At 42.9% G+C, this 72,089-nt stretch overlaps 2 protein-coding genes across 2 annotated transcripts; both read left to right on the top strand.

Annotated features, from left to right (window-relative positions):
- The first annotated feature begins 5,613 nt into the window (after window positions 1-5,613).
- LOC120025542 (glutamine synthetase-like) lies at window positions 5,614-25,008 on the top strand. The gene is made up of 6 exons (XM_038970104.1): window positions 5,614-5,782; window positions 22,596-22,757; window positions 22,929-23,075; window positions 24,180-24,307; window positions 24,395-24,594; window positions 24,699-25,008. Exons 1-6 carry the CDS (start codon window positions 5,614-5,616, stop codon window positions 25,006-25,008), a joined length of 1,116 nt encoding a protein of 371 aa, XP_038826032.1.
- Window positions 25,009-31,935: 6,927 nt separating this feature from the next.
- Window positions 31,936-71,827, top strand: LOC120025972 (arrestin domain-containing protein 1-like). Its single transcript, XM_038970735.1, has 8 exons — window positions 31,936-32,118; window positions 58,654-58,764; window positions 60,696-60,746; window positions 64,896-65,050; window positions 65,427-65,609; window positions 65,806-65,982; window positions 69,138-69,603; window positions 69,724-71,827. Exons 1-8 carry the CDS (start codon window positions 32,001-32,003, stop codon window positions 69,795-69,797), a joined length of 1,335 nt encoding a protein of 444 aa, XP_038826663.1. The 5' UTR covers window positions 31,936-32,000; the 3' UTR covers window positions 69,798-71,827.
- Window positions 71,828-72,089: the final 262 nt, after the last annotated feature.

Genomic DNA, 72,089 nt, shown 5'->3' with positions numbered 1-72,089 from the left:
AAGATAACATCCCTGCTCATCCCTACTACCTCTGATCTGGCGGACTCACTAAACACAAATGCTTTGTTTGTAAATGATGTCTGAGTGTTGGAGTGTGCCCCTGCCTATCCGTCAATTAAAAAACAAGAAAATTGTGCTATCTGTTTTGCTTAATATAAGACATTTGAAATGATTTATACTTTTACTTTTACTTTCGATACTTAAGTACATTTGAGCAATTCCATTTACTTTTGATACTTACGTATATTTAAAACCAAATACTTTTAGACTTTTACTCAAGTATTATTTTACTGGGTGACTTTCAATTTTACTTGAGTCATTTTCTATTAAGGTATCTTTACTCAAGTACGACAATTTAGTACTTTTTCCACCACTGATCACAAGACACTATATTTACATTACAAGGCTTACAAAATTGAATCATGGTTAAATAAACTAGTCAAAGCCTGATGTAGATTAAAGAAACCTTTTTAGAGACAAGTTTAACAACATGTCATTATTTCTAGGAAAGACACTGAGCTTCAAAGAAGGTAAACTGGTTGATTGATAGGTCAGATGTCAGTGATGAGACTACGTCACAACAAGCTCATTTACATAACCTGTGAAAAACCCTAAACCGGTTTAACTGTCTCAGTCGACTTGGATGATCTAAGGCTGAGAGGAAAAGAGAGGAAGAGAGACCAGAGCACTGCTTCAGTATAATCAACTCTCCTTACTTCACCCATAAAACAGTAAGTAAAGATGTTTCTCCATAATAACTTTGGAAGTACAGATGATGTCATAGAAAGTGAAACTCCTACGACATACTGCAGTTAGTTTCACAATGGGTAGCAAGGAATAAATTTGTCCTAAATATTTCAAAAACTAAAAGCAATTGTATTTTTGACAAATCATTCACTAAACCCAAAACCTCAACTAAATCTTGTAATAAATAATGTGGAAATTGAGCAAGTTGAGGTGACTAAACTGCTTGTGAGTAACCCTGGATTGTAAACTGTCATGGTCAAAACATGTTGATACAACAGTAGCTAAAATTGGGAGAAGGCTGTCCATAATAAAGCACTATTCTGCCTTTTTAACAACACTATCAACAAGGCAGGTCCTACAGGCTCTAGTTTAGTTTTTTACTTTCGGTTTTGTACAGCTTCAAACAGCTGAATGTACAATATTTTTGGTTATAGAAAATATATTTCACAGCGGTTAAAATGGTACAATGATTCAATACACAATGACTGCTTGTTTTGCCACATAAACTGAAATTAGGCAAACTATTAGAGTTTTAGCAACCAGGCAGAGCGATTTCTGCATAGTGCATGTTTAAGTCTAAATCATTTCAAATTCCTTATAATAAGCAAACCAGACAGCACCATTTGCTTGTTTTTCAAATTTACGCATAGCCAGGGGAACACTCCAACACTGAGACATAATTTACAAATTAAGCAATTGTGTTTAGTGAGACCGCCAGATCAGAGGCAGTAGGGATGACCAGGGATGTACTCTTGATAAGTGTGTCAATTGGACCATTTTCCTGTCCTGCTAAAGCCTTCAAAATGTAACAAGTACTTTTAGGTGTCAGAGAAAATGTATGGAGTGAAGTGTACATTATTTTCTTTAGGAATGTAGTGAAGTAAAAGTAAACAAACATTGCAAACAGCAAGATGGATGCTTATAAAAAACTTTGTCCATCTGTTTCAAACACACAATATCATCTTTAACGGGATAGTTTACTCAGAATACAAACATGATTTTCCAGCTACCTTGGCTATACTTGAAGGCAGTTTTGGGATATTTAATTTCCTTTCAACACTTAATAGCCATATTTTGTTACTGTTAGCATTCTCAGTAACACTTAACATGAAACTGTTATTGTGCCTGTGTAATAAAACTGTAACTACTTTTGGAGCAACATTGTAGTAGCGTGTTACATAATACTTTGGTAATTGTATTTTAAATACATAGGAATGAGCTGAGAGTTTAACTACTGTACACAAGAGGAATAGTGACTGTAATAACTCCATAAGAACTTGATGTTCAAGAAACAGAAACAATGATGCCTGAGCAAGGAACCAAAGGGAGTGGCACATATAGGGCAGGTAATCAAGGAGGTGATGGAGACCAGGTGAGTGTCATAATGCGCTGATGCGTGTAACGATGGTGACAAGTGTGTGCCATAACGGGCAGCTTGGTGACCTAGAGCCCGGAGAGGGAGCACACGTGACAGTACCCCCTCCCCGACGCGCGGCACCAGCCGCAGGATGCCGACCAAGATGACGATCCCGGGGATCAGGAGCGGACCGGTCACCTCTGCCAAGGCGCAGGCACCTGTCGATCCAGCTGAGGCGCGGGAGCATGGCGACCTAGAGGCCGGAGAGCATACGTGACAGTACCCCCTCCCCGGTGCGTTCGGCTCCAGCCGCAGGACGCCAACAACAGGGACGATCCCAAGGATCAGGAGCGGACCAGTCGTCTCTGCTAAGGCTCAGAAACCTGATGAACCGGCTGATGTGTGAGAGCCTGATGAGACCTCCCTGGTTGCCTCCGTCGAGGCACGGGAACCTGTTCACCCTGCTGAGGCATGGGAGCCTGTCGAGCCAGCTGAGGCATGGGAGCCAATCGATCCCGCTGAGGCAGGGGAGCCCCTCGAACCCGCCGATGCATGGGAATCCGACAAACCGGCTGAGACCTCCCAAATAGCTTCGGTTCTGACACCCGAACCCGACATCACCTCCAAAACAAAAACAAAAAAACACTCCCTGATGCTTCCCTTTGGTGAGGCATCACTCTAATGTATGCGCTGGGAGTCAGGAAGCAAGTTCAGGGAGTGAATCATTTAATAATAAATAAAAACATAATACAAAACAAGAAACGTGAACAGCGCACAGACAAGAAACAGAAACAATGACGTCTGGGGAAGGAACAAAAGGAAGTGACATAAACTCAGCAAAAAAAGAAACGTCCTCTCACTGTCAACTGCGTTTTTTTTTCTTCAGCAAACTTATCATGTGTAAATATTTGTATGAACATAACAAGATTCAACAACATACATAAACTGAACAAGTTCCACAGACATGTGACTAACAGAAATTGAATAATGTGTCCCTGAACAAGGGAGGGTCAAAATCAAAAAGTAACAATCAGTATCTGGTGTGGCCACCAGCTGCATTAAGTACTGCAGTGCATCTCCTCCTCATGGACTGCACCAGATTTTCCAGTTCTTGCTGTGAGACGTTACCCTACTCTTCCACCAAGGCATCTGCAAGTTCCCGGACATTTCTGGAGGGAATGGCCCTAGCCCTCATCCTCCGATCTGACAGGTCCCAGACGTGCTCAATGGGATTGAGATCCGGGCTCTTTGCTGGCCATGGCAGAACACTGACATACCTGACTTGCAGGAAATCACGTACAGAACGAGCAGTATGGCTGGTGGCATTGTCATGCTGAAGGGTCATGTCAGGATGAACCTGCAGGAAGGGTACCATATGAGGGAGGAGGATGTCTTCCCTGTAACGCACAGAGTTGAGATTGCCTGCAATGACAACAAGCTCAGTCCGATGATGCTGTGACACACCGCCCCAGACCATGACGGACCCTCCACCTCCAAATCGATCCCGCTCCAGAGTACAGGCCTTGGTGTAACGCTCATTCCTTCGACGATAAAGGCAAATCCGATCATCCCCCCTGGTGAGACAAACCCGCGACTCGCCAGTGAAGAGCACTTTTTGCCAGTCCTGTCTGGTCTAGCGACGGTGGGTTTGTGCCCATAGGCGACGTTGTTGCCGGTGATGTCTGTTGAGGACCTGCCTTACAACAGGCCTACAAGCCCTCAGTCCAGCCTCTCTGTCCACAATAGGCTGAGTCTAAGCACTGATGGAGGCATTGTGTGTTCCTGGTGTAACTCGGGCAGTTGTTGTTGCCATCCTGTACCTGTCCTGCAGGTGTGATGTTCAGATGTACCGATCCTGTGCAGGTGTTGTTACACATGGTCTGCCACTGCGAGGACAATCAGCTGTCCGTCCTGTCTCCCTGTAGCGCTGTCTTAGGTGTCTCACAGTACGGACATTGCAATTTATTGCCCTTGCCACATCTGCAGTCCTCATGCCTCCTTGCAGCATGCCTAAGGCACATTCATGCAGATGAGCAGGGACCCTGGGTATCTTTCTTTTTGTGTTTTTTAGAGTCAGTTAAAAGGCCTCTTTAGTGTTCTAAGTTTTCATAACTGTGACCTTAATTGCCTAATTGTAAGCTGTTAGTGTCTTAACGACCGTTCCACAGGTGCATGTTCATTAATTGTTTATGGTTCATTGAATAAGCATGGGAAACAGCGTTTAAACCCTTTACAATGAAGATCTGTGAAGTTAGTTGGATTTTTACAGATTATCTTTGAAAGACAGGGTCCTGAAAAAGGGACGTTTCTTTTTTTGCTGAGTTGATATAGGGCAGGTAATCAAGGAGGTGATGGAGTCCAGGTGAGTGTCATAAAGCGCTGATGCGCGTAACGATGGTGACAGGTGTGTGCCATAACGAGCAGCCTGCTGACCTAGAGGTCGGAGACGGAGCACACGTGACAGCTATAGGCTATATTAAGATTCATATCTAAGAGCCCTCCAAACCATGTGCCTTTGATCGTATATTTAGACTAATTCAACAAACTGTTGTCGGTTTTGGTTCTTCATCAAATAGTTGGCAGACATCAAATAAATATTTGTTTCTTTTCAAATAACTTGCATATATTCACATACCTTCAAATTTTCTTTAGTTTTCTGAGAGGCATACAAAATACTTAAAAATATTATTTGTTTTTCTGAGACCTGTATTTTAATATCAAATGAAATAGTTGCCTTTTAGTTTAAATTCTATATAAACTATATTCGACTACCTCTAGCATATAAAAAGTTGCTATTTTCAAATAAACAAAATACAACTATCTTCTGGCCAGGTCTGAATGTGTGCACATCCAGTGAAACTTACCAGGTGTCAGGTAGAGAAAATAGTTCAATGTAAGAAAAATAAAACCCACAAATACGGTTGTGTGCTCTCAAATGATTTGTTAAAGTGACTTTTGATGAAGACCCATTGACAAAACATTATTGTCCTAATAAAACATTTTCATTTTTTATGCCTTTACCTTTTGTACTGTTCTGGTATGTCTATCCATCATGGCATTCAGATTACTTCAGATTGCATTTAGGCTTTTCCTTGTTTGATTTTGCCACTGATTATCCCCCCCTTTGGCTTTAGTGGTTTGTTTGGAAATGTGACCTATAGTCTTACTGAGACTGTTGTTTAGCCACTGCTGTTTCAGACCCTGTATGGTTGAAATGTTGCTGAAAGTATCAGAAATCCATCAGGCTTTGGGTGGATCAAAGCATTTGTCAAACTAAAGGATTGGAATGAAAATACATTTTGTAAAATAGAAATGTGTTCACGAGGACAATGAATGGAATGGTACATGAACAGCAAAACAAATCATGATCTTGTTCAACACTTCCTGATGACACCAGCTGATGAAACAACCATGAGGAATTACCTGTTGAACTATGTGTCACTATACAGCATGTGTTCTCGAGTGTCTGTTTCTCTGTTTTTTGACCCCCTCAGACTCTACACTTAGCCATGGCATCTGTGTCAGTCAGCTCTCGTCTAAACAAGGCCATCCATCAGCACTACATGTCCCTTCCTCAGGGGGACCTGTGTCAGGTCACCTACATCTGGATCGATGGCTCCGGGGAGGGGCTGAGGAACAAGACTCGCACCCTGGACAGAGAGCCCCAGGGAATAGAGGGTAACACATTAAAGCAAATGTATTTGTCAAAATAATAACAAGAGCGATAAATACACAATGAGTATAGATAACTTGGCTATATAAACAGGGTACGTACCAAGTCAACGTGCAGGGGTACAAGGTAATTGAGTTAGATATTTTTATTCATTTATCCCTTATTTTACCAGGTAAGTTGACTGAGAAGACATTCTCACTTACAGCAACAACCTGGGGAATAGTGACAGGGGATGAATGAGCCAACACTGGGGATGATTAGATGAACGTGACAGTATGAAGGCCAGATTGGAAATTAGCCAGGACACCAGGTTTAACACCCCTACTCTTACAATAAGTGCCATGGGATCTTTAGTGACCACAGAGAGTCAGGACACCCGTTTAACGTCCCATCCAAAAGACAGCACCCCACACAGGACAATGTCCCCAATCACTACCCTGGGGATTTGGGATATTTTTTTAGACCAGAGGAAATGGGGCCTCCTACTGGCCCTCCAACACCACTTCCAGTAGCATCTGGTCTCCCATCCAGGGACCAACCCTGCTTAGCTTTAGAAGAAATCCAGCAGTGGGATGCAGGGTGGTATGCTGCTGGCAATGTATATATAGGTAGGGATAAAGTTAATAGGCAACAGGATAGATAATAAACAGTAGCAACACCGTACAGTATGTGACTAGTCAAAAGATTGCAAAAAGCATCAATGCAGATAGTCCGGGTAGCTATTGACCATTTTTAAGGCCTTCCTCTGACATAGCCTGGTATATACAGTACATGGCCAAAAGTAAATTGACACCTGCTCATCGCACATCTCAATCCAAAATCATTGGCAATAATATGGAGTTGGTTCCCCTTTTACTGCTATAACAGCCTCCACTCTTCTGGGAAGGTTTTCCACTATATGTTGGAACATTGCTGCAGGGACTTGCTTCCATTCAGCCATGAGAGCATTAGTTAGGTCAGGCACTGATGTTGGGCAAGTAGGCCAAGCTCACAGTCGGCATTCCAATTCATCCCAAAGGTGTTCGGGTCAAGGCTCTGTACAGGCCAGTCAAGTTCTTCCACACCAATCTCAACAAACTATTTCTGTATGGACCTCTGTGCACGGGGGCATTGTCATGCTGAAACAGGAAAGGACCTTCCCCAAACTGTTTCCACAAAGTTGGAAGCACAAAATCATCTAGAATATCATTGTATGCTGTAGCATTAAGATTTCCCTTTACTGCAACTAGCCCGAACCATGAAAAACAGCCCCAGACCATTATTCCTCCTCCACCAAACTTTACAGTTGGCAGTATGCATTCAGGCAGGTAGTGTTCTCCTGCAGCCGCCAAACCCAGATTTGTCCGTTGTCCGATTCATCACTCCAGAGAATGGGTTTCCACTGCTCCAGAGTCCAATTGCGCATGGTGATCTTAGGCTTCTGTGCGTCTGCTCGGCCATGGAAACCCATTTCATGAAGCTCCCAACGAACAGTTCTTCTGCTGACGTTGCTTCCAGAGGCAGTTTGGAACTCGGTAGTGAGTGTTGCAAACGAGGACAGGCAATTTTTACGTGTTACGTGCTTCAGCACTCAGCGGTCCCGTTCTGTGAGCTTGTGTGACCTACCACTTCACGGTTGAGCCGTTGTTGCTCCTAGACGTTTCCACTTCACAATAACAGCACTTACAGTTGACCGGGGAAGCTCTAGCAGGGCAGAAATTTGACAAACTGACTTCTTGGAAAGATGGCATCCTATAAAGGAGCACCATTGAAAGTCAATGAGCTCTTCAGTAAGGTCATTCTACTGCCAATGTTTGTCTTTGTAGATTGCATGGCTGTGTGCTCAATTGTATACACCTGTCGGCAAAGGGTGTGGCTGAAATAGCCAAATCCACTAATTTGAAGGCGTGTCCACATACTTTTGTATATATAGTATAGGTCCTGGATGGCAGGGAGCTCGGCCCCTGTGATGTATTGGGCCTTACACACTGTAGCACCTTGAGGTCAGATGCCAAGCAATTGCTATACCAAGCGGTGATGCAGCCATTCAAGATGCACTCAATGATGCAGCTTAGAACCTTTTGAGGCTCTGAGGGCCCATGCCAAATCTTTTCAGCCTCTTGAGGGGGAAGAGGCTTTGTTGTGCGTTCTTCACAACTGTGTTGGTGTGTATGGACAATCATAATTCCTTAGTGATGTGGACACCGAGGAACTTGAAGCTCACGACCCCCTCCACTACAGCCCTGTCGATGTGGATGGGGGGCATACTCGGCCCTTTGTTGCTTGTAGTCCACGATCAGTTCCTTTGTCTTCATCATGTTGAAGGAGAGGTTGTTGTCCTGGCACCACAATGCCAGTTCACTGACCTCCTCCCTATAGGCTGTCTCCTCATCGTCGGTGATTAGGCCAACCACTGTCGTGTCATCAGCAAACTTAATGATGGTGTTGCAGTCATGGGGGAACAGGGAGTACAGGAGGGGACTAAGCACGCACCCCTGAGGGGCCCCCGTGTTGAGTGTCAGCGTGGTGGCTGTGTTGTTGCCCCTCACCACTTGGGGTGGCCCATCAGGAAGTCCAAAATCCAGTTGCAGAGGGAGGTGTACAGTCCCAGGGTCCTGAGCCTAGTGATGAGCTTGGAGATCACAATGGTGTTGAACACTGAGCTATAGTCATTGAACATCATTCTCACATAGGTGTTCCTCTTGTCCAGGTGGGAGAGGGCAGTGTGGAGTGCAATAGAGATTGCTGCATTCGTGGCTCTGTTGGGATGGTATGCAAATTGGAGTGGGTCCAGGGTTTCTAGGATGATGCTGTTGATGCTGTTGATGTGAGCCATAGCCAGCCTTTCAAAGCATTTCATGGCTACAGATGTGAGTGATACAGGCAATAGTCATTTAGACAGGTTACCTTATCGTTCTTGGGCATAGGGACTATGGTGGTCTTCTTGAAACATGTAGGTATTGCAGACTGGGTCAGGGAGAGGTTGAAAATGTCAGTGAAGACACTTGCCAGCTGGTCAGCGCATGCTCTGAGTACGTGTCCTGGTAATCCGTCTGGCCCTGCGTCCTTGTGAATGTTAACCTGTTTAAAGGTCTCAAACCTCATTCACATTACAAATAAGCATGTTGCGCCAGATATCATGCATTTCAATGGGGATGACCACAATGGAGTGAAAAAGCAACTCCCCTCCTTGCGGTTGAAGGCTGCATACTTTGACATTCTTCAAACTTTGCGTCGTCTTCAGTTCAGCCAGAGTCCGTCAAAGAACAGGAAGTTACCAAACAGAAGTAGATGAAAATATTCGGTTTACAGTGATGGCTTTATGGGATAGCTAGCAACTTGTAAACAATTACCCATTCCTCCTGTCTGTTAAGCCAATTATATTATATGAATGTTGCCTACCATTTAAGTTTATTGTGATGGTAATGACATTTGTTTTTTTATGATAATTATTAGGTAGAGGTCGCTAGTTACAATGGTATCTTCAACCTAGCATAGCTTTCAGCTTTCAGCTAGCTATATACATGCTATAAAGTTAGAGAAACAATTTGAGGAAAAAGTTGCTTAACAAAACATGTTTTATTATCACCTGAGACAATATATTTATCCTGTCTTGAATGAAAAGGTCATATTTTGCAATCTCCGAAAATAAATGTGATCTCTGATGAGAGACAGGTTCTTCTCCATCTTGCAATACAAACACTACACTTGTCCATTCAGTAGTGGGACAAGACTCCGTGAAGATGGCTTATGGCGTAACAAAATATGTCACAATGTAAACTGGGGCATTACTCACATCGGTTACGGAGAGCGAGATTACACAGTCGTGCTCTCATGCATGGTTCAGAGTTGCTTGCCTCAAAGCTTCAAGATTAATGTCCAGCTCTAGCCTTTAGCTCAGTGCAGATATCGATGGCTTCTGGTTGGGATATGTACGGTGCCTTGCAAAAGTATTCATCTCCCTTGGCGTTTTTCTTATTTTGTTGCATTACAACCTGTTATTTAAATTGATTTTTATTTAGATTTCATGTAATGGACATACAGAAAATCGTCTAAATTGGTGAAGTGAAATTAATGTTTACTTTTTTCAAAAAATTACAAAAAAAAAGGAAAATGGAAAAGTGGTGCGTGCATATGTATTCACCCCCTTTGCTATGAAGCCCCTAAATAAGATCTGGTGCAACCAATTACCTTCAGAAGTCACATAATTAGTTAAATAAAGTCCACCTGTGTGCAATCTAAGTGTCACATGATCTGTCACATGATCTCAGTATGTGTATATGTGTTCTGAATGGCCCCAGAGTCTGCAGCACCACTAAGCAAGGGGCACCACCAAGCAAGCGGCACCATGAAGACCAAGGAGCTCTCCAAACAGGTCAGGGACAAAGTTGTTTAGAAGTACAGATCATGGTTGGGTTATGAAAAAATATCAGAAACTTTGAACATCCTACGGAGAACCATTAAATCCATTATTAAAAAAGGGAAAGAACATGGCACTACAACAAACCTGCCAAGAGAAGTCCGCCCACCAAAACTCATGGACCAGGCAAGGAGGGCAATAATCAGAGAGGCAACAAAGAGACCAAAGATAACCCTGAAGGAGCTGCAAAGCTCCACAGCGGAGATTGGAGTATCTGTTCATAGGACCACTTTAAGCCGTACACTCCACAGAGCTGGGCTTTCCAGAAGAGTGTCCAGAAAAAAGCCATTGCTAAAAGAAAAATATAAGCAAACACGTTTGGTGTTTGCCAAAAGGCATGTGGGAGACTCCCCAAACATATGGAAGAAGGTACTCTGGTCAGATGAGACTAAAATTGAGCTTTTCGGCCATCAAGGAAAATGCTATGTCTGGAGAAAAACCAACACCTCTCATCACCCCGAGAACACCATCCCCACAGTGAAGCATGGTGGTGGCAGCATCATGCTGTGGTGATGTTTTTCATCGGCAGGGACTGGGAAACTGGTCAGAATTGAAGGAATGATGGATGGCGCTAAATACAGGGAAATTCTTGATGGAAACCTGTTTCAATCTTACAGAGATTTGGGACTGGGATGGAGGTTCACCTTCCAGCAGGACAATTACCATACGCATACTGCTAAAGCAACACTTGAGTGGTTTAAGGAGAAACATTTAAATGTTTTGGAATGGCCTAGTCAAAACCCAGAACTCAATCCAATTGAGAATTTGTGGTATGATTTAAAGATTGCTGTACACCAGTGGAACCCATCCAACTTGAAGGAGCTGGAGCAGTTTTGGCTTGAAGAATGGGCAAAAATCCCAGTGGCTAGATGTGCAAAGCTTATAGAGACATACCCCAAGAGGCTTGCAGCTATAATTGCTGAAAAAGGTGGCTCTACAAAGTATTGACTTTGGGGGGGTGAATAGTTATGCATGCTCAAGTTCAGTTTTTTTGTCTTATTTCTTGCTTGTTTCACAATTTTAAAAAATGCATCTTCAAGGTGGTAGGCATGTTGTGTAAATCAAATGAAACAAACCCCCAAAAAATCTATTTTATTCAATTTTGTAAGGCAACAAAATAGGAAAAATGCCAAGGTGGTGAATACTTTCGCATGCCACTATGTAAAGTTCTGTGAGATGGGCCAAGTGTTTTGGGCTTCACTGTGGTCTATTCTATCAACGGGACCTGAAGAACTGTAATATCCTATGTTTCTTCGAAGTCATGGCTGACAAGAAAATGGATAATATACATCTAGCTGGTTTTTCTATGCATCGTCAAGACCGAACGGCAGCTGAGGGTAAGGTTAAAGGGGGGTTGTGTGTCTCTTTGTTAACAACAGCTAATGCGCAATCTCTAATGTGAAGGAAGTCTTGAGGTTTTGCTCGCCTGAGTTAGAATACCTCATGATAAGCTGCAGACAATACTATTTACCAAGAGTTTTCATCTATATTTTTCATAGCTGTCTATTAACCACTACAAACCAATGCTGGCACTAAGAGCGCACTCAACAAGCTGTATCGGGCCATAAGCAAACTAGAAATGCACATCCAGAGGCAGCACTGCCAGTGATTTTAATGCAGAGAAACTGACAACAAAGAACCATTACTCATTTTAAACCCAAAGGTAAATTATGTCCTATGGTTAACAACTCCTCGATTAATACCTATTGTAGGTTAGTCGAACAAGAAGCCATGTCAGTATATACGAGACAAACAAACCATATTCAGAAGATCCTCACTAGGACAGAAGAACAGGCACTCAATTAACTAATGAAAGACTCATCTTTGCTGCTGCTACTCTGTTTATCATATATGCATAGTCACTTTAACTATACATTCATGTACATACTACCTCAATTGGGCCGACCAACCAGTGCTCCCACACATTGGCTACCCGGACTATCTGCATTGTGTCCCGCAACCCGCCAACCCCTCTTTTACGCTACTGCTACTCTCTGTTCATCATATATGCATAGTCACTTTAACCATATCTACATGTACATACTACCTCAGTCAGCCTGACTAACTGGTGTCTGTATGGAGCCTCGCTACTTTTATAGCCTCGCTACTGTATATAGCCTGTCTTTTGACTGTTGTTTTATTTCTTTACTTACCTATTGTTCACCTAATACCCTTTTTGCACTATTGGTTAGAGCCTGTAAGTAAGCATTTCACTGTAAAGTCTACACCTGTTGTATTCGGGCACGTGACAAATAAACTTTGATTTGATCTTTGTTTATCAAACCTGCAGACAAGGGTGGTGCTGTGGTCGTTTTAGACTATGAAAAATACAAAGAAGCGATTCAGAGATTCAATTTAGTAATTAACGTTTCTATTAGAAAACTGATCCCACACTGGTGTTCCAAAGGGATATTAACTCAAATCTGGAGCATGCCACATTAAACAACCTTATATCACAGCCTGAATATGACTACCTTTGCTGCAAATGTGCCATTCATGCCTGTACATTTTGCCTGATTTACATAAATCACAACAAGGCAATTATCCAAGCAGCCCAGTGGTCGCAGGAATAGTGCAAACATTGCCATCATATGTGAATTACGCTATAGACTTTACAAACAAGATCTCACCAATAACGGGATTAACAGAAGACTGTATTTAGCTCACATTAGATGTCGAGTCTGTACACCAGCATTCCCCACACGAGGGAATGGCAGCCCTAGCTCACTACAGCTGCCCTGCGCGCCGGGTAGGCAAACTGTTGCCATTTCATGTGTCTGAAGGTACAAACTCTTGCTTCCCGGTGGGCCTGGAGAGGAAATCAAGTGCACTACGCCACCGCTGGCCAATCAGATTGCTCAGATGACCGAGTCTGCAGTAACGTAGCAGGCATAAAATAAATCTACGGCAAAATTGATACTGTGAGATTTCAAAACTTTTAAAACAATGACTAAAGGGAGACTGTCAACGAGTACAGCAAAGAGCTGCTGTTTTTATGCGTGGGTTCATGTTTAAGTTCTTACTCTGTCAACACTTTGTATTCAACAGTTTTATTATTCATAAAATGCGCGTTCTTTCTATTCCACTCAGCACTACAACAAGCAGTGCAGCAGTAATGAATGAGTAGGAAAGTGTATCTATAGGCGTGCGTTGTTGTTATTATTACCGGCTTGGGTCTTTTTTAATATCAAGTTATATTTAACTTTCTCTGTTCATAGGAGTAACAACATGAATTTGTGCACGAGGCAGAAATAATGCGGTGAGACTCGAGTTTCGCCATTAGCTGGAAGACGGTGTCCCTTTCTGGTCAGTGTCAGTGGAGGAAAGGGAGAGCGGAGGGATGTTGAGAGACGGACCCTCAGTCTGCTGCTATCTCCCTCCGCTGAAACTGACGATCAGATGCAGGCACCATCAGCCAAGTAAAATAAAAAGCACATTATTTAAACGTATGCTCACTCAGCTGTGCCTCACAAGTAATACAACAATGGATCTATTACCGGTGTGATCATATAGCCTACCTCAAAAAATGTCCCGAACAACAACGCATTGGCAGGTAAATTCAAGCAAAGCCAGTATGCGTGATAATGTATTGGGCCTATAGCTTACTGCACAAACATCATTGCTACAGTACTGTTTTTAATTGGTTAATGTTCCATAGGCTTACATTTTTAAAAGCATGTTAATAAAAAATCAGAGCGGTAGATCTCGGCATACATTTTGACTCAGAAAGTGATCTTGACTCAGAAAAGGTTGGTGACCACTGCTCCAGAGCTAAAGAACACTCAGTAATGTTCACCACCACATATACGTTGAGCTCCCGCAAAGTGGGCGATGCTGTCAAGAAACACTGGCATGTTTAATCCTCGGAACCAGTTTTGTCTGCTGAATTTAAGAACTCACCACTTATTGTATCTAGGAGAGGTCGAAATTTACGCGACAAGTTGGTCTATGCCAACTGCCAGCCACAAAAGAAAATGAGCCAGGCTCTTTTACGCCCTCTTCTGAATGGTAGCTATAAATGCAGAGGCAGCGCACAGTGCAACAATATGATGATGTGTGAATATTTCTGCCACCCACATGCAGGAAAACGGTTCCAAATAAATGACATTATTACGTGCTCCTCCACCCATGTTATCTACATGATTAAATGTCCATGTGGGTTGTGTTAAATAGGAACAACCTGTCGTTCTCACAGAATTAGTGAACATAAAAGTTAAATCAGGAGAAACGACAGGGATTATCCTGTTGCAGTACATTTTAATGACCAAAAACATGACATTTCTACATTTAGATTTTGTGGCATAGAGAAAGTCAAGTTATCAGACAGAGGAGGGGATATAAATAATACTCTGAGCAATACACCCTCCAGACATTATTCCCAAAAGGTCTTAATGATGAAATTTCCATGAATGTTATGTCATAAATGTGAACATGAACTAATGCCTTGTAGTTAAAACCACTTCAGCCTACTCAGACGTTTTTACTTGATAGGTACTTGATAGGTCGATGGCCTCATTTTGGTTTTACAGACATGTTTAATACGTTTTATGTACATACTTTATTAGAATATTTCTGAAATGCACATTGTTATATTTGGTAACACATTCGATGCACTGAACACTCACAAAAGCTCTGACGAAGGCCTTCAGGCCTATGAGTAAAGCTTAATAAAGAACAGTGATACTAGCAAGAGCAGTGCGGGTTTCTGTTATTCAATGTGTTATGCAGGTGAATGAGGACCCAAAAGCGACGTAAAAGAAACAGAGTCTTTATTCCAGTATCAAACAAACAATGATTCTCCTGGATATATCAAAGGTAAATCCAAAACAGGAAACTGAAAACCTCTCGTCAGTAGAGAGGAACGACAGGAGACGCGACCACAGACTGCAGGTCGCTTCAGGAAGGCACAAGCCGTAGCTGACATAGACACCTGCTCACACGCAGCATCTGAAGAAGGCAAAAACACGACAGGGCGGAACAAGGACACAGGAGCAGCAAACATCAAACAAGAATCCGACAAGGACAGAAGCGGAAAACAGAGGGAGAAATAGGGACTCTAATCAGAGGGCAAAATAGGGGACAGGTGTGAAAGAGTAAATGAGGTCGTTAGGAGAATGAGAAACAGCTGGGAGCAGGAACGGAACGATAGAGAGAGAGAGCGGGAGAGGGAGAGAGGGAGGAGGAGAGAGAGAGAGAGAAAGAGGGAAAGAACCTAATAAGACCAGCAGAGGGAAGCACAGGGACAAGACATGATGAAAGACAAAACATGACAGTACCCCCCCACTCACCGAGCGCCTCCTGGCGCACTCGAGGAACCCTGGCGGCAACGAAGGAAATCATCAATCAACGAACGGTCCAGCACGTCCCGAGATGGAACCCAACTCCTCTCCTCAGGACCGTAACCCTCCCAATCCACTAAGTACTGGTGACCACGTCCCCGAGAACGCATGTCCATGATCTTCCGTACCTTGTAAATAGGAGCGCCCTCGACAAGGACGGGGGGGGGGGAGGGAAGACGAATGGGGGCGCGAAGAAAAGGCTTGACACAAGAGACATGGAAGACAGGGTGGACGCGACGAAGATGTCGCGGAAGAAGCAGTCGCACAGCGACAGGATTGACGACCTGAGAGACACGGAACGGACCAATGAACCGCGGAGTCAACTTGCGAGAAGCTGTCGTAAGGGGAAGGTTACGAGTGGAAAGCCACACTCTCTGACCGCGACAATACCTAGGACTCTTAATCCTACGTTTATTGGCGGCTCTCACAGTCTGCGCCCTGTAACGGCAAAGTGCAGACCTGACCCTCCTCCAGGTGCGCTCACAACGTTGGACAAAAGCCTGAGCGGAGGGAACGCTGGACTCGGCGAGCTGGGACGAGAACAGAGGAGGCTGGTACCCAAGACTACTCTGAAACGGAGATAGCCCGGTAGCAGACGAAGGAAGCGAGTTGTGAGCGTACTCAGCCCAGGGGAGCTGTTCTGCCCAAGACGCAGGGTTTCGAAACGAAAGGCTGCGTAATATGCGACCAATCGACTGATTGGCCCTTTCTGCTTGACCGTTAGACTGGGGATGAAACCCGGAAGAGAGACTGACGGAAGCACCAATCAAACGACAGAACTCCCTCCAAAACTGTGACGTGAATTGCGGACCTCTGTCTGAAACGGCGTCTAACGGGAGGCCATGAATTCTGAACACATTCTCAATGATGATTAGTGCCGTCTCCTTAGCGGAAGGAAGCTTAGCGAGGGGAATGAAATGTGCCGCCTTAGAGAACCTATCGATAACCGTAAGAATCACAGTCTTCCCCGCAGACGAAGGCAGACCGGTAATAAAGTCTAAGGCGATGTGAGACCATGGTCGAGAAGGAATGGGAAGCGGTCTGAGACGACCGGCAGGAGGAGAGTTACCTGACTTAGTCTGCGCGCAGTCCGAACAAGCAGCCACGAAACGGCGCGTGTCCCGCTCCTGAGTAGGCCACCAAAACCGCTGGCGAATAGAAGCAAGCGTACCCCGAACGCCGGGGTGGCCAGCTAACTTGGCAGAGTGAGCCCACTGAAGAACAGCCAGACGAGTAGAGACAGGAACGAACAGAAGGTTACTAGGACAAGCGCGCGGCGACGCAGTGTGAGTGAGTGCTTGCTTTACCTGTCTCTCAATTCCCCAGACAGTCAACCCGACAACACGCCCCTCAGGGAGAATCCCCTCGGGGTCGGTAGAAGCCACAGAAGAACTAAAGAGACGGGATAAGGCATCAGGCTTGGTGTTCTTATTTCCCGGACGATAGGAAATCACGAACTCGAAACGAGCGAAAAACAACGCCCAACGAGCTTGACGTGCATTAAGTCGTTTGGCAGAACGGATGTACTCAAGGTTCTTATGGTCAGTCCAAACGACAAAAGGGACGGTCGCCCCCTCCAACCACTGTCGCCATTCGCCTATGGCTAAGCGGATGGCGAGCAGTTCGCGGTTACCCACATCATAGTTGCGTTCCGATGGCGACAGGCGATGAGAAAAGTAAGCGCAAGGATGGACCTTATCGTCAGACTGGAAGCGCTGAGACAGAATGGCTCCCACGCCCACCTCTGAAGCGTCAACCTCGACAATGAATTGTTTAGTGACGTCAGGAGTAACAAGGATAGGGGCGGATGTAAAACGCTTCTTGAGGAGATCAAAAGCTCCCTGGGCGGAACCGGACCACTTAAAGCAAGTCTTGACAGAAGTCAGAGCTGTGAGAGGGGCAGCCACTTGACCGAAATTACGAATGAAACGCCGATAGAAATTAGCGAAACCGAGAAAGCGCTGCAACTCGACACGTGACTTAGGAACGGGCCAATCGCTGACAGCCTGGACCTTAGCGGGATCCATCTGAATGCCTTCAGCGGAAATAACAGAACCGAGAAATGTGACAGAGGAGACATGAAAGGCGCACTTCTCAGCCTTCACGTAGAGACAATTCTCTAAAAGGCGCTGGAGTACACGTCGAACGTGCTGAACATGAATCTCGAGTGACGGTGAAAAAATCAGGATATCGTCAAGGTAAACGAAAACAAAAATGTTCAGCATGTCTCTCAGTACATCATTAACTACTGCCTGAAAGACAGCTGGAGCATTAGCGAGACCGAACGGCAGAACCCGGTATTCAAAATGCCCTAACGGAGTGTTAAACGCCGTTTTCCACTCGTCCCCCTCTCTGATGCGTACGAGATGGTAAGCGTTACGAAGGTCCAACTTAGTAAAGAACCTGGCTCCCTGCAAAATCTCGAAGGCTGACGACATAAGGGGAAGCGGATAACGATTCTTAACCGTTATGTCATTCAGCCCTCGATAATCCACGCAGGGGCGCAGAGTACCGTCCTTCTTCTTAACAAAGAAAAATCCCGCTCCGGCGGGAGAGGAAGAAGGCACCACGGTACCGGCGTCGAGAGAAACAGACAGATAATCCTCGAGAGCCTTACGTTCGGGAGCCGACAGAGAGTATAGTCTACCCCGAGGGGGAGTGGTCCCCGGAAGGAGATCAATACAACAATCATACGACCGGTGAGGAGGAAGGGAGCTGGCTCTGGACCGACTGAAGACCGTGCGCAGATCATGATATTCCTCCGGCACTCCTGTCAAATCACCAGGTTCCTCCTGAGTAGAGGGGACAGAAGACACAGGAGGGATAGCAGACATTAAACACTTCACATGACAAGAAACGTTCCAGGATAGGATAGAATTACTAGACCAATTAATAGAAGGATTATGACATACTAGCCAGGGATGACCCAAAACAACAGGTGTAAAAGGTGAACGAAAAATCAAAAAGGAAATGGTCTCACTGTGGTTACCAGATACTGTGAGGGTTAAAGGTAGTGTCTCACATCTGATACTGGGGAGAAGACTACCATCTAAGGCGAACATGGGCGTGGGCTTCCCTAACTGTCTGAGAGGAATGTCATGTTTCCGAGCCCATGCTTCGTCCATAAAACAACCCTCAGCCCCAGAGTCTATCAAGGCACTGCAGGAAGCAGCCGAACCGGTCCAGCGTAGATGGACCGACAAGGTAGTACAGGATCTTGATGGAGAGACCTGAGTAGTAGCGCTCACCAGTAGCCCTCCGCTTACTGATGAGCTCTGGCTTTTACTGGACATGACATGACAAAATGTCCAGCAGAACCGCAATAGAGGCAAAGGCGGTTGGTGATTCTCCGTTCCCTCTCCTTAGTCGAGATGCGAATACCTCCCAGCTGCATGGGCTCAGTCTCTGAGCCGGTGGAAGGAGATGGTTGAGATGCGGAGAGGGGAAACACCGTTAACGCGAGCTCTCTTCCACGAGCTCGGTGACGAAGATCTACCCGTCGTTCTATGCGGATGGCGAGTGCAATCAAAGAGTCCACGCTGGAGGGAACCTCCCGGGAGAGAATCTCATCCTTAACCTCAGCGTGGAGTCCCTCCAGAAAACGAGCGAGCAACGCCGGCTCGTTCCAGTCACTGGATGCAGCAAGAGTGCGAAACTCTATAGAGTAATCCGTTATGGATCGATCACCTTGACATAGGGAAGCCAGGGCCCTGGAAGCCTCTTTCCCAAAAACTGAACGATCAAAAACCCGTATCATCTCCTCTTTAAAGTTCTGATAAACGTTAGAACACTCAGCCCTTGCCTCCCAGATAGCTGTGCCCCACTCCCGAGCCCGACCAGTAAGGAGTGATATGACGTAAGCGATCCGAGCTCTCTCTCTTGAGTATGTGTTGGGCTGGAGAGAGAACACAATATCACACTGGGTGAGAAAGGAGCGACACTCAGTGGGCTGCCCAGAGTAACATGGTGGGTTATTAACCCTAGGTTCCGGAGACTCGGAAGACCAGGAAGTAGCTGGTGGCACGAGACGAAGACTCTGAAACTGTCCTGAGAGATCGGAGACCTGAGCGGACAGGGTCTCAACGGCATGACGAGCAGCAGACAATTCCTGCTCGTGTCTGCCGAGCATTGCTCCCTGGATCTCGACGGCAGTGTTGCGAGAATCCGTAGTCGCTGGGTCCATTCTTGGTCGGATTCTTCTGTTATGCAGGTGAATGAGGACCCAAAAGCGACGTAAAAGAAACAGAGTCTTTATTCCAGTATCAAACAAACAATGATTCTCCTGGATATATCAAAGGTAAATCCAAAACAGGAAACTGAAAACCTCTCGTCAGTAGAGAGGAACGACAGGAGACGCGACCACAGACTGCAGGTCGCTTCAGGAAGGCACAAGCCGTAGCTGACATAGACACCTGCTCACACGCAGCATCTGAAGAAGGCAAAAACACGACAGGGCGGAACAAGGACACAGGAGCAGCAAACATCAAACAAGAATCCGACAAGGACAGAAGCGGAAAACAGAGGGAGAAATAGGGACTCTAATCAGAGGGCAAAATAGGGGACAGGTGTGAAAGAGTAAATGAGGTCGTTAGGAGAATGAGAAACAGCTGGGAGCAGGAACGGAACGATAGAGAGAGAGAGCGGGAGAGGGAGAGAGGGAGGAGGAGAGAGAGAGAGAGAAAGAGGGAAAGAACCTAATAAGACCAGCAGAGGGAAGCACAGGGACAAGACATGATGAAAGACAAAACATGACACAATGTTATTCAATTGTTACCATGCACCTTCAACAAAGTTAGCTCAGATGTGCAAGTGCATTTTGAATTTTGAATGCAGGGAAACTGAAATCCGTCTTACCTCATTTTTACCAGCATGTCACCTGTGCACAGAAACACATACAAGCACTCCCTTGCCCTTCATTTGGCAAATCTGACCATAACTCTATCCTCCTGATTCCTTCTTACAAGGATCGACAACGTCGTCCCCACAGTGACCATATGTACAGTGGCTTGCGAAAGTATTCACCTCCTTGGCATTTTTCCTATTTTGTTGCCTTACAACCTGGAATTAAAATAGATGTTTGGGGGGTTTGAATCATTTGATTTACACAACATGCCTACCACTTTGAAAATGCAAAATATTTTTTATTGTGAAACAAGAAATAAGACAAAAAAACAGTAAACTTGAGCGTGCATAACTATTCACCCCCCCCCAAAGTCAATACTTTGTAGAGCCACCTTTTGCAGCAATGTCACGAACTTCTATGGGAGAGAGAGAGGACCAAGGCGCAGCGTGTGAAAAATACATCTTCTCTTTTATTAGAAGAAGAACGAAACAAAACAACAAATGTGAAGCTATCAAAGACTAAGTGCAAACATGCAACATAGACATAGACAATTACCCACAAAACCCCAATGCCTATGACTGCCTTAAATATGGCTCTCAATCAGAGACAATGAACCACAGCTGCCTCTAATTGAGAACCAATCTAGGCAGCCATAGACATAACTAGACAACTAACACTAGACACTACAAAAACACATACATTCCCCATGTCACACCCTGACCTAACTAAAAAACATAAAGAAAACAAAGAATACTAAGGCCAGGGCGTGACAAGCAATTACAGTTGCAAGCCTCTTGGGGTATGTCTCTATAAGCTTGGCACATCTAGCCACTGGGACTTTTGCCCATTCTTCAAGGCAAAACTGCTCCAGCTCCTTCAAGTTGGATGGGTTCCACTGGTGTACAGCAATCGTTAAGTCATACCACAGATTCTCAATTGGATTGAGTTCTGGGCTTTGACTAGGCCATTCCAAGACATTTAAATGTTTCCCCTTAAACCACTCAAGTGTTGCTTTAGCAGAATGCTTATGGTAATTTTCCTACTGGAAGGTGAACCTCCGTCCTAGTCTCAAATCTCTGTAAGACTGAAACAGGTTTCCCTCAAGAATATCCCTGTATTTAGCCCCATCCATCATTCCTTCAATTCTGACCAGTTTCCCAGTCCTTTCCGATGAAAAACATCCCCACAGCATGATGCTGCCACCACCATGCTTCACTGTGGGGAGGGTGTTCTCGGGGTGATGAGAGGTGTTGGGTTTGTACCAGACATAGCGTTTTCCTTGATGGCCGAAAAGCTCAATGTTAGTCTCATCTGACCAGAGTACCTTCTTCCATATGTTTGGGGAGTCTCCCACATGCCTTTTGGCGAACACCAAACGTGTTTGCTTATTTATTTATTTTAGCAATGGCTTTTTTTCTGGACACTCTTCCATAAAGCCCAGCTCTGTGGAGTGTACGGCTTAAAGTGGTCCTATGGACAGATACTCCAATCTCCGCTGTGGAGCTTTGCAGCTCCTCCAGGGTTATCTTTGGTCTCTTTTTGCTAATCTGATTAATGCCCTCCTTGCCTGGTCTGTTAAGTTTTGGTGGGCGTCCCTCTCTTGGCAAGTTTGTTGTGGTGCCATGTTCTTTCCATTTTTTAATAATGGATTTAATGGTGCTCCGTGGGATGTTCAACGTTTCTGATATTTTTTTATAACCCTACCCTGATCTGTACTTCTCCACAACTTTGTCCCTGACCTGTTTGGAGAGCTTCTTGGTCTTCATGATGCCGTTTGATTGGTGGTGCCTCTTGCTTAATGGTGTTGCAGATTCTGGGGCCTTTCAGAACAGGTGTATATATACTGAGATCATGTGACAGATCATGTGACACTTAGATTGCACACAGGTGTACTTTATTTAACTAATTATGTGACTTCTGAAGGTAATTGGTTGCACCAGATCTTATTTAGGGGCTTCATAGCAAAGGGGGTGAATATATATGCACGCACCCCTTTTCCTTTTTTTCACCCCAATTTTTGGGGGAAAAAAGTTATTTTTTTCATTTCACTTCACCAATTTGGACGATTTTCTGTATGTCCATTACCTGAAATCCAAATAAAAATCAATTTAAATTACAGGTTGTAATGCAACAAAATAAGAAAAACGCCAAGGGGGATGAATACTTTTGTAAGGCACTGTATCTCTAGGACAGTGCATTATATTCCATGATGTTAATGTTGGTATTGCTATTGACAGATATTCCAGAGTGGAACTTTGATGGCTCCAGCACCTACCAGGCCGAGGGATCCAACAGTGACATGTACCTGATCCCAGTGGCAATGTTTAGGGACCCTTTCACACTGGAATCCAACAAACTGGTTTTGTGTGAGGTCCTCAAGTACAACCGCTTGCCTGCAGGTAATTGTAAGCATAGCAAGACATACCTTTCTTACTTCAGTTGACAGACACAGAGACCAACTGGTTTTGGTCTATGATCGAAGCTGCTGTCCATCTAATTGACTGCTTTGACTGTCATATTCCCATCAGTCAAACTAACCCTGCAATATACACCTTTTCCCTCCTGCACAGAGAGTAACCTGCGGTCAGGTTGTAAGAAAGTGATGGAAGAAGTAAAGCACTATATCCCCTGGTTTGGAATGGAGCAGGAGTATACTCTCCTGGGGATGGATGGTCGCCCCTATGGCTGGCCCCAAAATGGATTCCCAGGACCCCAAGGTGACTGACCCTACTATATTTTACCATGTGTCCTTTCGTAATATAAATGGTCTTAAGCACTTGGAAAAGCACTACATACAGTGGGGAGAACAAGTATTTGATACACTGCCGATTTTGCAGGTTTTCCTACTTACAAAGCATGTAGAGGTCTGTAATTTTTATCATAGGTACACTTCAACTGTGAGAGATGGAATCTAAAACAAAATTCCAGAAAATCACATTGTATGATTTTTAAGTAATTAATTTGCATTTTATTGCATGACATAAGTATTTGATCACCTACCAACCAGTAAGAATTCCGGCTCTCACAGACCTGTTAGTTTTTCTTTAAGAAGCCCTCCTGTTCTCCACTCATTACCTGTATTAACTGCACCTGTTTGAACTCGTTACCTGTATAAAAGACACCTGTCCACACACTCAATCAAACAGACTCCAACCTCTCCACAATGGCCAAGACCAGAGAGCTGTGTAAGGGCATCAGGGATAAAATTGTAGACCTGCACAAGACTGGGATGGGCTACAGGACAATAGGCAAGCAGCTTGGTGAGAAGGCAACAACTGTTGGCGCAATTATTAGAAAATGGAAGAAGTTCAAGATGACGGTCAATCACCCTCGGTCTGGGGCTCCATGCAAGATCTCACCTCGTGGGGCATCAATGATCATGAGGAAGGTGAGGGATCAGCCCAGAACTACACGGCAGGACCTGGTCAATGACCTGAAGAGAGCTGGGACCACAGTCTCAAAGAAAACCATTAGTAACACACTACGCCGTCATGGATTAAAATCCTGCAGCGCACGCAAGGTCCCCCTGCTCAAGCCAGCGCATGTCCAGGCCCGTCTGAAGTTTGCCAATGACCATCTGGATGATACAGAGGAGGAATGGGAGAAGGTCATGTGGTCTGATGAGACAAAAATAGAGCTTTTTGGTCTAAACTCCACTCGCCGTGTTTGGAGGAAGAAGAAGGATGAGTACAACCCCTATCAAATACTTGTTCTCCCCACTGTATATGAAATATATCTCTATATTTATAAAAGTCATACTATATAAGTTCTAATGTTATCAAATAGGCCTTTGATTTTGATCTCATCTAACTCTCTCTCAGGTCCATACTACTGTGGGGTTGGTGCAGACAACGCCTATGGAAGGGACATTATGGAGTGTCACTACAAGGCATGTCTCTATTCTGGGGTCAAAATCTGTGGCACCAATGCTGAGGTCATGCCATCTCAGGTAAACATTTACCTTTTGCTTCAGGAAGGTTCTACAGATTGCTATATAATATTTCCTAACTCTCCTTCTTTTATCTCCCTCTCTCAGTTTGAGTTCCAGGTGGGTCTGTGTGCGGGGATAGAGATGGGAGACCACCTGTGGATGGCACGTTTCTTGCTGCACCGTGTGTGTGAGGACTTTGGAGTTGTAGCCACTCTGGACCCCAAACCAATGAAGGGGAACTGGAACGGGGCGGGCTGCCATACCAACGTTAGCACCAAGGAGATGAGGGAAGAAGGGGGGCTGCAGTGAGTATGACTGTAATAACATTATTGCACTGTAAGTAAGGTTCTGTAAGGCTGTGTAACTACAAAATTTAGTCCAACACCTAAACTCTCCCCTCTTCTAACAGACATATTGAGCAGGCCATTGAGAAGCTGAGCAAGCGACATGCCCAGCACATATGTGTGTACGACCCTCACGGAGGCCAGGACAACATCAGACGCCTCACAGGCTTACATGAAACCTCCAGCATCCATGACTTCTGTTTTGGTGTGGCCAACCGCGGGGCCAGCATCCGGATCCCACGCCAGGTGGCCCAGGAGGGGAAGGGATACTTTGAAGACCGCCGGCCCTCCGCAAACTGTGACCCTTATGCCGTGACGGGCGCCATCGCAAGAACCTGCCTGCTCGGGATGGAGGAGGAAGAGGAGAGTACATGAGAATAGTCTGCAGTGACCAGACTCATAGACACATATAATCCTGTAGCTGGTGGTTGGTGGAAACCGTCCCTTTGATTTTCCATGATTGTGCGATAGAACTATATTGTAACCAAATAAATCTATACTTAAGACTACTGGTTGTGGGCCTCCCGAGTGGCGCAGCGGACTAAGGCTTTGCATCGCAGTGCTAGAGGCATCACTACAGATCCGGGTTCGATCCCAGGCTGTATCACAACTGGCCGTGATCAGGAGTCCCATAGGGCGGCGCACAATTGCCCCAGCGTCGTTAGGCTGGGGGGGGCTTTACTTGGCACATTGCTTTATAATGAATACTACTCGTTGGATGCTTTAAAGATTCATTACTTGAATGTATGTTGAATGTTTATGAAGGTTAATTATATTTTTCAGTCTTGGTAATTGCAGCTGGTCCAATTGGCATATTATTCAGTTTGTTTAATGTTTATTGTTTGAAGTTGAGATTGAATAAAATGATGCTGAGTTGAACACGAGGCGCATGTTCTTTAAAATCACTACTAGGTGGAATCATGATGCAAGTTTTAATTGTCACCCCTCATACTGGACATGAATGACAATAAAATGAGTATTTCGAACAAACTAACCTTTGACTGTAAATTATTTGAATATATTGACAACACATGACAACCAGTCAAATAAGACTGTAAATGCATTGAATTAAGTTAGCTAAGTCATTACCAACAATTCAGCAAGAGGAGGCCTGCTCACTGTCATCTGCCATGTCTCTCCACACTTTCCTTTTGTCCTATGTTGACACCCTGGCTCAACCTTAGCCCTACCCCTAACCTTAACCGTAGTTTCATGTTCACTCCATTGCTCAGCCTTAACCCTAACCCTAGCTTCATGTCCACACCCTGGCACAACCTAACCCTAGCTTCATGTCCACACACCCTGGCACAACCTAACCCTAGCTTCATGTCCACACACCCTGGCACAACCTAACCCTAGCTTCATGTCCACACACCCTGGCACAACCTAACCCTAGCTTCATGTCCACACACCCTGGCACAACCTAACCCTAGCTTCATGTCCACACACCCTGGCACAACCTAACCCTAGCCCCATGTCCACACCCTGTTTCAACCCTTACCAGAGACATAACCCTAACTCTAACCCTGCTGTTTATATATTAGTGTAAACACTATGTCTGTGCTGAATAACATAGCTGAATCTGGGACCAATTTAACAACCGTCATCATGCATACATCATGCAGACCATGATGTAAAAAGAAAAACTGCGTCATTATAAAACCAGGATGTATAAAGAAAAACTGCCTTATTATGAGACGATGATGTAAAAACGAAACCTGAGTTATGAGACCATGATGTAAAAACGAAACCTGAGTTATTATGAGACCATGATGTAAAAACGAAACCTGCGTTATTATGAGACCATGATGTAAAAACGAAACCTGCGTTATTATGAGACCATGATGTAAAAACGAAACCTGAGTTATTATGAGACTATGATGTAAAAACGAAACCTGAGTTATTATGAGACCATGATGTAAAAACGAAACCTGCGTTATTATGAGACCATGATGTAAAAACGAAACCTGAGTTATTATGAGACCATGATGTAAAAACGAAACCTGAGTTATTATGAGACCATGATGTAAAAACGAAACCTGAGTTATTATGAGACCATGATGTAAAAACGAAACCTGCATTATTATGAGACCTTGATGTAAAAACGAAACCTGAGTTATTATGAGACCATGATGTAAAAACGAAACCTGAGTTATTATGAGACCATGATGTAAAAACGAAACCTGAGTTATTATGAGACCATGATGTAAAAACGAAACCTGAGTTATTATGAGACCATGATGTAAAAACGAAACCTGAGTTATTATGAGACCTTGATGTAAAAACGAAACCTGAGTTATTATGAGACCATGATGTAAAAACGAAACCTGAGTTATTATGAGACCATGATGTAAAAACGAAACCTGAGTTATTATGAGACCATGATGCAAAAACGAAACCTGAGTTATTATGAGACCATGATGTAAAAACGAAACCTGCGTTATGAGACCATGATGTAAAAACGAAACCTGAGTTATTATGAGACCATGATGTAAAAACGAAACCTGCGTTATTATGAGACCATGATGTAAAAACGAAACCTGAGTTACTATGAGACCTTGATGTAAAAACGAAACCTGCGTTATTATGAGACCATGATGTAAAAACGAAACCTGCGTTATGAGACCATGATGTAAAAACGAAACCTGAGTTATTATGAGACCATGATGTAAAAACGAAACCTGAGTTATTATGAGACCATGATGTAAAAACGAAACCTGAGTTATTATGAGACCATGATGTAAAAACGAAACCTGAGTTATTATGAGACCATGATGTAAAAACGAAACCTGAGTTATTATGAGACCTTGATGTAAAAACGAAACCTGCGTTATTATGAGACCATGATGTAAAAACGAAACCTGAGTTATTATGAGACCATGATGTAAAAACGAAACCTGCGTTATTATGAGACCATGATGTAAAAACGAAACCTGCGTTATTATGAGACCTTGATGTAAAAACGAAACCTGAGTTATTATGAGACCATGATGTAAAAACGAAACCTGAGTTATTATGAGACCATGATGTAAAAACGAAACCTGAGTTATTATGAGACCATGATGTAAAAACGAAACCTAAGTTATTATGAGACCATGATGTAAAAAAGAAAACTGAACTGACTTCCATAAAACTGATATTTTATGGAAAACACTTTTACTGCAGTTTTGTTACTGCAGTAAAAAGTGCAGTTATTATATCGCTGTAGTATTGCAGTCAAACTGCAATAAACAGTTATGTCACACCCTGATCTGTTTCACCTCTTCTTGTGCTTGTCTCCACCCCCCTCCAGGTGTCGCCCACCTTCCCCATTATCCCCTGTGTATTTATACCTGTGTTTTCTGTCTGTCTGTTGCCAGTTTGTCTTGTTTGTTCAAGCTTACCAGCGGTTGTTCCTGTCTTTTCCCAGCCTCTCTTTTTCTCATCCTCCTGGTTTTTGACCCTTGCCTTGCCTGTCCTGCCCTGTACTGACCACTGCCTGTCTCTGAGCCTGCCTGCCGTCCTGTACCTTTGCTCCACCTCTGGATTACCGACCTCTGCCTGACCTGACCCTGAGTCTGCCTGCCGTCCTGTAACGTGGCCTCTGCTCTGGATTATTGACCCCTGCCTGCCTTGACCTGTCGTTTGCCTGCCCCCATGGTTACAATTAACATTGTTACTTCACACAGTCTGCATTTGTGTCTTACCTTGATTCCTGATAAGTTATGTTACTACAGTACTACTACTGTACTGCTACTGTAGTACAACTGCACATAAAATGCATATAAAATATGTCACTACTACTAATAATGCTCAGAATCAAAACGTGTAGTTTATTTTCTTAAATGCAATACACAAAATAAAAATAATCAGAAATGTGAAATTAATGAATGACTTTATTCTAAAAATCCCAAGGTCAATTGTAATGACATAAATAAATTAATAAAACGAACACTTTGCATTACCTTAAATAACTAATTAAGACTAAGCCAAGAGAAAAGCAGTGTGCGCGTGGTACAGTGGATTTCAGACAAGCGTACCACTAGCGTGGGATCTCCTCAAGGCTGTGGCTGTGCACTTTCTTGACTGTTGTACATATTGTACACTAATGACTTTAAAACCCTACCCTGGTAGACACCTGATAAAGTTTGCAGACGACACAGCACTGGTCAGTCTATTCCAAGGTAACGAGGAGGAGCACGTGCCAGTCTTGGAGGACTTTTTCATGTGGTGTGACAACTCTCACTTAGTGCTCAATACAACAAAGACCAAAAAGATGCACATCGATTTTAGGAAAAATGTAACACCTTCCCCACCGACTGTTAAGGGACAAGACAGATGTAGTAGAGCAGTATAAATACCTATGTGTTGTAATTGACCACAAGCTACAATGGGAAAAGTGTACTAAGCAGATTTGTACTTTTAAGGAAACTAAGCTATTTTAATGTTGATCATGTTCTATTGTCACTGTTTCACAAGCCATTTTTTGAAAGTATCTTAACATATTAACATAATTTGCTGGTACAGAAATACTAGTGTCTCTCAGAGAAATATGTTAGCTCTGCTAGTAAGGTGCTAGGGGTCAAGCAGACAGGTCTGGATGTCATTTATGATATAAGAGCCTTCACAAAAGTCCTCTGATGGACCCCAGAAATCTCGTTACCAGGAGTTTGAGCTACTCCCCACTGGGCGACGTTACAGGGTACCAGGGCACAAAAGAAATGGGGCCAAACGATCCTTTGTCCCAGCAGCAGTAAGGCTCCTGAACATTGTGGTTGATAGAGGCCTACAGCTAACATTGTGGTTGATAGAGGCCTACAGCTAACATTGTGGTTGATAGAGGCCTACAGCTAACATTGTGGTTGATAGAGGCCTACAGCTAACATTGTGGTTGATAGAGGCCTACAGCTAACATTGTGGTTGATAGAGGCCTACAGCTAACATTGTGGTTGATAGAGGCCTACAGCTAACATTGTGGTTGATAGAGGCCTACAGCTAACATTGTGGTTGATAGAGTGTTCTGTTGTGTATAGTGTACAGTTGAACCATTGATTGCTCATGAATTACACTTTTTCTACATGTATTTATTGTCTGTATATGTCCTTTGTCTACGGTATCTCCGATTATGTGTTATGTATGCACAGAGCCGCAACCCAAATTACCCCATGGGGATAATATAGTAATTATCTTATCTTTACACCCTGCCCTCATTATTCAGCTTCGTCCGGATCACTGTCACTTGTCCGTAGTCCACTCAACATTTCTGATTGACGTGATCTGTAGTGAAACATAACATACACGAAGAACCATATTAGTAAGCAATAAAAACACTTCTGCTTGATTTTTCTGGTCCAAACTATATAGCACAATTAAGGTCAGCATCAAGCCAAATGCGATTAATTCATTTTGTGTGAGCTACTGCTATACTTCTAAACAGGGGTCAATAATCAGATCTCAGAAATCAAACAGGTCATCAGATAGGTTGTGATGGCTGATATGCTATAGATGCTGGGATTAGGTTTAGGTATAGAGCTGAGGTTGGGTTTAAGGTTAGGGTTCTGAATAGTAGGTAAGCAATTTGTTGATCGTTAGTCGAACATTTAGGCACAATCCAAATACTGTAAAGAACCTTTTTCAGTGTTTAAGTTTTAATACGTCTACATGTAGCTAAGCCTTTGTCTGTGTACATACCGATTAATTGCTGCACTTCTCTTTTGGGTCTCCCTGACAACGTCCTGGTCGTGTTGGATGCCCTCCTCCCATTCAGCAAATGTGTTACCAACATTTGGACCAGTGGTTACATTATAAATGGGTTTACCTGATTTGGACCTAGTAGGTGTATGGATGAGGACGTTCAGTGTAATGTGATGTGGGCTACTGATTTCAAGTCCTGATAGCTGAATGCCTCTATATGCTGGTGTTAGTACATCCATCTATCTACAGTACACCTTCAGTTGCCGTATCATGTGACTATGGACTGCTCTGGCATCACGTTTACATTGATCGATTTATCCTATGTCGCTGAAAATGGCACACATTTTGTAAATTACTCATAAATTGAGTAATAGATGGGGATTGACTGTCAAAGAAGAGGATTATTTCAGCTACTTCTACAGGCGTTTGAATCAGCAACCTGGAGGATAAACAGTATACAGTACAACACACTGCTTCAAAATTGAACACTTATTCAGACAAGATCAGAGCCATTTCCATGGATACTGGTAGTAACTTGGCAACGACCGTGTCTGTCTGTTGTCATGGAAGCATATGTCTCATTACATCTGATGTACTCTGCTTTTTCTGCAAGTAATGACTGGGATACAACTCAGTCATCGTCTCTCTCGCTCTATCTCTATCGCCTCTCTCTCTTTTACACATACGCATGCACGCACAAGCAAGCTTGTGCGTGCATGCATGTGTGTGCATGTGTCATGCATGTGTGTGCATGAACGTGTGCATGCATGTGTGTGTGTGAATGCAATAAATGTATGTTTCACCAACTTGCACTTTAATATATCACCTATTCCAATACATGCACTATTAAAGTAGATGACGTAGATGACGTAGATGGGTAGATGGGTAGATGACGTACCTTAGATTAATATGGCACAACCAGCTCTTCATTTGGGAACAAAGTACCAGTCCCATTTCAGATTGGGAGCTCAATCTCTCCAGGACACTTTTATTATTTTCTCTAAGAGCTGAGAGCTATAAACATCACATTCTTCTGCTCAGAAGCATAATTGAATCTGGGCTGAGTAGGACAAATTGATGATGTCAGCAGCATGTAGCTACACTCTGGAGATGGGGATTTCCCTGCTGTGTCTCGTGTCTAGTGATGTGGGGGTGGGGATGGATGGATGAATGGATGTAGAGAGGGGTATCCCACCATCCAGTGTTTGATGTATCCTTAGGGCTTAGGCTACTACTGAGTGGATGTGGTCTGGGAGCTCAACTCAATCAATGACTGGATGTCTGAGAAAGAGTTGTAGCAATATAGAATAATGCAAAGAAGGCCAATGTTTGGTAGCTAAAACTGGCTACTACTGTAGATACAGTGTTACCATAATATCTACACTGGGATGTGTACTGTGAACACGTCAAGATGGCCTAAACACAAAGACCTAAATAACCAAATATTTACATTATGTGGTGCGTTATGGAAGAGTACCAACCTTGAATAGATTCAATGTATCCGCATATAATTTGTAAATAATGGATCAAATATTGTCGTAATGACGTCACTGCCACTGGAAACTAGGTGTAGTGCGTGCTGCAGCTGGGACTAGAGAGCTCTGTCTGCTCAGCTTCCATTCGGCGGTAGACGGTTACCTCGCGCACCACTAAGCGCTTTTTGTTGTGAGACGTTGTGAGAGGGTTGCGGAGTCATGGGTAAGCTTAAGGAATTCGATATTACTTTCACCAACAACAAAGTGGTCTACAGCCCTGGCGAATCCATAAGTGGGTCTGTGAAAATTACAACCGGTACCTCACTGCAATATAAAGGTAAGATTACATCTTTTTTTGTATGTATCACTGGCTCAATGAAGCGCATCAGGGTTCGATTTCGGTGGACGAACTGAACGGGAGGAGAGGAACTTTTCCTCTCTTTACATGGCCTAAACAGAAGATAACGTCCTTAAAGTGTTCTATTGTTCGTTCTATTTGTATTTTGTCATTCAAAATAGGATTGAAGTAGCCTATATTTATGTTTGATACATATTGCGCATTGGTGCTGGGTTAAGTGGACATGCCTGTTCTTGACTGAGACAGCTGCTGATTTCACATGTTTACGGCAGTTTTGCTAAGAGATCAAATCAGACAGTAGGCTACATACTGTAACGTTACCGCATCCTGTTTAGTTCTAGTTTAGTATGACCTGTAGCTTAGTGTTCACAGTTTCACATCTGTTGCTAGTTATAACGGTATGCCGTGAAGCAAAACCACGATCATAGAAAGTCAACAGGTGTGGTTGTGTAGTGATTTTCTCATTTTAATCTGGTCAATTGTTACTAAAAAATACCGAATATTTTAGGACTTGCATAGATATGCTGTTTTTGATATGGTAGATTTGGACCAACAGTGGATGAACAGTTCTAGAGAAGGTAGGTTAGGCAAGGTGGAGGGCAGCTTGTAAGGTTTCCATGGCGTTACACAAAGAATCTATTGTTTATATTGTGTGTGTAGAAGTGATCTTAGACTGGATTCATGTCAGATAATAGGGGAACGCAATCAGTCTATAGCCAGAGACACCTTTCACATAAGGTCTATGTACAGTTGAAGTCGGAAGTTTACATACACTTAGGTTGGAGTCATTAAAACTCGTTTTTCAGCCGCTCCACAGATTTCTTTTTAACAAACTATAGTTTTGGAAAGTCAGTTAGGACATCTACTTTGTGCATGACACAAGTCATTTTTCCAACAATTGTTTACAGACAGATTATTTCACTTATAATTCACTGTATCACAATTCCAGTGGGTCAGAAGTTTACATACACTAAATTGACTGTGCCTTTAAACAGCTTGGAAAATTCCAGAAAATTATGTCATGGCTTTAGAAGCTTCTGATAGGCTAATTGACATAATTTGAGTCAATTGGAGGTGTACCTGTGAATGTATTTCAAGGCCTACCTTCAAACTCAGTGCCTCTTTGCTTGACATCATGGGAAAATCAAAAGAAACCAGCCAAGACCTCCAAATTGTAGACCTCCACAAGTCTGGTTCATCCTTGGGAGCAATTTCCACACGCCTGAAGGTATCATGTTCAACTGTACAAACAATAGTACGCAAGTATAAACACCATGGGACCACGCAGCCGTCATACCGCTCAGGAAGGAGACGCGTTCTGTCTCCTAGAGATGAACGTACTTTGGTGCAAAAAGTGCAAATCAATCCCAGAACAACAGCAAAGGACCTTGTGAAGATGCTGGAGGAAACAGGTACAAAAGTATCTATATCCACAGTAAAACGAGTCCTATATCGACATAACCTAAAAGGCCGCTCAGCAAGGAAGAAGCCACTGCTCCAAAACTGCCATAAAAAAAGCCATACGGTTTGCAACTGCACATGGGGACAAAGATCGTACTTTTTGGAGAAATGTCCTCTGTTCTGATGAAACAAAAATAGAACTGTTTGGCCATAATGACCATCGTTATGTTTGGAGGAAAAAGGGGAATGGCTTGCAAGCCGAAGAACACCATGGTTACTTGAAATGCAAACCCTTCCCAGAATCCCCATTAATGTAGTCTGTCTAATGCAAAGTATTCTGCAAGCATCCATCATATGACTTCCCAAGTTCTTCTTCAATCTATGTTTGCTTTCTTGGTGAGCACTTGCACATGGATCTGATCCAAATTTGAAATCACATTATTCTACATGTGTTATTCAGGTAACTTATTAGTAAGTTTGAATACGAATGTTTTCCTGTCTGAATCATGTTGTGTGACATGGTGAATTCAATCCAACATTTCTTAGTGTCCTTGACTGTTTGAGTCTGACACACCTTGACATGTCTATGTATGTATTACTGGATTAAGGACCGTCCTATGTTTGCAGACCTGTGACAGATGGTATTACAAGAGTTGTACAATATTTACTGTGATATGTTATGTGAGGTCATATTAGACCTGAGTGTGCAATTGACATCAGAGAGGCACTCACCATGCTCCGGCCCGGCGAGCAAACATCCCTATGATGACTGATGGGACTAATAAGGGCGAACTCTGAGGACACAGACACTTGGGGGGTAGTGTTAGTAGGAAGGTGTTGTCATCAGCCTAGCACCCTAACACCCTCATGTCACCCAGCGTTGTTGGCCTAATGACCTAATTTCACTTTTATTTAACCAGGTAGGAAAGTGGAGAACAAGTTCTCATTTACAACTGCGACCTGGCCAAGATAAAGCAAAGCAGTTCGACAAAAACTACAACATAGAGTTACACATAAACAAACGTACAGTCAATAACTGTCACGCCCTGACCTTAGTTATCTCTGTTTTATTAATTTATTTTGGTTAGGTCAGGGTGTGACTAGGGTGGGTATGCTGGTTTTGTATTGTCTAGGTTTTTTTTGTATGTCTAGGGGTTTTGGTAGTCTAGGTATATGTAGGTCTATGGTGGCCTGAATTGGTTCCCAATCAGAGGCAGCTGTTTATCGTTGTCTCTGATTGGGGATCATATTTAGGTTGCCATTTTCCCTTTTGGTTTTGTGGGTTCTTGTTCTATGTTTAGTTGCCTGTCTGCACTATCCATATTTGCTTCACGGTTCGTTTTGTTATTTTGTTCGTTTTGTTCAGTGTTTCGTTCTTTAATAAAGAATAATGTACGCTTACCACGCTGCGCCTTGGTCTCCTCCCTACGACGGCCGTGACAATAACACTATAGAAAAATCGATGTACAGTGTGTGCAAATGTAGAAGAGTAGGGCGGTAAGGCAATAAACAGGCCATAGAGGCAAAATAATTACAATTTAGCATTAACACTGGAGTGATAGCTGTGCAGATGATGATGTGCAAGTAGAGATACTGGGGTGCAAAAGAGCAAGAAGATAAATAACAATAAGGGGATGAGGTAGTTGGGTGTGCTATTTACAGATTAGCTGTGTACAGGTACAGTGATCGGTAAGCTGCTCTGACAGCTGATGCTTAAAGTTAGAGAGGGAGATATAAGACTGGATCCAGCTTCAGTAATTTTTGCAATTCATTCCAAGATACCTCATTGGTTCGGCAGTTTTAAGTTGATAGTCTATGAATACACACAAAGCACTCACATTAGACTTCTACTGTGAAACACGTGACCAGACCATGGTATCGCCTCAGTGTGATATATGGTACTTCCTTGCTGAATGCAGACTCTTTAGGTTAAGATATTCTGGCTCCATTTCAGGCTCTTTCTCAGCCAAGACATCATACTTTAATGTAAATGTTTAGCTATGTGATCAATGAAATCATCATTTTAAATGCAATGGCTGCCCTATTTGATTTATGGCATCATCATCCGTTAAATGCCTTGGCTCTAAATTTGATCAATGACAGACTGTTTTAAATGCCCTGTCTGTGACCTGAGAAATTGTCTTGATTTGCTTCCAGTAGTAATGCCAGTCATGTTTTTCTATACAGTGATTGGTGAAACATTGCGACCTGATGAATAGGGTCCAGGAATACTCTGTGTTCCTATCAGAGGCTGTACATTCAGAAGAGTCCTATTCCAATCCCCTCACTATCCATCTCATAACACCATAATAACCTTTTTTTTAATCCAACCAAATCCATTTAGATTAGTGAGAGAAATACATGATGTTTTTCTGTGTCCTATCCTTAACATTGAGATTCACATTAGGAATGCCAGTGTTAAAATGTATGACACATGTATCCCATCTTCTCTTGATATGGTTGCTGCTGCCCCACTCTAAAGCAATGATAATAACCCTACTGTCCATTGTGACAAATGTCAGCACTCAGTCTTATCTCTCCCTCTGAGTTTTTTTCCACTATGGATGTTGCCTATAGAAGCTCCACTCCTCAGAGCGAGAGGAGGGAAAATTGGGTGAAATTATTCTCTTTCTTCTTGCCGCACCATTGTCCGTGAGCTGCCTAGTTTCTACACAATCAGCCTAGTCTCCTCTCATTTAGTCAGTCTGCATGAAGTCTGTGAGGCCCTAGGAGACAGTCCTCAAGAGCTTTAAAAAAATTATTCTGCTGATGTGTAGCCAAGTCTATTTCGCTAGCCAGCCCTAGCAAGCCCTGAATCGTGTTGAGGAACATCAGACACTGGTTCTTGTATTTCATTATGCCATCGTCACTATAGGCAACAGGACTGCTGTGAGGATATTTTAGGAGATCGATCTGATTGAAGTCACATGGGTGCGTCTTTTCTGTGGGTAAATATGTGTATCTGTGTGTATCAGGCACTACAGTGTATGCTATATGTGTACCATTATTACATGCATTACTTCATTATATGAGCTATATGGATTTGCTCCATAGCCGCCATGTATTTACATTGTGATCTGAGTGAGGTGTATACAGTTACCCAGTATTGTACTGCAATAAATAGAATAGTAAGTTTGGTGGCGTCTGCAGCCCCCCGTGTGTCTGCTATAGTTCGTATGTAGAGCTGGACAATGGATGATGAGGGAGATTAAGTTGCCAACTGTATTATTGATGAAGAGTAGACCATTGGTCTGTATTTCCATTGATTAGCTAGCAGAGGAAGACAAACACAAATAAACACACACAAATAATGCACCTGTTATTACAATTTGTTATTATTTAGTTGTGCATTTCTAGCCATATCCCCAAAAAACATTAGGTCTGATTCTTTGCAATTAATTCAGCACAAGTACACATACAGGCTAGCACGGGTACACCAAGGCTTTACATTTTTTGGTGTATTAAACTTAGCGTTCATTCAGTGGCAGGGAAACCCGCGGAGTCAATAATAAGAGTGTGACCTTCCCTTTACAGATCTGACGTGGTGGCTGTGAGAGCCAGGGTGTCTATTCTATTAATTGTGCTGTTCTGTGTTGACTGGAACTTCCCCTGGGTGAGCAGCATAGTGGGCCCCAGTCTGAATATAGACATCTGATACAGTAAGGTAACACCACTGTATTGATACTGCTGCTTTCAACAGAAAACAGGTTATTGTCAGAATATATCATTGGCTCTTGCAGCTGATCCATCTGACAAGGCCTGATTTCTGCACTTTCAATGTGCTGTTAGTAGTGGGGCTCTAGCGAGAGTAATACTTAAAACACAGATACATAGTAAGGAAAATAATGTGTCCAAAGGTGAGGCTTGAAGGAAATGAAACCTAACATTTCAGGTAAAAACGGCTCTATCAGTCTATCTAATAACCTCTTGGAACTAGGCCTACATAGATAAACCAGAAACAAAACAGTGCAGGCCTATAGTAGTTACTAGCATCTGGAATGTTATTCTCCTGGAGTGAATAATAATGCCTGTTTGGGTTAACTGTACAAGCCTAAGCATACTGCAAACAGCAAGGTGGGGAAATCAGGCTTGGACCTATTCAGCCTGTTTGTTTGTAGCTGGCTGATAATGGATCTCGGTTGAGCTTGTGCAAACAGAAACAGACAAACATTTACAGTAACCCAACGCTCATGAACCGTACCAGAAACCACTGCCCTCACTAAAAACACTCTTTACCTTTCCATGTCATGTGGTCCCGTGTGACTCAGTTGGTAGCGCATGGTGCTTGCAATGCCAGGGTTGTGGGTTTGATTCCTAAAGGGGACCAGTATGAAAATGTATGGACTCACTACTACTAAGTCACTCTGGAAGAGAGTGTCTGCTAAGTGATTAAAATGTAATGACTGACTTGCTTGTTTCAGTTTGCCCTGTAAGACCCACAAAACACAAGGCTTTCAAACACATGTTGTTGGGATGGTGAGGTCATGTAATCAGTTTGAACTTTTATGGTTCATTCCCTGGTGAGGAGTAGTTGGCTGGGTAACCACTAACCAGCATTAACCTTGATGACTCCCGTCTCACACCCACTTCAGCAAACACTCCCTGCCCCTGCATTCCTGGCTGTAAATGGTTGTGAGTCACAAAGAAAGACTTCCCCACAGGGCCAGGGTCTCAGTTTCTCCCTGGTCTGTCTAGACTGAGGAGTTGAACTAAATCATGATATAATCATAGCTAGGTCTGGCATAATTACTGTATAATCATGTAACCAAAGATTATGGATGAAGACCATCATGAAAATACAATAACCTCCAATAACTGTAAAAAACAAAAACAGCCGGGCATTCGTGCGGTTGAGTCTTTACAACCTAATGAAACTTTGTTGCGGCTGGCTGAAACAAGCAAGGTGTTGTAGCGATGCCCCCTCCCTGCAGCAGCAGCACATTCAGGGCCTATTCCTCTGCCCAGGTGTTGCTGACGCTTGCCAAATCTTACAACACCTGGATAGGTATTTTACCTATAAGCTAACCGCATCCTATGTTATAGCAATCTGGTGTCCAACGGCACAGTCGACGATGTGGCACGCAACCATTGGTTGATGCATGCAACGTCTTTGCAGGGGATGGGCACCTATGTCAGGAGCAGAGGCGATAAGAAAATGTACGTATTTAAAAAAACAAATGCTATTCAAACTATTTTAACGGTGACCACGGTCATTTGTCAAACCAATAACCTATGATCATTCTATGATCGTTACAGCCCTAATCATAGCCCTGAAGGAGTGTGGAGGGAAGGTTGTTGATGATTAGCTAGATGTGTCAGACTTTTGAGGCAAAAGGCCCAAGCATTGCTTTGCCTCAGACGTTGATGGGATTACTTACAATGGTTAAAAAAGCTTCATACAATATTGTTTAATTGCTCAGTCCTGGCAGCATTAACAGCCACCATCCACTACCTCCCCCTTTGGCTTAGACATATGATTGGACCTTTTCTGACCTGCCTACCCCAACTCCTCATAAACCTCTACTCTATCAGAAGCCCTCGGTGGAAGCCCACCCCTTCCTCACCTACCACGCTCCTTTCTTTTCTCCTCTTCCCTTAATCTCTTCCTCTAACAGACAGCCAACAAGACTTAGTTCCCTAAAGTTATATTTGCCTGGCTAGTCTACTTGGCTGCACTGGAGACAGGGGTTTGTAGTTGATTTCCTTTCTTGACAAGTGTAAGCAATAAGCTGATGCCAATCATTTGACTGGCTTTAACTTGTTCAATTGTTACAGATCAGTGCAGACAGGTAGCTAGTCTAAAGATCAGACTCTTCCTGGGTGGGGATGGATGAGCCACCTACCACTGATGCATTGTGTAAGAGGCAGGAACATTGGTATCCTGCTTTGAGATACAGATTACATTTTTATTGTCATTATCTACCCACCAGCTAGAGTTTCCATTTAGGGTGTACTGTTATCTGTTGTGACACAATGTCACAGGCGATTGGCTGTTTTATTGTTTACTAGTACTGTATAAGCTCACGAAACTAACTGATTTCCTCTAACTGACTGGTTTCCTTTAACCACCCCCTTGTTGTGGGTGGTGTGGGGCTGGAAGCTCCTCTGGAATGTCACACATTCCACCGTACCACTCTCTACTGCTGGACACTGAGTGGAAGGTTTGATGGGTCTGAGCTGACTGACTACCCAACACACAAGTCCACTACCTGAGACAGGTCAGAAAGCCTGTGTGTGTGTGTGTGTGTGTGTGTGTGTGTGTGTGTGTGTGTGTGTGTGTGTGTGTGTGTGTGTGTGTGTGTGTGTGTGTGTGTGTGTGTGTGTGTGTGTGTGTGTGTGTGTGTGTGTGTGAATTTAATGTGTTGGTTACCATACCAGCAACTTAAGATCAGTGGCCACTGGAGAGAGGGGGTTTCTACCCTCCCTCCTCGCCTCTCCACCTGTAATAGTCTAGGTTAGTTTCCAGGTGCCCTTTCTCACTCTGCCCCTCCCCTCCCCTCTCCTCTCAAAACAAAGGCTCCTCTGGCCTCAGTAGTTTCTCCATCTCCCTCTAGGTTACGTCATCTCACACAACAGTTTATGCTACTCATATTCGGTTGTTTGGTAATGGAATCATGTTGGAAATCCATTTATCAGGTCACAGATTTCTCTATTTGACCTAGTTTGCTGTGTCAGATCAAGTGGAAAAAGGATTTAAGGATTTATCACAAAATGACCCAAACTGATTATGGTTATTTCCTATTTGGCACATGGGTAAGCAAGAGTAACAACATTCATATCCCCCGTGTTTGAACTGCTCAGGATTCTAAGAAATGCTCTGAAGTAGTTAAACAAATTACTTTAATGAGTCTTTGAAAACAGGGCTTAATATAGAAACACATTGATGTGCATAGATTTCACAGATTTCCACAAATTACAATCTAATCCTTCCACACTAATTCAGCAGATCCTCCAACTCAATAATGTGTAAAAGGACCAATGAGCACCAACATATGAAGTTCATAGGAGCATGTACAATTCGGTGTCAAATGAAAGCTAAGAGTTCATATTCTTGAGAAATTAAGGCAGATCTACATTTTCCAACCATTACATCCTAAAAATCCCAAACATTTGGAATAAGCAAAGGCTCTGATTTCTGGTCTAACAGATGGAAAAGGGAACTTAGAAAACATCTACCAGAAAAAGTCTTAAAAGGTATTAGAAATACATCAAAACATAATGTTGAAGTAAAGACCCCGGCCAACTAATATCAACACTTATATTTCGTTTTGGAGACATTTGTCTGCCTTCTGTAAGTTTAAGAAACATTGCCTTGTGCCTTCAAATTCAGTTACCAAAAACCCACGTATCTTTCAGATATTTTCACATTTCTCTCCCTGAGATAATGAATGTTCACAGAAGTAACAAGTTAAGGTAGACCTATCAATTAGTTATAGTGTTTTTACTGGTATCAATTTTGTTAATTAATTATTCATTATTAACTTCTGCAATTGAATTGGCTACAATGCGAAATCATAGTAGTCACAAACCACAGTTGGGTTCACAAGTTTGGACAGCACAGTACAGCACAGTAGAGTGCAGTAAAGAAAGGTAGAGTACACAGTAGTTCAGCAGAGTAGAGTTCAGTACAGTACAAAGTAGAGCACACTAGAGTTGAGTACACTATAATGTATTGTACTGTACTGGACTCTACTGTACTCTACTGTGCTCTGCTGTACTGTACTAAACTCGACTGTACTGTACTGAACTCTACTCTACTGTTCTGTGCTGTACTTTGATGTCTATGATTGGTTCAGATTTGGCCCGGTCTTGTTTGGGGGCAGAGCTCATTAAAATAATAGCCAGTGTGTAGAATAATACCCGAATATGCAAAGGAGACTATTACATACCTTTGTGTACATATTTAGGATACAGCATCATGAAGAGAATGACATTCATATCCATAATTATGCATTTCTGTGTAGTACAGATCAGGGACCTGTGATGAAATTCCATTAATGCAATTCTATTACTGGGTGTAAATCCATTTCACTTACTGTAGTTCAGTAAGTCAATGTGTCATTTCATAGCTGACACCCCATTCTTTCTGCAGACATCGTTGAATCTTAATTCGGAGCAGATATTTAGTAGACTTTATGGAAAATGTGGACACATAAATCTGAGGGAGATTTTACAGATATTCTGTAACCAAACTTTGCATCTGCACAGTTCTTCCAGTAAATGTGTTTTTGTAAAATGTTCAGTGTAAATTGTTAGAAGTAGTCCTTGTGCATAAAGTTGTATGGTTTATTAAACTTTGAAATTAATAGGTTTTGGTTAGCATACATTTTAAGTGAAAAATCTGAGTCTCTAACTTCATTCATACTGGACACAGGGACATAAAAATGGTGTCCACAAGTTCATCTGACTCTGGGGAAGTAAAGGGCCTCATTGCCAAAAAAGGGCCTCATTGCCAAAAACCTGATGTATCCCTTTAATATTAAAGAGATAAGCAGATAATGGGAATCAGTAACAATACAAAAAAAGTAAACTGTGCCTTTTGGTGGCTGATTTTACATTAGGAATACTGAGGAGGAAAGAGATCTCAAGGCCATCACTGGGGCATATACTCATCCTTCTGTTGGCTTATCTTTATGTACACAATCAAAGCAGATGTCCCCATATTTCAAATACATGTATATTTCTTACAAATAGCCCCCATAAGCAGCTGTGAAAGTAAGCAGGAATAGTCGGGTACGGAGTACCGGCAAAATAAATAGTGGGGGTACACCGCAAATACATGTATATTTCTTACAAATAGCCCCCATAAGCAGGTGTGAAAATAAGCAGGAATAGTCGGGTACGGAGTACCGGCAAAATAAATAGTGGGGGTACACCGTGCCGGTAAAACATGAGCCTGTAGGCTATTACACTATTTATCATTACCACATGTACTGTAAGTCGCATGACAAATATACGAATAAACTTGAAAACTTGGGGAATACACTCCAAAATGCGGTGTGGTTCAATGATAACACTGACATTTTGCCAGAGATGAGACGGAGACCCACGAGGACAGCAGTGTACACATCAATTCAATTTAAAAGACCTGTGTGGGCCTAATGAATGACAATCACCGAATGTCATTCATAACACTTTTGGGTGTTTTGTAAGTGATGTCTCTTTGCATTATTTTAGAGTGGAGTAGTCTAATAGTTGGAATAGTAACTGAAGTCTGGACACGGACTGCAGCCTGTTATAATATTAACTCCTGCAGAATTAAGTGTTAATCACAGTAAAATGACAGATCAAATGTTAATTTTGTCTTGGAAACAGGAGTGGAGAAATATGATTTATTTCTTTCAGCATTTTGAGAGAATACATATTGCGAGCTTAGGGACCTGTTGTGTTGACTAAACGTGTAATTTATTTTAGCTACATAAAAGCGGACAGTATTTCATTTTCAACTACATAAAATATGCATCCAAGACGTGCTGAAATACTATCAGAAATATGTTTGATCGTTGTCACAGCTTTCCATTTCCTTAAAACTGGTCAAACTGATGTCATTTGTGGGTCTCCCGAGTGGCACACCGGTCTAAGGCACTACATCGCAGTGCTTTAGGCGTCACTACAGACCCGTGTTTGATCCCAGGCTGTGTCACAACTGGCTGTGACCAGGAGTTCCATAGGGCAGCGCACAATTGGTCCAGCGCTGTCCGGGTTAGGGGGGGTTTGGCCGGGGGGTGGCTTTATTTGGCTCATCATGCTCTAGCGACTCTTTGTGGCAGGCCAGGCACCTGCAGGCTGACTTCAGTCATCAGTTGAACAGTGTTTCCTCTGACACATTGGTGTGGCTGGCTTCCGGGTTAAGCGGCAGGTGTTAAGCGGCACGGTTTGGCATGTCATGTTTCAGAGGACGCATGACTCGACCGTTGCCTCTCCCGGACCCGTTGGGGGAGTTGCAGCGATGAGACAAGATCGTAATGGGAAATTATGTCATTTGGAAATCCTCGCTCCGTGAGAAAAGCAGAAATGAAAGAGAAAACTTTACCGATGTAAACTAGATTGTTGATGATGCGTTGATCATTCTATAAATATATGACGTTATTCTGGTGATCAAGGCTTTATTTATACTGAACAAAAATACAAAAGCAAATTGAAACAGTTTCAAAGATTTGACTGAGTTACAGTTCATATAAGGAAATCAGTCAATTTAAATCAATTCACAAGGCACTAATCAATGGATTTCACATAACTGGCCAGGAGTGCAGCCATGGGTGGGCCTTGGAGGGCATAGGCCCACCCACTTGGGAGCCAGGCCCAGCCAATTATAATAATTTTTCCCCCACAAAAGGGCTTTATTTAACGACAGAAATAGTGCTCAGTTTCATCAGCTGTCGGGTGGCTGGTCTCAGACGATGCTGCAGGTGAAGAAGCCGGATATGGAGGTCCTTGGCAGGCATGGTTATACGTGGTCTGCGGTTGTGAGGCTAGTTGTATTGCCAAATTCACTAAAACAACATTGGAGGCAGCTTATGGTAGAGAAATTAACATTCAGTTATCTGGCAACATCTCTGGTGGACATTCCTGCAGGCAGCATGCCAATTGCAGGCTCTGTCAACTTGAGACATCTGTGGCAATGTGTTGTGTGACAAAATTTGACATTTTAAAGTGGTGTTTTATTTTCCCCAGCACAAGGTGCACCTGTGTAATGATCATGCTGTTTAATCAGCTTCTTGATATGCCACACATGTTAGGTGGATGGATTATTTTGGCAAAGGAGAAATGCTCACTAACAGGGATGTAAACAAATTTGTGCACAAAATCTTGAGAGATGTAAGCTTTTTGTGCGAATGGAAAATTTCTGGGATTTTTTATTTCAGCTCATGAAACATGGGACCAACACGTTACATGTTGCGTTTGTATTTTTGTTCAGTGTAGTATTTTAGGCGCATAGAGATCTACTTAGGCACATACATCTACTTTCACCCCTGCCCATAAGTATTTCTCCAGTGGTGTCTTTGCTAATAATCTCAGTGATCACTGTCCAATTAGAGATACCAAACAGATTAACACTGATTCTCATATAATTATGAAGAAAAATGTTCCCCCCACAAGCTTTTCTTCATGATATGTATTACTCTGACTTCTCCTCTATCAGCTGCATGCCTGACCTTGAATTAGCATCTATTTTTATCTCTCTGGCAAACACGCTCCCTTTAAGCGCCTTAGTGTATAAAATAGAACAAATCCTTGGTTCTCTATAGAACTTTCAGATGTTGTTATGATGACTAATCAGGCCTGGGCCAAGGCTAGAAAAACTGACTCTGTAGCTGATTGGCAGATTTTCCAGATATTGAGAAATAGATGCACTTCCTCAATCAAGAAAATTAATCTAGCTACTTTCTAAGTTCTTTCTCAGACTCGGCTGATGTTAAACAGTTAATGCGCTGAAGCGTGGAAATTCCTCTCCTTCTCTGGCTAAGCAAGTTGTGTCAGACTCTGGCATCATTACTGAGAAAAATGTGATAAGTGATTCTTTGTAATAAGCATTTTCTCAGCTTTTTATTTGAAAGAAATGATGGTTTAATTGACCCTGGTCAGCCAGTCGGCTGCTTGCCCCTCTCCCATTTCAACAACTTTGTACTTGTGATGTGTTAGACGCCTTGCCCAAGACTGAAAAGAAAATCCACTGATTTGCTTGATAATTTCTTGCAGCAGCTTTCTGCTCCTCTGATTGCAGAATCTTTAACAAATATTTTTTATCTTACAATTCTTTCTGGTACCATCCCCAGGGTCAGGAAAGCGGCCCATATACTCCCCCTTTACAAAGGAGGTGGCCCATGTGACCTAAATAATGATCGTCCCATTTCCAAACTCTTTTGCCTAGCAAATATTGTAGAATCCTTGGTAAATATCAAATAACATTTTATTCGTCATTTTCGGTGAAACATAAGATATTACAGTTTTTAGTGTCACATTGGTAGGATAGTCTCGAACTTAGATCATCCAGTTTATTTTCCAGTGATTGCACATTGGCCAATATAATGGATGGTAGCTCGGGTTACCCACTTGCCGACGAATTCTAACAAGGCAACCCGATCTCCACCCCCTGTATTTCCGCCTTTTCTTCACACGAATGACAGGGATTTGGGCCTGGTCTCAGAGAAGCAGTATATCCTTTGCTTCAGACTCATTAAATAAAAAAATCTTTGTCCAGTTTGAGGTGAATAATCGCTGTTCTGATATCCAGAAGCTCTTTTCGGTCATAAGAGACAGTAGCAGCAGCATTATGGACAAAATAAGTTACAAACAATACAAAAAAAACACACACAAAAGAGCACAGTTGGTTTGGTGCCCGTAAAACGGCAGCCATCCCCTCCAGCGCCATTGTCTACTAAAGTTTTGAAATGCTTTAACTTCGAAATGTATTCCTTTTAATTGACCTGTCTGAAGCCTTCGACACTGTGGATCACCCATTATTTATTCAGAGGCTTTCATCAACTGGCCTGGACCAGGCTGCGTGTAGCTGGTTTGAAAATGATTTAAAGGACAGAACACAGTATGTATTTACTGATGGTGTTAAATCAGGTTTTCTGGACATAACAAAGGGTGTCCCACAGGGATCGATTGTTGGTCCAGTTCTCTTCTGTAACGTACAGTGCATTCAGAAAGTATTCAGACGCCTGGCCATTTTCCACATTTTGTTACGTTGCAGCCTTATTCTAAAATTGATTCAATAAATATTTTTCCTCATCGATCTACACACAATACACCATAATGACAAAGTGAAAACAGTTTTTTTGAAAACAGAAATACATTATTTACATAAGTATTTAGACCCTTACTATTAAACTCGAAATTGAGCTCAGGTGCATCCTGTTTTCATTGATCATCCTTGAGATGTTTATTAAACTTTATTGGAGTCCACCTGTGGTATATTCAATTGATTGGACATGATTTGGAAAGGCACACACCTGTCTATAGAGGGTCCCACAGTTGACAGTGCATGTCAGAGCAAAAACCAAGCCATGAGGTTGAAGGAATTGTCTGTAGAGCTCTGAGACAGGATTGTGTCGAGGCACAGATCTAGGGAAGGGTACCAAAACATTTCTGCAGCGTTGAAGGTCCCCAAGAACACAGTAGCCTCCATCATTCTTAAAAGGAAGAAGTTTTGAACAACCAAGACCCTTCCTAAAGCTGGCCGCCCGGTCAAACTGAGCAATCGGGGGAGAAGGGCCTTGGTCAGGAAGGTGAACAAGAACCCAATGGTCACTCTAACAGAGCTCCAGAGTTCCTCTGTGGAGATGGGAGAACCTTCCAGAAGGACAGCCATCTCTGCAGCAATCCACCAATCAGGCCTTTATGGCGTTCACACCTCTTCTGAGCGTCGTAACCACTCGTCCACTGCAGGGGCCCGTCTGGCTCGGAGTCCATGGAGCCAGGACCGGCTGATATCCCAGGATGACCTGGAAGGTGGAGGAGTGAGTTCTGGGCATATTCGGCCCAGGGAAGGAACCTGGCCCACTCCCCCTGCCGGCCCTGGCAGTGACTCCTTAGGAACCTCCCCAGCTCCTGGTTGGTCCTCTCCACCTGTCCGTTGGAGAGGGATTGGATGGTGCGGGTGATACCTGGGTGTCCAGCGGTGAGGGATGTGTGTGCCCAGGTCAACAGCCAATCTCTCACCCCCGTGGGGACGTAGATGCGCTCTGGAGGGCAGGTAGCAGGAGCGGGTTCCCTCTCCAGAGCCTGGCGGATATCCACATCTACGTCCCAACACACAGGGCCAACAATTCGGGAGGACAGATTGATAGACTGGAGGGGACTCACAGGACCCTCCACCAACGTGGGTGCGGGAAAGCAGGTCCTCCGGGAATTCTGGTCCCCAGGCGGTAAGTTCAGGGAGGAGGCAATGGCCTGGTCGATGAAGTTCCCAGCGGAACCGGAGTCCACTAGAGCTTTAGAGATAACACTTGAGGGACAGCCAGTCAGTGAAATGGGAACCAGAAAGGGTTTGGTGGAAAACGATGATAATGGAATACTCAAGCCTACCATGGTAGATGGATGGTCATGGGGCCACCTCTCTGCTCTAGTGGAACCCGGGTTGGGACACACTGGACACCGCTGAAGCTGGTGCCCCTCCTGGCCGAAATAGGGACAGAACCGCAGCTGTCTCCGGCGATGCCCCTCTGCCGCGGAGAAGTTTGGCCCCTACCTCCATGGGTTCAGGCTCTGCCTCAGGACAGCCAAAGGAGGGAGAAGAGTGACGAGGTGGACACCGGCGCTCCCGAAGAAGGTTATCCAGACGGATGGCCATCGCGATGAGAGTTTCCAAGGATATGTTGTCATCCCGACATGCCAACTCCGTCTGGACCTCCTCGCGCAGTCCACTGTGGAATAGAGTGCAGAGCGCCGGCACATTCCATCCGCTGCCACAGTCCGAAAGGTGAAGGTGTACTCTGCAGCGGTCTGGGCACCCTGCTGGTCGCTCACCTCCCTCTCTGCCCTCTGGAGGATGGTTGAAGGCCGCCCTGAACAGAGCCATGAACCTCTCATAGGAACCCAGCTCCTCCTCTCCTCTGTCCCAGACGACCGTAGCCCACTCCAACGCCCGTCCGGTCAGCAGGGAAATGACCGTGGCAACCTTGGACATCTCAGTGGTGGAGGCTCCTGTCTGATAGGCGAAATAGAGGGAGCACTGGAGTAGGAAGTCACGGCATTTCGATGGAGTACCGTCATACTTCTCCAGAAGGGACAGTCGGGCATGGTTGACCTGGGCAGACGGCTGGGTAGGCTGGGGGACTGGCTCACTGTGACGACGCGTGGTAGGAGGCCCTCCATCATAGGTATGGAGAACCTCGCTGGTGGTCTGGAGGCGGTGGAGAACATGGAGGAATTATTTAATGGTCATACCCAGTAGAGCCAGCTGGTCGTGGTGTTGGTGTAGATGACAGGCAGTACTCTGTATTGTATACGCAGGGAGTCAGGAAGCAGATGCAAAAGGTGGGTTTAATAACAAGAAACATGAAGATAAAAAAAACAGGAGTAGCGTACTGAACGTAAACAAAACCAATACTGCCTGAAGACTGAGGCTGCTCAGGGCTAAATAAAGGGGAAGTAATCAAGTTAATGATTAAGTCCAGGTGTGCATAACGATGGGGAGCATAATGTGGATAATGTGGGCTGCCAGGTCCGGTGGTTAGTAGACCGGCGACGTCGAGCGCCGGAGAAAGGGAACAGGAGTAGGACATCTTCACTATTTACATTAACAATATTGGTTCATCTGTAAAAAATAAATACTTGTATGCAGATGACACTGTAGTGTATTCTATTGCCCCCACAGCTGAAAAGACTCTGTCAGAGCTTCAATCTTCCTTTATTGCCCTGCAGAAAACCTTTGTTTAGTTGAAATGGGTACTTAATGCAGTTAAAACCAAGTATATGTTATTTTCCAAATCACGTAAAAATGTATCTGATGATGCATGCGTACGCATACGCATACGCATACTTTATGCATACGTACTTTGGATGGTGCCCTCATTGATCATGTCCTATAAATAGTTGTGCATCTGGATGGATGAAACGCTATCTTTCAGAAGGCATGTTGATGAGTTGTTAAGAAATTAAGAATTAAAATAGGCTTCTTCTATAGGGACAGGTCCTGTCTTTAGTTAAATAGCAGAAAACAAATCATTTCAGTCAACATTCATTCTAGTTATTGACTATGGCGATATAGTCTATATGAATGCAGCTGCCACTGTATTGAAGCCTTTGAACGGAGTTTATCATAGCGAATTTGGGTAATTACAGGTTCAGTACACATCATTTCATTTTGTATCAGAAAGTAGGCCAGCCCTCCTTAAAATCTTGTAGATCGATGCATTGCGCTCTTTTTGTCTATAAAGCTCTCTTGCATAAACTTCCGCCATACCTTACCTCTTTGTTAACCTTCAGACGTATAAGTTACCAGACCCGGACTCAGGGGTGGCTAACCCTGGAGATCCCTTCAATCGCTACCGAGTCAGGTAAATCTGCTTTTTGTTTCTTTGCGCCTTTCATCTGGAATGATCTCCAAAAGTCCTTAAAGTTGGTGGAGTTGGTGCCTCTAGGGAAATTTAGGGGGATGTTAGAGGTCCTTTTACTGAAGAATGTGTTTGTTTCATGTGATTCTGTTTTGTGTTTGCTTTTCATGTATTTTATAATAGACATGTAGAGCGTAATAGTTGTTTATTGATGTGTATGGTGGGCTCATCTGCAAAAGAGAACGTGGTCTCAGCATGACTCCCTGCTTAAATAAAGGTTAAATAAAATACAAATTATTTGAACTCTGCAAGATGGTTGGAGGAAATGTACAAGACCTCTACATGGTCTTAAAAGGAGGCCAAGAGTTTATGGTACATGGTATGTGCTGGCAGTAGTGGTGACTTGGTGAGATGCTCTGTGGGCTAGACGGTGGTTCAGACAGAGGATGTATGTTAGGGAAATGTGTTGAGGGGAACTTCAGGCCAAACTCCTACGGTAATGTACTGTATCTGTCTGTCCTGCACTGGTGGATGTGAGACTGACTGGACAAAGGAGAAGACAGACAAAGCAGCTTTTCATAATGACTAAGCATAAACAGCCCTCTGTTGAGATTATAGTGGTCAGTAAGTGCTCTCTCTCTCGCTTCACTCCTAACTCTGACTCCTTGTCTGGGTCTGGGTCTAGGTCTGGGGCTAGGTCTGGGTCTAGGTCTGGGTCTAGGTCTAGGTCTGGGTCTAGGTCTGGGGCTAGGTCTGGGTCTAGGTCTGGGGCTAGGTCTAGGTCTGGTTCTAGGTCTGGGGCTAGGTCTGGGGCTAGGTCTGGGTCTAGGTCTGGGGCTAGGTCTGGGGCTAGGTCTAGGTCTGGGGCTAGGGCTGGGGCTAGGTCTAGGTCTGAGTCTAGGTCTGGGGCTAGGTCTGGGTCTAGGTCTGGGGCTAGGTCTAGGTCTGGGGCTAGGTCTGGGTCTAGGTCTGGGTCTGGGTATGGTGCTACAGCGGGAGCACGCAGAGAGAAAACGATAAACCTGTAGCATTATATAACCTCCCCCAGGCTAAGCCTCTTATGCACACTAAACATGCAAGCACACACGCATTCACACACATACACACACTTTGAATGCAAACACAATGATTCGTCACCCTACTATACTAGTAGGAAATGGTGTATGCAAAATACCTTAAGACACAATCAACCATCTGGTAGTACCTATTACGCTGAATAAAGATGCTCTTGGTTACTCTAACCAAAGGCTTATCCAGGAGGAATTGAACTTTAAATGCAAATCCTAACGACTGGACTTGTTTTTTGAGAGAAACTACCCCAAGTCCTGTGTTGCCTTAGCTGAACCAACAGCTTCTGCAGTCCTGTCGGTGCAGGACTCGCTTACAGGCATTTTCACTTCTAAATAATTAGATAAACTGTCTGTGTGCTCTTTGAGTGTTACTGAGAGACAGTGAAAGGGAGTAGGAGGGAGAGCACTAAGTGGAAAGCAAGATTCTCTCTACTTGTTTGCAGCGCTTTAAGATTTAATGGGGATAGTGAGTGTGGCATTGTATTACTGGAGTGTCTGGATGAGATGTGTTGAGAATGCCTACTGTAAGTAGTGTCTGGATGAGATGTGTTGAGAATGCCTACAGTAAGTAGTGTCTGGATGAGATGTGTTGAGAATGCCTACAGTAAGTAGTGTCTGGATGAGATGTGTTGAGAATGCCTACAGTAAGTAGTGTCTGGATGAGATGTGTTGAGAATGCCTACAGTAAGTATGGGTGATCTCTGCACTGCTAATAGGCCTAATTTAAAACTGGAGGCTACCAAGCTTTTCTTTGTGGTACCTTTATATGTGACATATGCTGTGCATACAAACATTAAAGTCATCTCACCAGGGCTTCAGAAGCTGTCCTGTAGTATGTTACACTGTTATGAGCACAGCAAACACCACTATGAGTGTGGTAAACACCACTGTAGCTAAGGGGAGTCAGTATAGATTTGGCTCCGTGAAAGGTTACACCCTTTTTATCTAAGGGTGCTTTATCTTAGAGGAATTTATGTGCATGTGTCTATTCACTTGTGTGCTGGTGTGTAATGCTACTGTTGACGTCAGGTTCCTCTGAGACCATCCATGGAATGTTCTTCCTGGTTTCCCAACAGATTCAGCAGACGTTCTTAATCTGCTCATTAATACTCCTGGCCCAGTTGTGATGAAACCCCAGCCTCTGGACAGGCACAATCTTCCCCTTGTCTGAGCCACTGTGTCCGGCTGTCTGCCTGCTCCATGTTTTGACTGGGGGATAAAGACCTACCTCTGTCTGTATTGTTCTCTTAAATGCCGGACATTAAACAAACTTGCTGTAGCTCCTCTGTTTTTAGCCCCACCAGTTGGAACCCTACTCAGGGTGCACGTAAACAAGGAAATATCGTTATCAGAGGGTTAGGCTGTCTATCTGCCTCCCTGCCAGTTCCTCCTGCCTGGCTCACATGCTGACTCATTGTTGCCATGCAGTGATGTCACTAGGAGTCATGTTCTGTAAATGCATTTCTTTATATCATTGCCCTGATTGGTTACACAGTAAAGGCTAGGACAACCCTCTATCTGTTACCAAGGAGTTTTTTCCCCCATTAAAGATGTTTGGATTGCCCTCCTAGGCATGTAACAAAAGATGAACTAGGCCTATAACATGAAGCAAATGTTTAAACAGCCATGTCCATTCACAGGGGCTATAGTATCTTAAGTTAGAAAGAACACAGACACATTATAAACAGTAATGCAAAATTGCATAACAGTTTCCGTGAAAGTGTCTGCTAAAGATAGACATTCCTGTGGGAAGAGAAGAAAGGTTGGAATGTCAGGTATGAATAGGCCCTTCATACATAGACAAAAAAAGGTATTTCAAACCTACAGGAAGAAGTGTGAGAAAAAGAATGAGTGAAAATGCGAACTATTTGAAGCTCTTGACTGAGAGTGGATATAGTAAAACTGTTTGTCAAAGGTCCTGATCATATTAATAGTCCCAGTATTGGAGAGATGGAGTATCCTATGCTGTCTGATCCTTCTGGGATCAGCTGTAATAAAAGAAGCTGGTGTTCTCCATGCCTACAGCCATGTTTCTCTGACACACTTATTGAACCGTGGAAGGCTGAAGAGGCCTTGGAAAGACTCCAGTGTATTTGAGTGAACACAGACACTCAACAAAGACACACTTTTTCAAATCTCGTCTCTCCCACCCAACAATGCATTCAATGATCATTCTTCGTGGTTGTTTGACATGCAGAGGTTGTAATACTTCATGGGTAGTCTGGTGAGAGATGACTTAAAGCTGCTAAACTCCTGTTCACATTACTATGTGTGAGTGATCCCTGTGGGCACTGCTTGTAGGTGTGTGAAGGAATATAGTTCTGTGGACAATAGACATGCTGTCACTCACTGTAATTTTATGACAGGAAGTCATATGATGCCTAGTATGCAACGTAGCTAGCTGCCTTATCTGAGTTACGGTGGCCTGTTCATTAGACACGTGTAACTTCCTGGCATTGCAAACCTTTGAGGGCAAAGGCTTGACTTGCTCTAATGCTTGAAATGCTACTGTAAATTCCCCCTAAACTTTGGTTTAACAGCACTTTACTGTAACAGTAATGTACTGTTAAACCAAAGTTTCTCAGGGATTTACAGTAACATATCGTACCTTTTTACAGTAACTTTTAGGTAACTAACTGGCTTCCAGTAAGTTACCGTAAAAACAACAGGATGTTTTTACAGTGCAGGTTAGTGATGGGAAAAACATTTACATATCGTGATATTATTTTTGACAATATATCATATCATTTTGACAATATCACAATATTATTTTTGCGCTTGTTAGCTGTACCTGCACTAAGTATTTTTCCTTCATAGCTTGATCTCCATTTTCTTTTTAAATAGGGAGCCAATTTGTTTTCAGTACTTTTATTTCCATGACTGATCAAAACTTGTTTCCTCATGGCTCTCTCTTGTCCCTCTGCAGCAGACATATGGTGAGCAATATGTTTGTAACATGGAATCGCAATAAAATTACAGTATTGAATCGCAATACATATAGAATCGTGATAATATCGTATTGTGAGGTCCCTGGCAATCCTAGCCCTAGTGTAGGTCCGAATACAGTAGCTGGCTTTTGTAGTTTGTATTGAAGATGAAGATGAACAAAGAGGGGGGAGTTGGAAGCTTTATTACTCTTGAATGATCCAGAAGGAAATCAAACCGTTTTTTAAGAGCTTGGGCCTGTCTTAGGTCCCCTTGACTTGGTGTTGGAATAGTGCTTCAAGTCTTAGGAAGGCTTCAACACTGCCTGATGTGAATTTAGGCAGCCGGCATCTGCTACATATTAAGACATATTGTGGTCTCTGCCTTAATGCCTTGTTCTCCTGTGTCATGATACCATCAGACAGACTCACACAACAGCTCCATCTGTTTCAGAGTGGCACTGGAGATACCGATCCATTGCAGCCATCCAGCTTCTCTGCCAATCTGCCCCTTCTCTTACCACAGGGTTATTCACCATTCAAACAAACTGCTGCCTGCCAGTCTTTCTGCTGTGGTGATGGGGATAGCAGATTAGAGAAAGCTAGCTAGCTAACTCTACTGTCAAGAGTGATTACCCAACCTTTTACTGCCATTTACTATATTTGTCTCTACAAGGGTTTGTAAATACTGGCCAGCTGCTGCTGCTAGTTTTGTTTGTGTACAGTGTACACATATTTAATGCCCCTCCCCTTCACAAATGTGACCGACCAGCTCAATTCGGTCCTATGTAGCAACATTTTAAATTGTATTTTTTACATAGGATAAAAGTAGAGACTCAGAGCTAGAAAACTGTATATCATACACTGCAGTTAAGGAACAATGGAAAAGTAATTCTGCTCTGAAAGTTTATAAACTTGTAACCTCACTTTTGAGAAAATGGACCTCAAATGTTTTGGTAAACCTACTGGAGAGCTCTTCTTTGTCTACACCAATTCAGCATTATTCACACCCTCTTAAGCCTTAGCCCCACCCATCTCTTTAAGGATTCACATGTGCTTAAAGAGATGTGCTAAACAGAGTAAGGTAGTGTAGTAAATAACCTAAGATTTCAAGACGAAAAGTGGTGAAAGTAGTAACAAAAATGCACTTTATCTAGTCCTATATCCTAATCTGACTTTGGTGCAGGTCATGTTGTTCTTCACATTACCGGTAAACACACACTATATCAAATCAAATCTAAGTTGCACATGCACAGGATTTTATATTTAACCAGGCAAGTCAGTTAAGAACAATTTCTTATTTACAATGACAGCCTACCGGGGAACAGTGGGTTATCTGCCTTGCTCAGGGGCAGAACAACAGATTTTTACCATTTCAGCTCGGGGATTCGATCCAGCAACCTTTCAGTTACTAGCCCAACACTCTAACCACTAGGCTACCTGCTGGCCCAGAAGGTGTAAACAGTACAGTGAAATGGTTATTTGCATATTTGCATAGTAGCAATATCAAAAATAGACAGTGTCCAGATAAATATTGTATAAATATTTAATAATTATTAGATGATTCTTACCCAGACACACTTGTCAAAATTAATGGTCCATGTGAAAGAAATGCTATAACCTCCCCCTCAGCCACATCCAGCTAAGTGGATGGGTCACTGTTGTCTAGACATGTACACATGTTCATGAAATACAATAGATTACTGTAATCACCCACAGACACACATGGCTAACTTGATGGGTCATGTAATCATCTGGCGAAGCAGAGTCTTTTGTTGAGACATGTAGCTTGCTAGTTAGCTAGCTAAACAATGAACCTAATGGTGCTTTCAAGACAACTGGGGAAATACGAGGTCAAATCATGACGTCAGTGATTTTCAGGTCGGAAAGTTGTGGCTCTAGAAAGAGGCCCGAGTTCCTGAGTTTGAATTCCGAGTTAGATTACTATTCAAAATTATTTTTCCCAGTAGGAGCTCATTTTTTTCCAAGTTCCCAGTTGTCTTGAACGCACTAAAGTCGGAAGTCAGAGATTTCCAAGTTCCAGAGTTCCCAGTTGTTTTGAATGCGCCAATAATCCCAACCCATGCTACTAGCAATACAAACTGATTGTCATAGCTAGCCACCATGCATGAATCTGCAGGTAGCTAAAGCTAACCAACTAGGTTCAATGTTAGCTAGCTAGCTAACATTAGGCTATAATTAGCAATGCGAATGGTTTCATCCATCTCCTTAGCTATCATACTCTGCTTCCACTGGGCATTCCAGTGATTTCAAAACTCAGTCAAGTTCTTCCGTGACAACCACACTGTTGATCGCCATTTCAGAAGACTCTACGATGTACAAGGCCAATTTCTGGTTAATTGAAAATGTTTTGACCTATATCAGGGATTTCTTCATCGCCTGATTCATTTTCAGTCAGAGAGAGTCAGCATGGTAGGATCGTCCTCCAGAAGCTGGAGAGCTGTAGCAACACTTTTGCAGTTCTTCATGATATCTTTCAAAAAAGGCGCGGTAGAAACAATTACCTACACATTCTGAGTAGCTCATGCTATAGACAGAAGCATGCTACATGGCAGACCAATCGGAACTCATCTCTCGGCATGTCCAGCCCACCCATTATCTCATGGCTAGCGAGAAGGTTCCTGTCTTTTCCGTGGCTAAACCAACTAGGCCCTTCATTTAACAATGTTAAATGTATTTACACGTTTGTTATTAAGGCACATGAAAGTTCACATGTTCAAGAAAGCATTTCTGCCCAAGAATGCATTTTGATAAAAAAATATATGTTTTGTTCGAATGCCTTTCCTGTGAAGTAGGAACAGGCTCCCGATTGGCACAGTGGTCTAGGGCACTGCATCTCAATGCTAGAGGCATCACTACAGACCCTGGTTCAGTTCCAGGCTGTATCACAACCAGCTGTGATTGGGAGTTCCATAGGGTGGTGCACAATATTGGCCCAGCATTGTTATGGTTTGGCTGGGGTAGGCCCTCATTGTAAGTAAGAATTTGTTCTTAACTGACTTGCCTAGTTAAATAAAATAAATAAAATGCCTAGTTTCTTAAACAAATGGGGTGAGGGTGAAGAGAGAAGTGTGTAAATGCATTATGCTAAATGGGGCAGATAGATTGAGAAACAGATTGCATGGTTTATTTAATGCCCACATGATGGACCGTTAGTTTCAAGGGCGCTGGTCTTTTCTGTGCACTGTGAATTTTGCTGTTGTTCTCCCAGAGCAGAACAGAAAAGCTCTGCCAGTGGAGGGGAGCCATCTGCTACTTGTGTGTGTCTCTGGTGCCAACGCGGGCTTCTGCATGGGTGTGGGTGTGAGCCTGTGGTCGCTCGGTCACACAGTCCATAACTGCACAGTGTCATATGCCACCACTTCCGTCCCCTGCACAGATCTCTCTTCTCTAAATCTGACCTCTCTCTCCCTCCCTCAATTTCTGACAATGTGATGCCATGAGGGAACATGATGCTATGGGGATGCAGGTTTCTGTAAGAGATGAGGAACGTGACCTTGTGTGAACATCGTGTTCAACTGCCCATTATCAAAAGGTTTCAGTTCCTCCTTAGAGAGAGAGGAAGGGGGGAGGAGAGACAGATGATAGATAGATAGATAGATAGATAGATAGATAGATAGATAGATAGATAGATAGATAGATAGATAGATAGATAGATAGATAGATTGATTGATTGATTGATTGATTGATTGATTGATTGATTGATTGATTGATTGATTGATTGATTGATAGATGTAGATGCTGTAGTTGTGTTTGGTGAATTGGGCTTCAGACAATCTCCCAGGCTTACCCAACTTGTTACATAATCGTCTCAACACTCAAACATGGCTGAACACAGCAGGCTGATGATGGGTTTAACAGTAGTTAAACAATACATTTTGTTTTCCAGGATGTTTTTTTCTAACCATCATTGAACACAAAATGGCGGCCATTCGACACCGGTTTCACATGAATATTGGCAGCACTGATACTGTTTCTCCTATTTCCTCCACCCTCTCCATCTGTTGATAACTACACAACACAATCAAGTGTCTGTTTTCTAAGATTATTTATGACCAAGAGAGAATAGAGCCCCTTTGCCCAACTGCAGCAGCCGCCACTAATGACCAAAGTAAGGCATCATGCTTTGTGAGGGTCTGTGGTGTGCCTCGGGTAAGGTCATTATGATGCTAATAAGTCTGCGGCATTCGCTGTTTTTCTCTCCAACGGTATGGAACTCAACACAAAGGCCTTTAAACCACACAGACCCTCTCCATACATCACCCCACTGGGCACAGACATCAAAAATTCAACGTCTATTTCACATTGGTTCTATGTCATTTCAATGAAATTACATGGGAACAACGTTGATTTAACCAGTGTGTGCCTAGTGGGACGTCATATGTTTTGTGACCGCTGTGTGCAGTCTGATCAAACTAACCCTCTGGTTCATTCTCAATGAAGGAGATAGGAGCTTATCACAGGACATCAGATTAGTAGTGGCTGCATGTATGCTGCATCATGAAACATGATCTAATCTCCTGGTACATATCTAGGTTGACCTTTACTTACATAATGATAATATTACCCAGAAAACATCTGGTTCATCTGAAGTTTGACGTAGATGTAGAGTCTGCCTGTCCCGATGGGGCAAGGCTGGCTGGCTCGCCCCATCAAGGCTAGCTATTGGATTTGACTTGCATTAGCGTCTCAGCAACATAATCGATAGCCCCATCGACCAGGTGAGCGGCGAGGCTAATACAGTCTGTGATTCAAATAACTCTACAAACCCATCACTATTGAATGTTGAGTGCTGCTGTTTTTATACAACACAGTGAACACACCAGGACTAAGGGTATTCTCTCTAAAGGGAATACTCTCTGAACATTGGGCTTCTAGTCAACAGAAAAACATATTTATAGACACCATTCATTGAAATCTCTGGTATTCAGTGTTTGTAGCATCCATACCATTTATGGGCTCTGTTTTTTATACCAGCTCATTGCTTAGATAAAAAACCATAGTGAAAACTACCATTTCAGAGAGCTATGGATGATAGACTAAGTTAGTAAACTGTGTACGGTTGATTGACTCTTTTCTTTCTTTCCATTCCAGCCATTAAGGTGAACTGCCTGGGATCATGTGGGGTCTCCAACAAAATGAACGACATGTCATGGACACTGGAAGAGCAATACTTCAGCAGCACACTGTCTGTAGCTGACAAAGGTGAGGACTATGGAAGCCTTTTTGGGGCTACTGATTCAACATGTATAGAGTATAAGGTATAGAATGAGAATCTAAATAGAGGCTCTTCAGTGGCCGTGTTGCAGCCCTCTTCATCTCTGTTGATTATAAAATGTATGATAATGTAGCTTTCTCCCTCTCGATTGGGTTTTTGTCCTCAAGAGCGGTTTTGCATTTATATTGGTGATCACTCTAAGGGATAATTAACATTTTCCACAGCTCTTGTGACAAAACTAGTGTTCCTGCACTAAATGTTCTGTCTGCCCTCTCAGATGAGAAACATGGCTGTGCCTATCAATTACTGATCAAGAGAAGAGATGTGCTGTCCTCCACAGATCCCATCTGTTTAACTGTCTGGTGGTGCTCTGTCCTAGTACTGGTCAGGGAGTTCAGTATGTGATCTGTGGAGAACGTAATTTATGCTGGTTAGATTAACGTACCACCAATATGTTGCTTAATATTTAACTCCACCACTTCTCTCACCTATAGACCCAGTGTTTTTACCAGAGAGCAGTCCGTTCAACTCTGTTTTCTTTCTTCCTGTCTACATATATAGTATAATCCATAGTCTTTCCTTGTTATTTTTATATATTCTATATCCATACTGATTCATTAACCCATAACTTGTGTTGAAAGCACTTAGCTCCGACAACCCACTAAGCCGTCTGAACCGCACAATTACAGTCAAGAGAGCTGATTTAATCTTTTTGATGTTATTTAATAATACAATCGGGGAGGTAGAACTTCTAGGCAGAATTCCTGTGTCCAGTGTCTGTGTTCTTTTGCCCATTTTAATATTTTCTTTTTATTGGCCAGTCTGAGATATTACCTTTTCTTTGCAACTCTGCCTTCAACTCTGCCTTCAGCAACCCGGAGTCGCTCTTCACTTTTGACGTTGAGACTGGTGTTTTGCGGGTACTATTTAATGAAGCTGCCAGATGAGGACTTGTGAGGCGTCTATTTCTCAAACTAGACACTCTAATGTACTTGTCCTCTTGCTCAGTTGTGCACCAGGGCCTCCCACTCCTCTTTCTATTCTGGTTAGAGCCAGTTTGCCCTGTTCTGTGAAAGGAGTAGTACACAGCGTTGTATGAGATCTTCAGTTTCTTGGCAATTTCTCGGCATGGAATAGCATTCATTTCTCAGAACAAGAATAGACTGACGAGTTTCAGAAGAATGGTCTTTGTTTCTGGACAAAAAATGTGTTTTTCTTTAAAAACAAGGACATTTCTATGTGGCCCCAAACTTTTGAACGGAAGTACTGTACATATATATACAGTATCAGTCAAAGGTTTAGACACACCTACTCATTCAAGGGTTTTTCTTTATTTGTACTATTTTCTACATTGTAAGACATCAAAACTATGAAATAACACATATGGAATCATGTAGTAAGCAAAAAAGTGTATATATAAAAATATATTTTAGATTTTAGATTCTTCAAAGTAGCCACCCTTTGCCTTGACAGCTATGCACACTCTTGGCATTCGCTCAACCAGCTTCACCTGGAATGCTTTTCCAACAGTTTTGAAGGAGTTCCCACATATGCTGAGCACTTGTTGGCTGCTTTTGCTTCACTCTGCGGTCCAACTCATCCCAAACCATCTCAATTGGGTTGAGGTCAGGTGATTGTGGAGGCCAGGTCATCTGATGCAGCACTCCATCACTCTCCTTCTTGGTCAAATAGCCCTTACACAGCCTGGAGGTGTGTTTGGTGATTGTCTGTTGAAAAACAAATGATATTCCCACAAAGCGCAAGCAAGATGGGATGGCATTTCGCTGCAGAATGTAGTGGTAGCCATGCTGGTTGTGTACCTTGAAAACTTACACTGGCCACCACTTTATCTGTGTGTGTCTGTCTGTCTAAATGTGATTTTGCTTGTCTGTCTGACCAAGTGATCTCTCTCTTACAGGTACCCTGGCAGCTGGCGAGCACAGCTTCCCTTTTCAATTTCTCATTCCAGGTATGTTTGGAATTAGTCTGGAAAACCTGTTGAACTGCATTCCACCATACTGAGGTCAATAAAAAAAAAACATCTTTACAGTATACCAGAACTGTTGTTAGTGACGTTGAAGGAAACTGGTAAAACAGCTGATAACGTGAAGTTTCTGAACAGGCACAGTGTTTGTTGCCTTTGTAGTATTGCCTAATGCCCTTGGCTCTTTGTCTAACAATGAAACAATTGGACTGAACATAATATATTATTGTGAATAGAGAAAGAACATTCAGTACAGTTTGTTCAGGTAAATAAAGAGATGCCTTTTCATATCACAGGTAGAGCACACTATTGACTCTAATGTCTCTGCCCTTGTGCTTTATGCACTTCACCTTAAAGGGGGGCTGAACTTCCTGATTTAGCCTCGGTTTCAATTCCCCTCATTAGGAAATGTGACTGAGAATGAGATTTGGGTTTTGGAGGTGTGCTTTGATGTGGGTGTCTTGTGTGTACGGTCAAACATGGGAAGTGTTTGTACTGTCACTGACAAAACAGTACACAGTTACAGTCACTCACCCTTCTCAATAACTTGAAACAGTTTAACCAGGTCTTGTGTCTGGAAGTAGCCTAGGCAAGCTAGCCAACTTCTTCCCCCAATTAGCTTCAGCCAGCCGGTGTGCGACTGTGGCAAAGTTGGTTTGACTTTGGATAGCCTATCTCTGGAGCTAGTTAGAGACCATCAATAAATTACACAATGTAAATGAGGCAATATTTTCATGTTGTCCAGTTTTTAGTTGTCTCATTAAATGCTTTAAATATTTGTATATGAATTTCTACAGTTTATAGGTGGTTTGAGTTTTTTTTTAAATATTGTCCCATGTACATTGTGTAATTTACTGGTGGTCCCTAACTAGCCCCCATAGGGATATCGAATGTCAAACCAAGTTGACCATGGGTATTATGATCGGTGCGCTCCAAATTGATGATTACTTGGGTGCTGCCAGCTGTAAGCATGTGGGCAGGATTGAAATCAACCCAACTCAAGAAAGACTTTTACTGTCACGTTCCTGACCTGTTTTCTGTTAGTTTTGTATGTGTTAGTTGGTCAGGACGTGAGTTTGGGTGGGCAGTCTATGTTTTCTGTTTCTATGTTGGTTTAAAGGGTGACCTGATATGGCTCTCAATTAGAGGCAGGTGGTTTTCATTTCCTCTGATTGAGAGTCATATTAAGGTAGGTGTTTTCACACTGTTTGTTTGTGGGTGGTTGTCTCCTGTGTCTGTGTAAGTGTATGTTACGCCACACGGGACTGTTTTCGGTTTTGTTTGTTCGTTCGTTTTATGTAGTCAGTTTTCCTGTTATTGCGTTCTTCACGTTATATGTAAGTTCGTGTCCAGGTCTGTTGACTGCGTTTGTTATTTTGTAAATTCTCAAGTGTTTCGTGTTTGTCGTGTTTTCGGTTTATTTAATAAATATCATGTCAAATCGCAAAGCTGCATTTTGGTTCAATCCCTGCTCCTCCTCTTCGGATGAAGAGGAGGAGGAAAGCCGTTACATTTACGGTACCCTTCATTCCATGACATACATTTTTTCCCTAATTATCTCACAAATTGCCATTTTTGACGAGACTGACTTCATAACCAAATTTATCCTATATACACTTTGTCGTCAATTTTGACTCTAGAATGTTTTTGACTCATTGACACCACGTAGGCCATTTTCAAAAGGAGAAGTTGCTTATTACGTTAATGTATCACTATCTATCACTCCAGTGTTTAATTGCTATATCATAATTACCTCGCTTGTAACGTTCGTCAGAATTTGACCAAAGCGCAGCGTCGAAAGTGTTCATGATTTAATGTTCACAAAAAACACTCAAACAAAAGGCGAAAACGAAAGCGCACAGTTCTGTCAGGGGAAACAACCTAAACAGAAAACAACACCCCACAAAACTCAAATGGAAAATGACAACTTATATATGATCCCCAATCAGAGACAACGATAGACAGCTGCCTCTGATTGGGAACCACACACGGCAAAACAACAAAGAAATAGAAAACATTGATTTTCCCACCCGAGTCACACCCTGACCTAACCAAACATAGAGAATAAATAAGGATCTCTAAGGTCAGGGCGTGACATCGCCACTATGGCCTATTTATTGCCTTACCTCCCTTATCTTACCTCGTTTGCACACACTGTATATAGACTTTTTTCTACTGTATTATGTTTATACTGTATGTTTGTTTATTCCATGTGTAACTCTGTGTTGTTGCATGTGTCAAACTGCTTTGCTTTATCTTGACCAGGTCGCAGTTGTAAATGAGAACTTGTTCTCAACTAGCCTACCTGGTTAAGGTGAAATAAAGGTGAAATAAAGGTGAAATAAATTAATTTAAAAAATATAAAATTTGCTCTTTAATCGTAAATGCTTCAGTCAGCCAATATCTCCTGTCTAAGTGGGTTATATATGTCAAAGTCGGCCATGTAAGTCATCCCCGGCCAAGGACAATCACAAAGGTAGAGTTAACAAGTGCCAGTAGCCTAGAGAGCCATATTGTGTCCTCACAGACACACCCCTGTGTAATAACACATGACATTTGGAATGCTTCTTTTGACTGGACTGTGAACTCGAGTACATGCAGGTGTGATGTCACAGACAGTTCGGTGTCTGTCCATTAGGCTCCACTCTGTCTGCGCTCGGTGGGGTGAGGAGGGATGTCTATATATAGTCCTTTAGTTCTGTCAGTGTTTAATTGCGCCTTGTGGGCCCCCTGCCATCCCCCCGCTGTTCCTCCCACCCTCGTCTACAGAACAGGCAGAAGACATGATAATTCCAGAGCTGATGACGGGATCATCCAGGCAGGCTCACTGAGCCCCGTGACCCAGTGACAGTGCCCCCTGCTGGTTGTCAGGTCAGGGGCTGACAGGGGAGGCTTTAACATCTAGGCTCTAGAGCTCCTCCAAATAGGATGCTACATTAAAACTGCTGTTCATGCTGTGAGGATTGATGGATGTACTTAAACACTGACAAGTAAAGACTTAAAAACAGGAGCCCTTGGTTCTGTGGAGGAGGCTGGAGAAGAGATAGTGGAAGAGCTTTTTGTCAGGCCCATAGACTCAGTCAGACAAGTGTCCCTGGTGCTGGGTTCCCTCTGGCCGCCTGTCTGTGTCTGTTCTGCCAAGCCTTTTACACCCAGCCTGCTGCTCCTCACTAATCCTTATTGACAGCAGGAAATTCCCCTGTGCAGCACCCACTACTGACATTATCATTTAAATGAGTAGGAGTGCAGAATTAGAATGGATAATACTGAGAAGTCCAGCGACTTGTTTATTTTGTGTACACCTTGAGAACTCTACCATATTGAATCAATCTATTTATTCCAATGATTTATAGGAATGTACAATAATGTGTTTGGTTAAAGGCCAATGGGTAAATCATAGCATGACAGTGGACACAACGCATTCTAATTTGAATGTATCAGCACCTGTCATGCTTTAAGGCATGAGCTGAAAACAAAAGATGGACATTTCTATTACACAGTATGACCTTTGTAAATGTATTCGGATTGAGGATATACTGTAGACGTATCTCTGATTGTCCTGAACTTCATCCTGTAATTCTCCATTCCTTCTCTCCATCCAACCTCTCAGAATTGTTATTTTTGTCTTTGTCTTCTTCAGTTTCCTTTCCTCATTCCCTTCCCCTCCTCCTTTATCATCGGTCCTTTCTGGACTGTGTTAATAAACAGTGTCCTCCTCCTGTCCTCTTAGGAGGGGATTTGTACAGCTCAGACAGATGAGCACAGACACTTGGTGACAGCGCTGCTAGGAGCACTGAGTATCTGTCCCCCTGATCTGATCTATCTGCCTCCCACTGCTCAGACCAAGCACTGACTGGCATTTCTCTGATAAAGCACACACAGTGACCAGACATCATTTTAGACTGCCAGTCTGTTTTAGTCAGAATCTCATATCCTTGTTCATAGGATTCATCTGCAGACAGCACAGGCTTTATGAAATAAATGAAACAGTTTTGGTTAATGTCGATGCAGTTGCTGTAGCACTTGATGTCGTGAATTATTTATCTCCATGAGTACATTTTTGTATACAACCTTAAACTTTCTGTGGTCAATCTTGCACTGTTTAATAGCTGTATTTCTCTCTGCCCAACCAAGTGGCTGCCCCGACCTCCTTTGAAGGGCCCTTTGGGAAGATTGTTTACCGTGTGAGAGCCGTCATAGACACACCTCGCTTCTCCAAGGACTACAAGGCCCAGAGGCCCTTCTACCTACTTAACCTGCTCAACCTCAACCAAGTGCCCAACATTGAGGTAAAGACCAGTCAACACGGTCTCAACAATATAATTCAATTGTTTTGTAATGCAGTCATTTCAATGGAATTACCTAAAAAAATAACTAGATATAGTACTTGGCTAGAGACTGTCTACTGGAACAGTAGATCATGTCTGAAGAGGACAGTGGACTACTCGTAGAGTGCCCACTTATTTGATCATGCCTTATTTAGTTTGATAGTTATGGGATTTGATTTCAGCACAATGAGCGCAGCACAACCACTATCTTGTCTTTTATTAAAGATTACGGGAGGACTCATCCTTACCCCCAGCTCTAATTTCTCTGTTTCTATGCTCTGTTCACCTGTCCGTTGGAACGGCTTGTTTTATCCTTCCTATGACTGCTTCTCCCCAGCAACCCAGTTATGCTGTGACCACTAAGAGGTTCAGCTACCTCCTGGTGAAGACGGGCACCCTCATGATGAAGGCTTGCAGTGACCAGAGGGGATACACACCAGGCCAGATCATTAGACTAGCCACTGAGATCCACAACAAGTCAGGCAAGGACACGGGCTGTGTGCTGGCCAGCCTCATACAGGTACCCAAGACCTCTTTAATGTCTCATGTGCTCTTGTTCCTTTACCTATTTTGTCCTACAAAACAGATAGTCTGACTGGTTTATGGGCAAATGCTGATATACCGTATATTGTGATGTGATGTGATGCTTTGCTCTGTATTGTCTGATCTGTATGTTGGTCTGATGGGCTTCACTCTGATGACTCTCTCCTGATCAGAAAGTGACTTATAAGACCAAACGGGCTGTGTTCGACCTGCGGACCATAGCAGAGGTAGAGGGGGCGGGAGTGAAGGCGGGGAAACACGCTGAGTGGCGGGAGCAAATCATCGTACCGCCCCTCCCCCAGTCTGGCCTGGCCGGCTGTAGCCTTATAGAGATCGATTACTTCATCCAGGTTAGTAACACCCTCAATGAAGTGCACTTGTTGGGATCCCCTCAATGAATAGTGTTGTTCACAAGTGGTGCTTCAGACTTGTAGCAGTTGTACAGTGTTCTTTCTATAGTTGTAGTTAAATAAGGTTGTAATATAAACCAGACACTGTTTCTCATACAGTATCATAGTGCTGTAATCCTCTCATTAACCCAATGCACCTGTGATGTAGTGTGCTGTAAGTCATTCATGCTCAGTCTCAGATGTCTCTTTAGTGAGTTCAGGGATTATAACTGTGGTAATCTCTTGCTCCTAATACAGTATGGCAAAGCTATTTTTGTCAGTACAGTCCTTAAAGGCCCAGTGCAGTCAAAAATGTGATTTTCCTGTGTTTTATATTTATATATAATTATATATCTATGAGGTTGGAAAAGTACTGTGAAATTGGGAAAATGATGTAGGGCTGACCCTATTTAGTCGACTGTTCGATTGTTTGGTCAATAGGCTGTTGGTCGACTGAGATTTCTTTAGTCGAGCAGTAGCAAAAAAACAAAAAACATGGTGTACAAGACACCTGTCTGAGTGGACTGATCCATTCTGGAGGCTGTGGGGATGGCCCAGTCCATCAGTCTTAAGACATGTGCTACTGAAATTGTATATGGTTATAATATGTAAGAACAATGGTGCAACAGAAATAAAGATTTTATTATTTTATAACACATGCGCTTTCTCACGTTGAATAGAGGTCGCTGTCCGCGGTTCTGAAACACATCAATATTGGTGTTGAAAACAATGCGGCGGAGGCAACAACAGAGTTAGGAGATGAGAAAACAGCCCTTGTCTTAATTGTCTAAGAAAAGTGAGGAGAGAGGAAACACCAACTTAATTAGGTCTATAATCAATCGCCTAACCGTTAAATGTGCCTGGCTTTATAAATCATCCATATATATCTACAGAAATAAGACAGATCCTGCTTCTGTTGCCTGTTTAAGTGTTTGGTTGATAGCCTACCGATTCCGTGAGCACTAAGGCTCACGCAACAATTTAACAAATTGGGCTGTTTTTAATCTTTGCTATGCTCTAATAAATTTCCTTAGAACAGCCTCTCTGGTGTTATTTGTAATTTATTTAGTGTTGTTTACACTGTTCCAAATTGTCCGAAATTATTATTTATAATAATAACAACCCTCCTTTTCCCTTGAGCTCCTTATTATTATTATTATTATTATTATTATTATTATTATAATAATAAGTGTCACGGTCATCGTTGCATGAAGAAGTGGACCAAAGCGCAGCGTGGTAAGTGTTCATGATTTATTTTCCAAAAAACACTCGAACAAAATAACAAAGAGCAAAACGACAACGAACAGTTCTGTCAGGTGCAGAAACACAAAACAGAAAACAACTACCCACAAATACAGGTGGGAAAAGGCAACCTAAGTATGGTTCTCAATCAGAGACAACGATAGACAGCTGCCTCTGATTGAGAACCACACCCGGCCAAACACACAGAAATACAAATCATAGAAAAAGGAACATAGAATGCCCACCCAAATCACACCCTGACCAAACCAAAATAGAGACATAAAAAGCTCTCTACAGTCAGGGCGTGACTAAGTAATGTCATTATCATTAGTAGGCTTAGTATAGTAGCCTTGTATAACCACCGAAGGCCTAAGAGCACATCCTGTTTAGTCTTAATATCGTAACTTACTTAGGCCTATAATTCAATAGTTATATAGGCTACTGTATCAATTAATCATTAATTCGTTCATGTCATGACACAGCATACGAGTCATTCATGATGTGAAATGCAATCAAGCATTTTAGTTTTAAAATAAAATAAAGCGATAATTTGAATAATTAGCGTAAACAATAAATAGGCCTAAAACGTTCCATTTCAGAAATTGCATTCACAAATGAATGCGACTGTTTTTAGTCTTTGCTGTAATAAAGGCTTTAGAAAAAATAATTAAGAATTACAACAGACTCTCTGGTACGCTAATAATTTATTTAGTGTTGTTTACATTGTTACAAATGGTCAGAAAAATTATATTGTAAACTAACAGAGCCTGTTACATAGGCCTAATATGCACGCAGTGCTTGCTCCTTATCTTATTTTTCTTGATCTCCAGTATTTTCCACAACTAGTCAAATTTATTCCACACATCTTCCCCTTTACCTCCTGCGCAACCAGCAACCTGCTTCGAGTTTATTTGTCACGTCCTCTGCATCGTGTTACGGTGTTCAGAGTTTGTTATAACCAATTTATTGATGTGATTATGATATGCTTTAGGTCAGGTCCTATTGGTCACGTGCATTCGAAGCATACATGTGTCACGTAAAGAGAGCAATGAGGGATTTCGGTAACAGAACTTTTCAGTCAGAAATGGGTGTAATTATGTTGCAGCTTCAGCAACATGGACAGTGCGATACACACTGATGTTCTATGGTGCTCGCTGCAGCAGGGAAGAGAGAGAAAATGGATGCTAGTCACACAGTCACTGCTGTCTTTTTTTCTTTTTACACAGCGCAGCAAGTCTGAGCCAGATGGCACAATCAAATGAATTGCTGTCGGATTCCCTCTAGTCATTTGTGTCTCTTAATTATTTCATCAAACAGTTTGCTTAAAGCATTAGACAAGCTCAGTGTATATAGTTGATTTGATTAAAACACAGGATGTGTCTATATATGGAAAAATGCATGTTTAAAAATGTTGTCCAATCGATTGGTCGAAAGAACAGACAACTCTTGGTCGACCAAGATTTTGTTGTTGTTGGGAACAGCCCAAAAATTATGACAATGCCCTTTTACTGTAAGAGCTGGTTGAAAAAAACACCAGAAATTTACCAGGCGGTAAATTAGTTAGTAGACCAATAAGAAAGAGCATTCCAAACCGCTCTGCCAATAACAGCTAGTTTTCAGTTTCCCCCTCCCCACTCAGACCACTCCCAGACAGTCCTAGCCAAATTCTTGCTTGAGAAATTACTCTTTACTAAGAAGCTATTTTTGTTTCTTTTTTACAATTTTAATTGAAAACAATCACAGTAAGGTACTTAATTGTTAACCATAAATGGTTTGATATTGAGATGAGAATAGCTGCATTGGTGTGTTAAAGGAGCATCTTGGAATGATAGGATATTTAAACACATTTACATTGTATCTTGTGACCGCTGCAGGTATCACTAAAGTCCCCCGAGACAGTTGTCACTTTACCCATCTACATCGGGAACATCGCTGTCAACTTGATCCCGTCACGACCTATGCCCTCAACTCCAGCCCCAACAACCATCAGCCCCAACCCCGGCCCAGAAGGGGTTACCCCGAGCGCGCCCCCGGCTGAGGAGGACTTGGAAGAGGTGTTGGGTGCAGGGGGTTCAGTCAGCGAGGAGATCCCCACAAAGAGTCACTCCCAGCAGGACCAATCCGGCCAGCCCCCCACCATGTCCCCCAGTGCATTCAGCTACGCTCCCGCTGTAGATTTCCCCCCCAGCCAGCGACGTGCCGATGACACCTCGGCGCCTCTGTTCTGTGTGTCTACTGGGGCCACCATCCCCTTCTTCACAGAAGGAAACGCCACCCCAGTACCCACGTCCTGTCCTCTCATACTCCCGCCTGAGTACAGCACCTGGGACTTCACACATGGTGAGTCACCCCCCCCCCCCCCCCCCCCCTCAAAACGGTGTTAGTATGATGATCAATGATTAGTGAACAATGGCCTACTATATAGTCTGACTTTCTCTGGTTTGTCTGTGTATCTTACAGAACCCCCTCCCACATATGAGGAGAGCTGCAGCAGTAACAACTCCAGCTTCAACAACAGCAGACCGCAGGAGTGAGGACTGAGCATAATGCAGCTCACAACCACAATTACACTCCCTAAAGGACCAATAGGATACTGCAACCCTTTCTCCAAGTGCACAGAACATGCTCTCCTCCTAAATATTACTTTAAAAAATATTTTTTAAAGTGATCATATCAGATTTTGTATTATAGTTTATACACCCTTCTCCCTGGCTTAAAGGACCTGCTGTTATATAGATGGAATGAGAGCGCAAAGTCCCTGTGCATAACAGGAGGACTTCAGAGACAACTTCTAGAAGGTAGGATATTCCATAATTGGAGGCTATTGGAGACTAAACGTAGTGGGTAATACAAATTGTGAATATTCTTGCATTGTTGACTTGAAATTGTTGTAGGCCTGCTACTATATCTCCTTTTCCATTCTTCAAACACAACCAAAATCTGGCCTTTATTGTAGTTTCCTTCCAAATGTGCACACTACTGTAATTCCGATCCACTTCCACCGCAGTGGCTCCCTCTTTTGATGAGTGGAGTAGGGGTGGCCTAGCTGGACATGAGGTCCTTAGCATGTCTACCCCCTGGTGGCCATTAACGGAAGAGAATGGAGCCTATTGGAAAAGCTTCAGACCTTCACTAAAGTATTGGAGTTCAATGATGCCTGACGAAGAACATACTCCATCAACCTGTGATCTACTGACAAGGGGCTTCTGGAATTTGCATCTTATCTTGTCACACCTCATCATCCTGAAACAGACAAGCGGGACATTGTACTCTTGGGTGTGCAGGGGAACTACGTAGCAAGGGTTGATATGCATTTATGACATCTGATGCAAACACCAACTTTTCTTTCACCTTCTTTACCCTGAATTAATGGAGATGATCTGTTGATTTTCCCCATGTGGCCTTAACTCATTCTGTTCTACCTACATTACTATGTGCTGATGAAGACAGTTGTCTTCAGGGTTGCTGTTGCTTTTGAAATGGCAGTCAATGCTGATCAAATGTGTTGGTGTGACAACCAACAGTGTTAAATGTTCAAGCACAAGACAGCACTTTTTGACAGTTTGAAAACTGCATGTATATGTTTTTGTGTGTGAATGAGTATATAGTGTACCAGTTTGTGTGTGAATGGGTATATAGTGTACCAGTTTGTGTGTGAATGGGTATATAGTGTACCAGTTTCTGTGTGAATGTGTATAAAGTGTACCAGTTTGTGTGTGAATGTGTATAAAGTGTACCAGTTTGTGTGTGGCTGATCGCCCCTCCTGTCTTTGATAGTTGATAGCGTTGGACATCTCAATTTGAAAGCCAAACATCAGGCAATATCATCCACTCTGTTTGTATGACTGTTTGTTTTGTATGTCTGTCTTGTTTCTGTCTCAATTACAGCATCCTTTTTTATTTATAAGCTAATCTCATTGTGGCTTATGTATTCACAGAGTTGCATGAAACAACCTTTAGCAACTGCTGTGGGAATACATGTACCGTCATCCCTCCTCAAATGGTAGCCTATGTAGTACAGTCACAGCCTTTAATACCAGAAAATAGATTGCAGATGATATTGGGAATTGATCTGTGGTTCAGACCACTGCTCTATACTATTTTTTTATTTGTATTTTACCTTTATTTAACTAGGCAAGTCAGTTAAGAACAAATTCTTATTTTTAATAAGGTATCAGCTCTGAAAGAACCATAGAAATTACACCTGTATTTACCATGTGCTATTCCGTTATCTCCAAGATTGCTACGGCAGCTTGGTTCTCGAGTCATTTCAGGCTGCCTTTATCAATCCTGCCCCATTGTTTGTATTTCTCTTCACGAAAGTACTATAGCTTTATAAACTCTGACATGTTTTTCATTGTACATTCTTTTCCCCTCACAAATGGGTGTGTGGTTTTGTATTTTTCTATTTGCAAACAATTTTCTGGTGCATATGGTAGCCATTTGAGAGAGAAAAAATATCCTGAAAAATAGTAGCATCCTGGTTAATCAATGTAATATTTCAACTTGTTGTAAATCCAAATTGTACAGTGTACCAATAAAATTATCTGCCATATCATTTGTACTGGTTTTGTAAAGGAAAGTGGTTTGTTGGGCCCTATATTTAAGAAACCTGTCCCGAAGTACATAGATAGTTAGGTTATGAAGCTATAAAAGTGGTTGGCTAAGGAGAATAAAAAGGTGACCTCAGGTGCCGTCAAAATAAATGGGTTTATCAACCATGTGCGCTCTGCCAGGGATTTTTTTCCATCCTTTATGCCTCATGCTACAGAAACAGGAGACAGGCTCTTGGTCCTATGAGCCATTCCAGCTTGTGCAAGGCTACT

Source organism: Salvelinus namaycush, chromosome 31, assembly GCF_016432855.1.
Source record: "Salvelinus namaycush isolate Seneca chromosome 31, SaNama_1.0, whole genome shotgun sequence".
In the NCBI taxonomy this organism is placed as follows: Eukaryota; Metazoa; Chordata; class Actinopteri; order Salmoniformes; family Salmonidae; genus Salvelinus; species Salvelinus namaycush.
The sequence above is the reverse complement of the archived record's forward strand: the minus strand, read 5'-3'. Positions and strand labels throughout refer to the sequence as shown.

What these genes read in the sequence shown, in the direction of transcription:
- LOC120025972 (XM_038970735.1), top strand. Translation starts at nt 32,001, where the DNA reads ATGGGTAAGCTTAAGGAATTCGATATTACTTTCACCAACAACAAAGTG. An exon ending in ACTGTCTGTAGCTGACAAAG is followed by an intron (nt 58,765 to 60,695) that starts GTGAGGACTATG and finishes TCTCTCTTACAG; the next exon opens with GTACCCTGGCAGCTGGCGAG. An exon ending in AGATCGATTACTTCATCCAG is followed by an intron (nt 65,983 to 69,137) that starts GTTAGTAACACC and finishes TGACCGCTGCAG; the next exon opens with GTATCACTAAAGTCCCCCGA.
- LOC120025542 (XM_038970104.1), top strand. Translation starts at nt 5,614, where the DNA reads ATGGCATCTGTGTCAGTCAGCTCTCGTCTAAACAAGGCCATCCATCAG. An exon ending in AGAGCCCCAGGGAATAGAGG is followed by an intron (nt 5,783 to 22,595) that starts GTAACACATTAA and finishes TGCTATTGACAG; the next exon opens with ATATTCCAGAGTGGAACTTT. An exon ending in GTACAACCGCTTGCCTGCAG is followed by an intron (nt 22,758 to 22,928) that starts GTAATTGTAAGC and finishes CCTCCTGCACAG; the next exon opens with AGAGTAACCTGCGGTCAGGT.